The sequence below is a fragment of the Mercurialis annua genome, linkage group LG4 (genome assembly GCF_937616625.2).
Source record: "Mercurialis annua linkage group LG4, ddMerAnnu1.2, whole genome shotgun sequence".
NCBI classification, from domain to species: Eukaryota; Viridiplantae; Streptophyta; class Magnoliopsida; order Malpighiales; family Euphorbiaceae; genus Mercurialis; species Mercurialis annua.
In genome coordinates this window covers 32,192,719-32,253,666 of record NC_065573.1, presented here as the reverse complement: position 1 = coordinate 32,253,666, position 60,948 = coordinate 32,192,719, and the positions used below count along the sequence as shown (strand labels likewise).

General features: G+C 30.9%; 9 protein-coding genes and 1 long non-coding RNA gene across 11 annotated transcripts; 7 read left to right on the top strand and 3 right to left on the bottom strand.

The window, feature by feature from the left end:
* The first annotated feature begins 1,325 nt into the window (after nucleotides 1-1,325).
* On the top strand, nucleotides 1,326-8,386 carry LOC126679201 (chaperone protein dnaJ 13). Its single transcript, XM_050374181.1, has 13 exons — nucleotides 1,326-1,609; nucleotides 2,079-2,365; nucleotides 2,497-2,694; nucleotides 2,776-2,890; nucleotides 3,143-3,229; nucleotides 3,566-3,654; nucleotides 4,216-4,300; nucleotides 5,371-5,424; nucleotides 5,800-5,880; nucleotides 6,281-6,358; nucleotides 7,050-7,289; nucleotides 8,001-8,108; nucleotides 8,181-8,386. The coding sequence occupies exons 1-13, from the start codon at nucleotides 1,460-1,462 to the stop codon at nucleotides 8,235-8,237; spliced, it is 1,629 nt and encodes a 542-aa protein (XP_050230138.1). The 5' UTR covers nucleotides 1,326-1,459; the 3' UTR covers nucleotides 8,238-8,386.
* Nucleotides 8,387-8,873: 487 nt separating this feature from the next.
* LOC126676182 (protein arginine N-methyltransferase 1.6) lies at nucleotides 8,874-13,756 on the bottom strand. Its single transcript, XM_050370336.2, has 14 exons — nucleotides 13,344-13,756; nucleotides 13,005-13,260; nucleotides 12,784-12,909; nucleotides 12,546-12,710; nucleotides 12,342-12,460; nucleotides 12,182-12,261; nucleotides 11,382-11,647; nucleotides 11,036-11,269; nucleotides 10,645-10,718; nucleotides 10,464-10,557; nucleotides 10,226-10,375; nucleotides 10,057-10,131; nucleotides 9,491-9,587; nucleotides 8,874-9,219 (listed from the first exon to the last, which is right to left on the bottom strand). The coding sequence occupies exons 1-14, from the start codon at nucleotides 13,667-13,669 to the stop codon at nucleotides 9,062-9,064; spliced, it is 2,220 nt and encodes a 739-aa protein (XP_050226293.1). The 5' UTR covers nucleotides 13,670-13,756; the 3' UTR covers nucleotides 8,874-9,061.
* Nucleotides 13,757-13,815: 59 nt separating this feature from the next.
* Nucleotides 13,816-17,557, top strand: LOC126676184 (bifunctional adenosine 5'-phosphosulfate phosphorylase/adenylylsulfatase HINT4). Of its 2 annotated transcripts, none has more exons than XM_050370339.2 (6): nucleotides 13,816-14,007; nucleotides 14,149-14,195; nucleotides 14,415-14,491; nucleotides 14,585-14,651; nucleotides 15,525-15,602; nucleotides 16,027-17,557. In XM_050370339.2, the coding sequence occupies exons 1-6, from the start codon at nucleotides 13,930-13,932 to the stop codon at nucleotides 16,061-16,063; spliced, it is 384 nt and encodes a 127-aa protein (XP_050226296.1). In that variant the 5' UTR covers nucleotides 13,816-13,929; the 3' UTR covers nucleotides 16,064-17,557. The 2 variants fall into 2 exon arrangements, with proteins under 2 accessions (XP_050226296.1, XP_050226295.1); XM_050370338.2 differs by lacking the exon at nucleotides 16,027-17,557 and adding an exon at nucleotides 15,717-15,975 and having other exon boundaries at nucleotides 13,852-14,007.
* A 3,412-nt stretch (nucleotides 17,558-20,969) lies between these two features.
* Nucleotides 20,970-22,912, top strand: LOC126676183 (probable aspartyl protease At4g16563). Its single transcript, XM_050370337.2, has one exon. It carries the CDS (start codon nucleotides 21,207-21,209, stop codon nucleotides 22,725-22,727), a length of 1,521 nt encoding a protein of 506 aa, XP_050226294.1. The 5' UTR covers nucleotides 20,970-21,206; the 3' UTR covers nucleotides 22,728-22,912.
* Nucleotides 22,913-35,691: 12,779 nt separating this feature from the next.
* On the top strand, nucleotides 35,692-40,508 carry LOC126676755 (phosphatidylinositol/phosphatidylcholine transfer protein SFH11). Its single transcript, XM_050371032.2, has 11 exons — nucleotides 35,692-36,145; nucleotides 36,485-36,584; nucleotides 36,817-37,083; nucleotides 37,243-37,320; nucleotides 37,395-37,496; nucleotides 37,811-37,860; nucleotides 37,945-38,053; nucleotides 38,281-38,340; nucleotides 39,272-39,403; nucleotides 39,492-39,533; nucleotides 40,176-40,508. Exons 1-11 carry the CDS (start codon nucleotides 35,763-35,765, stop codon nucleotides 40,218-40,220), a joined length of 1,368 nt encoding a protein of 455 aa, XP_050226989.1. The 5' UTR covers nucleotides 35,692-35,762; the 3' UTR covers nucleotides 40,221-40,508.
* Nucleotides 37,815-39,610, bottom strand: LOC126676756 (uncharacterized). Its single transcript, XR_007640403.2, has 3 exons — nucleotides 39,401-39,610; nucleotides 38,265-38,363; nucleotides 37,815-38,084 (listed from the first exon to the last, which is right to left on the bottom strand). It is a non-coding gene; the product is annotated as an uncharacterized LOC126676756 (long non-coding RNA).
* Nucleotides 40,509-44,544: 4,036 nt separating the features above from the next.
* Nucleotides 44,545-48,398, top strand: LOC126678263 (vesicle-associated protein 1-2-like). The gene is made up of 8 exons (XM_050373164.2): nucleotides 44,545-44,843; nucleotides 44,928-44,998; nucleotides 45,184-45,265; nucleotides 45,381-45,496; nucleotides 45,584-45,748; nucleotides 45,838-45,888; nucleotides 47,075-47,152; nucleotides 48,011-48,398. Exons 1-8 carry the CDS (start codon nucleotides 44,792-44,794, stop codon nucleotides 48,116-48,118), a joined length of 723 nt encoding a protein of 240 aa, XP_050229121.1. The 5' UTR covers nucleotides 44,545-44,791; the 3' UTR covers nucleotides 48,119-48,398.
* Nucleotides 48,399-49,017: 619 nt separating this feature from the next.
* LOC126678120 (small heat shock protein, chloroplastic-like) lies at nucleotides 49,018-50,112 on the top strand. The gene is made up of 2 exons (XM_050373004.2): nucleotides 49,018-49,477; nucleotides 49,568-50,112. Exons 1-2 carry the CDS (start codon nucleotides 49,252-49,254, stop codon nucleotides 49,963-49,965), a joined length of 624 nt encoding a protein of 207 aa, XP_050228961.1. The 5' UTR covers nucleotides 49,018-49,251; the 3' UTR covers nucleotides 49,966-50,112.
* Nucleotides 50,113-56,080: 5,968 nt separating this feature from the next.
* LOC126678005 (putative 57 kDa heat shock protein) lies at nucleotides 56,081-57,515 on the top strand. The gene is made up of 5 exons (XM_050372849.2): nucleotides 56,081-56,230; nucleotides 56,326-56,679; nucleotides 56,769-56,801; nucleotides 56,883-56,936; nucleotides 57,014-57,515. Exons 1-5 carry the CDS (start codon nucleotides 56,173-56,175, stop codon nucleotides 57,331-57,333), a joined length of 819 nt encoding a protein of 272 aa, XP_050228806.1. The 5' UTR covers nucleotides 56,081-56,172; the 3' UTR covers nucleotides 57,334-57,515.
* Nucleotides 57,516-59,052: 1,537 nt separating this feature from the next.
* On the bottom strand, nucleotides 59,053-60,343 carry LOC126678597 (uncharacterized). The gene is made up of 4 exons (XM_056105538.1): nucleotides 60,318-60,343; nucleotides 59,902-59,992; nucleotides 59,384-59,465; nucleotides 59,053-59,273 (listed from the first exon to the last, which is right to left on the bottom strand). Exons 1-4 carry the CDS (start codon nucleotides 60,341-60,343, stop codon nucleotides 59,092-59,094), a joined length of 381 nt encoding a protein of 126 aa, XP_055961513.1. The 3' UTR covers nucleotides 59,053-59,091.
* Nucleotides 60,344-60,948: the final 605 nt, after the last annotated feature.

The window sequence follows — 60,948 nt, the reverse complement described above, 5'->3', positions numbered from 1 at the left end:
CAAAACTGAAAAAGGAAAACATAATTTGTTATACTACAAAATAAAAGGTTAGCACTACCATGATACATTCAGATATTGACGGGAGTTGACCTAATAATCATTATTTCATTTAAGAAAATGTACATTTATTCATAAAAAGAAATGTACATTTACTTGAGTGATATTCAAGTTGATAAAAAAGGCTCACAATACCAATGGAGGTTGGTTCAAGTGGTAAGCGGCTTGATATCGCTTAAGCAAGGTCTCGGGTTCGAGTCCTTGTGAATGCAGAAAATTCCCACCGGTAGACTCACCCACCATATCTGGTACACGACACGGTCAGATCCTGATTAGTCAGGGCGAAACCTTGGAAACCGGATAGGCTTACAAAAAAAAGGCTCACAATAAAATTTAATGAGTTTTTATTGGATTTATGAAGTGATGACCTTGAGTTATTTATGTTTCATATAAAGCTAACTTAGGTCACGGTTAATTATAATTTTATCCCCTTAAATTAATCAAACTAAATTGCATTATACTAGTCGTATACCAGTGCACTATCACAAAATTCTGATAATTTTTTTCATTTTAGTTTTAAATATAATTTAATTTCAATTTATATAATTTTAAAATAAAATTAATTTATTATATAATTAGTAATAATTTAAATTCTACTAAATTATTATAATAAAATTTTATAAGAAAAGTAAATATTTATAATTAAAAACTCATAAAAAATTAAGGAAATATTAAATGAATAATCGATAAAAATTAAATTAAAATAATCTCTAGTAATAATAATATTAGAACAAAAAAAATTAAAAAATGCAAATTCAATAAATAATTTATTTAATTTAAAAATTCATGATAATGATATTTAAAAAACAATAAACTTTATAAAAATATATAAAAACCATGTAATATCTATTTATATAATAAAAAGTTATTTTTTTATAGCAATTATCAAAAAATTATTATTTGTACCACCATTATTAAAAAATAATAGTTATTTATTGCAATTATCAAAATTTAATTTATTAATTAGGATAGTAGGACGTACATGACAATTCACATAGTACTTTAATTGTTGTAATTTCAGCTGTGTAAGTGACATTCGATCCGTATCATTAGTTCACAGGATTTCTATTTACGTGAACTAATATATAAACATACAAAATATTACTAGTTAAAAAATATTTATAATAAAGATAAAATATAAATATAAAAAATAAATTGTTTTATATAAATTCGATTGCTGAATAGAAAGCACTTGTGGGCCTAAAAGCCCAGTTTTGGAAAGAGAGAAAAGAAAGCCCAATTATCACCCGAAGACCGCAAATGACTATCATTCTCATTTCTCAAGCATCGCCACCAAAACGGCGTTAGCCGCCCCACAATACGCTTGCCAAAGAAGAAACACCAAAAACCCCTTAAAACCTTTTAAAAAATTTCATAAAAAAAAAATCACAGTGAAATAGAGATGAACAAAGAAGAAGAAGAAGCAGGGCCACCGAATAGGGAGCTATACGCCGTGCTCCAAGTGTCGCCGGATGCTACAGATGAAGAAATTCGAAAAGCTTATCGACACTGGGCTCAAGTTTATCATCCTGACAAGTATCAGGACTTCCATGTCAGTTCATTTTATTTCAATTTTTTTTTCTTTTTTTTTTTAAGTGTTTGATTGAAGTAGTGCTGTGTGCTGTGATTAGGCCTTAGTTTGGCGTCGAAGTTGTTTAACTTAACTGAATTGAAGCAAGCTCTTGCAAATTTTGTGTAAGATTCCGATTAATTTATCGCATACTTGACGTGATTTTCTAAAAATGCGGCGTGTTCTAGAAGTTTTGGCTCAACACAGTCTTCCATTATGCAACGGTTGATTCCATTTCAAATTGTTGCATTTTTTTAAGACATTCCATATACATTTGTGTTAATTGTTGTCGTTTTTCTGTTGGCATGATGCGAATCTTTACAGTATATGAGTTGCGTTTTTCGAAGTAAAACAATGCGGATTCTGGCAGTTATATATTTTCTGAATGCAAGAATTGATTATTTTTTGTTATATTTTGATTTTCATAATCTGATTTGATGCTGGAGTTCAGATGAAGGAAATAGCGACACAGAACTTTCAGAGGATATGTGAAGCTTATGAAGTGTTATCAGATGAGTATAAGAGGCAGATATATGATATATATGGTATGGAAGGGATAAGGTCTGGTTTGGAACTTGGTCCCATGCTTAATAAACCTGAAGAGTTAAAGGAAGTACTTGAAAGACTCAAAAAGAGGAAAGAACAAGAAAAGATGGCTTCTCATTTTCGACCTTCTGGTACGATTCTGGCCAACTTATCTTTGCCTCAGTTCCTCGATGGTGACGGCATCATGGGAGGGTAATTCAGTTTACATTTTCATGTTTAGTTAAGAACATATAACTTATATGATTATGAAGTAATTTTATTCTACTGCATATTATTATCTGTTTTATTACAAAGGAAACTTGGCTTTTGTCTTTCTATTTCAGAATGGCTATGGCTAGTGAATTTCATTCCCAATTATCAAAACGCAACGCCATTGCTGTTGGTGGAAATTTGGAAGTTCAGGAAAATGCTGGTGGTGCAGCTGCTAGTGCTGTGCTTAGGCATCAGCTTTCTCCAATTTCATCTATAGAACTTATGGGCACAGCTGGTTTACGTGCACTTATTGGATTACAAACTACACAGTAGGCCCGTTGACTCCCAAAGCCCATTTTATTGCCTAGCATATCTTCGGTTAGTTTATTTGTTTGTTGTGTCCTTTCCAGTCAGCTATCACTACATTCAACGGCAACAATTTCCATTGCAAAGTCCTTGAGAGATGGTTCAATCAATCTTTCCAACACGTGGACCCGCCAACTTTCCGAAACAACTAGTGGAAATGTATGATGGTACTTTTATATAAGTGGGTTCGGTGGTATTTTTTGTTTCTATACTGTTCCCACCAGTTTGTATATATGATGATGTAGCATACATTTAATGACAAAACACATGCTGGATTTTTTTGGAATTTAAAAGATGTACAAGAAATATAAATCTATAAGCCTTTCATAGGCTTGATAGGAATGCAAAACGTTGAACGTAACTACAATGCCTAACTTCTTCGCTGTTTTGTTTTGTCTTTCTTTTCACCAGATACAGCTTTTGCTAAGCTCAGAATCATCTATATCAGTTGGATGGCAAAAGAAGGATGAAAAGATGTCTGCTGCTGGAGAGTTGAAGGTACACCTGGTTAATCTGTCAAAGCGAGACATAACTTAGCTGACTTTTTTGGGTGAAAGCTTTTAATTTAATAAATCAACTATCTTAGTAAAGTAGGTTTATTCCTAACAGTTTGCGCATTAACTGATTGTTTTTAGTATGAAAGTATTGCTGTTTACCACATTAGTAACTTTCATGTTTTGTATATTGAGTTTACCTTCTGGCTGGATAGGAAACATATTACCAACAGCTGAGATCCTTGTTCATATCAATTGGCTGGCTTATCCAGAACCTTTGTTTAAGATAGCTTTACACTTCCATATAGTACCTCTATTTATTTATGTCTAATGACAACAGATGGGTACAAGTTCTTTTGGAGCATCAGCTCATTACACTCATCGCTTTTCATCAAAATCCCATGGTCGTATTGCTGGCAGATTTGGAAGGTACATGCTCGTTAACTAGAGGAGAAATGTTTGTAAATAATTTTATTTGCATGTCACTATATTGTATTTGTTAGCTCTCTCGCTGTCTTTTCTCTCTGGGATTCTTGTCTGCCATGGTTTGGGCTATGACATGAAAATAGATAAGAAAAACAGAGAAATGATTTGCTCTCATCATTTATTACAAATTATTATAACGTATTCAGAATTGCTTAATAATAGAGAATTATAAGTATCACACCAAGTTGAAATTCCTGTCTACTTTAGAATGGATGATTTTGTTGGCATATGAACCAAATCACTTAGATTTTTTTTTGGTCAATCACCTAAAAGAAGCAATTTTATTGCTTAAGAGCCAAGAAACGGCTCTTGACTGTGACTAATTTAAAACAAATAGTGATATTATTAAATAAACACGAGAAGTTTTGGAGTGCACAATGGGTAGCTTTATAATTCAGAGTTGCACGTGAAGCAATTATAAGGAAATCAGTTTCACTAATTTGACCGACTTATGCCAGATTGCTTTTACTGTAAATTGTAATATCATCTATTTTTTGTATACAGCACTGCTTTAGAGATGGAGGTTGGTGGTGGAAGAAAAGTATCTGATTTTAGTAGTGTCAGAGTACTGTATACTATTGGAATTCAGGTATTGAGAAAATAGAAATTTAATTAGATATTACATATTCTCAATGCTACATTATTAAAAAAACTTTTCGATGACATTAGGTAGTTTTCTTGGCTTCTTTGTGGCTTATATTTTTTAGCATACTGGAGGTGTTTCTGAGCGCTTTTAACCATGCTTGTAGGACATTACTTCATCCTTTTGTTTCTTTGTCTTGCTTAGCCTATTAAAATAACTTATCCTTGAATTTTAATTCTGTTATCATTATCCTTTAAATAGTTTTCTTATAAAACGTTATAAGAACCAGAGACAGAGCCGGGAATAGAATCCTAGGGGACCAAATCACAAACTTTTTATGTTTGGAGGAGCCAAATTACTATTTATATTTTTAAACTGTAGGGAATTAGACATTGATTTTTTAATAATTTTTCCAGCCCCCCTAGCTCTGTCTTTGATAAGAACTACTAATCTAGTCTTGTGAAACCTGAAATTAAGGTCCCGATTTATCAACTCCAGGTATATATGCGCCGCCTGCTGTTGGGTGTTTTATTTCCTTAGTGACTTCTTTCTTTTAATATCTGAAGGTGCTTGATAATGAAATACTCATGCTGATTACAACTTGACTTAAAGAGGCATCATTATAGTACAAAAAAATTGCTATTGTTTTGATGTTCCGAGACTTAACAAAATGTAAATGTATATACAAGACGCCCAAGTTTATTAAAAAATAGAAATCCATGAGATTGCTGTATGCTAACAAAATTTTGTGCTGGGCATATCTCATTCCTGTTTCTTAGGATATCTTGGCCCATTTTGTCTATTGCTCAAGTAAGATTTAAAAGAGGACAATGAAAATGGGAATGCTGCAAGTAACTCTGAAAATACTAAACCACTTTATTTTCTGATCCCTGTCTAGCATTCCAACAAATGGAGCACCAGCTTACCCAATAAATAAATAAATGAAGCACCAGCTTAAGCATAATCTAAGAAAAAGCTATTTTATAGCTACTAGCGAGGATTTACTGTTTTGTCTTTCATGCTGTTATCACTTTTGCATGTATGTGAGATTCTTATACTCTTCATTTTGATTGCAGGGTATTTTTTGGAAATTTGAACTGCACCGTGGTGGACAGAAGTTAATTATTCCCGTGAGCAAATCATCTACTTTCACTTCCTTTAACTTGAGATTGCATTTTGATATATGATGTGTGCTCGATCTATGGTAGGATTCTGCCGGTCGAAGCTTGACAGGCCGAGTGCTTTTATACTAGTAGACATAAAAATGAAATGCTTACTGGAAATTTAAGTCATATGCTTAATGCAAAGAAAATTATCAGTTTCTCAGAAAGTTTGATGTTTGGTTTTGCACCTTGGAGTAGTGGAAGCTCCCTACCAGAGTCTTACATTTTTTATTTGAATATTCAGTTGGTGTTTTGTTCTTTAGAAGAAGATAACATAGGTCTAATTCCCTATTACATTTACTTCCTTTTTTTCTCTTGTTACTGATGGACATGTATATGCAGGTATTGCTTTCAAAGAATTTGAATCTCGCATTTGCAACTGGAGCATTCCTAATTCCAACATCACTGTACTTTTTAACCAAGGTTATTATAGACACTGCTCTAATAATTGGTCACATTTCCAACTTGGTTTTATGATTATTATTTAACCTCAATTCCTTTGCATAATCTTGGGTTAATCATAAGGATGTCAACTGAAATAGAATTTCTGCTTTCTTAAAAAAGTTGCTTCTATGTTGATTCGGTTAAGCCATGGGTTTCTCTATTTGTTTTTCATGGTTGGTTAATTCTTTGCAGCACAGTTCTTTAAGTATGTTAGCTTCTATTAATTTTGCTGGAGTTCTTAGTCATCACATGGCAAACATTCTGAATTTTGGATGCGACGATATTTGGATAGTGGTCCTCTAAATTGATTGAATTATTCAACTATAGATGTGTTATGCAGTTGTTGATTGTACATTCCGTCCTTTGTATATGCATGCAGAAACTGATCTTCAAACCTTACTACCTTCGAAGGGAAAAGCAAAAGGCTCTAGAGATTAAATCAAAAACTTCTGTTGAGGTATGAATTGCTTCCTTGGTTGCAAGACCTACTCTTTGTGCAGATAGCTAAAACGTTATTCCACATCGCATGCTTCATTTGCGAGTTGTCTTCTTGTATTACTTTTACGTCCATGCATATGGAGAAAATAAAGTATGGATTAGCCATGCGGTAGAAGTATTTTATTTTGAATTAATTCTAGGAGTTCAATTGTACTATTGTGTCTTGTAATCTGGGAATGTGCAGTCGTAATAGACTTTGTCAATATGGTTTTGGCTGGCCATGATTTCCAGAAAAAAAAACTGTAAATTTGACCGTTCCAAGCATCTAATTAATTTTTGTGGCACCACATGTATTTTGTACCTACATTGAGAATTACTATATACGTTTTTCTTTTTAGCCTTATCTAGTACTCTTTCCGTCTCAAATTGGTAGGCAGTTTAGGACAAATTTAAGAAATTTAGTTTATCTAGGCAAAATGAGTTAATTAAAAAATAAATAAATCCTTGCCCTTATTTAATATAATAGTAACTTTTTGTCTTTTGGTATCTTTGTTTTCTTTAATACATTCTACTATATTAATACTGGTATATATGACAATTAATTAATCAAGTAATAAACGGACTACCTATAATCTGGGAGAAGATAGGTGAAAAGATGCCAATCAATTTATAACGGAGGGAATATTTGCTAAATCTAAATCCTCATGCAGGTCAAAGAGGCGAGGTTACGGGCAGAAAAAGCTCAGCAACTATTACAAAATGTGGGCAATAGGAAAAGAAATAGGCAAGCAGAAAGAAATGGACTTGTTATTGATAAAGCATTATATGGAAGTCTTAAAGCTTTGAAGAAAAGAAAAGAATCAACTGAAGAAAATGGCGAGTTAGCTTCAGAAGTCATAGATGTTACAATACCTCTTAATTTTCTGGTTAATGATTCTGGACAATTGAAGGTATGTTTCTCTTAATTTAGATTTCCTTTTCATTTTCCATGAGCATGTGACTCTCAAATATATCTTTCTTTTATTTTGTTTGACTGATTAATAATTATATGATAATCTCTTCAACCTTCATTGGGATTTAGTTGGAAATTATAAGTAGAACGCAAAGAGTTCTTATTTCCAACTTTATGCCAAGCAGTGAGGAATGATTTGTCAGTTGCTTTATTAAATGCTTGAAAAATCATCTGCACATGCAGCTGCAGCCGCAATGTTCCATCTGTGATGGTTGAAAATTGCTGGTTATAGTCGTTATCTATGTTGCACGGAAATTTGTTTGGCTCTACGTTCTGTCGTTTTGTTTCTGTTTCTGCAGAAGTTTCTGAAACTCTGGAACTTTATGTTTATAATGTATTTTTGGAAAATGTATCCTCTTTTCCATTTTCATTGTTTCGTTTTTGCGCAACATACATCACTACTTGTTTTGGCTTATCATGGTTTGTGTAACTTACCCTGTGGCTCTCACTTCCAATTTTTGCATTTTTCTTTATTTCCTTCAATAGAAGGAAGATAAATTGGTTAGTACTGTAATATCTTTTATGTTGCTAAATTGCTCTATATGGTAAGAAATTTAGTACTCATTTAATTGTACATGTTCATTCACTTAAAATATCTGGATTCTAGGAGATCGACATTTTTTGTTTTGTTTTCATAATGTGGGTGCAGCTGCACGAGGGTGTAAAGAAGTCAGGCATTATGGGATTTTGTGATCCTTGTCCCGGAGAACCTAAACAACTATATGTCGAGTATACTTGCGGTGGCCAAATATTCGAGGTACTAGAACTCTCTTATCAATTTTTAAATTTGGTGTATGAATTTATCTTATATTGTAATTTAATTTGACAGGTCATAGTAGATGATTATGCAGAAATGTCAATACCCCAAGAAGCACATAGACTCTGATTTTATCATCACTAGCTATTTTGCTAGTTACCTCTTGCAATTTTGAATTACCTTTATTGAGGTAACTTTAGTTCATATACTGCTCTCAGTATTCGTGTCACATTTCTAATAAGAGCATTCACTATATTAAATTTTTTTATTAATATAAATTCATTATCTTAAAAAATTAAAGTAAAAAAGAATTTACTCAATAATTTACTTATATCTGGATTTTAATTTCTTGTGATACTAAATACTTTCTTAGTACTTCAATAAAAATATTATGTATTTTAAGATTTAAGAACAACTTTCTATCGGAGCAGGTAAATTTTTCTTCAAATTAATAGTCAAGCGGGAAAATAATGTAGCTATGAAGTGACCAATTAACATATTGATTTGATGAAATCACATGTTTGTAATCATATATAAAATGTTGAATAAAATACTTGATGACGTAAAGATAATAGTACATTGATTAGATAAGACAATTTTAAGAATTAGTACGATTACTATTATATACTCACCATGGGAGGAACATAAAAAAAAGGGAATTCCAAGTTTTAAGTAGCAATAATATCGTGATTGCTTAAAGATTTGAGTTTGCGAGTAACCCCACTGTTTCCCTTCTTCCTTGAAACGGAAAGTTTTTTAAAATAATTCGAGAAGGAGAAAACAAGCGTTATTGCCATATTAAAATTAGGTCTTATAATGCATACACAATGCCTCATCGTAATCCAAGTTACGGTGAAGCTCAAAAATAAAATATAGAAGCCTCAGATTGTACACAAATTGTATTACAAAAACAAGCTGCTCTCGATTCTAAGAACATTTAAACTAACATGTGCTTACGTGAATTTACACTCGGTCACAAGTTCCCCATTGGTGGGATCAAAAGATGCTTCAATTACTGCTGAATAACAGTCGCCTCCAGTTGTTCCTCCATGTGCTGCAACTTGCACTGGCTTTGCCAGAAGTTTCACTCCTTGCTTCCAGAATCTCTGATCTGAAGACGTACAAACATTTAAGGGCAAAATTGCTCTTAATATCCCCATAACCACATAATTATGTCTGAGTTGATTAGGAAAAGGTAGCATTGTCCAAGTGCATTGTGGAACCACAAATCGAAAAAAAATCATGGAACCAGACTCGAAAAAAACAGATCCGGAATGGAGAAAAGTACACACAGAGAAAGTCGAAGATAGGCAAATGAGGTATAGCAGCCATGATATATACGCAAATCTTCTATTGAACATATTACTGCAATAAGATTTTACCTGGCCCAGTAGATAACACAATGGAGTTTTTTGCATCCATCACCCAGTCAATCCACAGAGCAAATCCATGGCACATCCCGGGTTCAGTAAATTCCACCTGCAATGGAATGTATAAATTAAGCAAGTAAAATGCGGAGGGCACTATTTAACCTCGGACGTCACCATTTGTTTGTCTGGACTAGACTGTTTTGCTGCATCAGTGATATTTCTAAGCACTAATCAATAAATTCCAGATCAAATAGACGTGGTAGCATGCCTACTGATATCACCAACACCACCTATATACAGAAGAGATTTGACACAAACAAATTTTCCAGAAAAAACACACGGGACCAGAAAAAACACACGGGAAAGATAGTTCATCTGAGGACTTTGCATCGATTTGCCTATCTGATGCCAGAAAACAAGTTCATTGAGAGCATTAGTGCCCAGGGGCCAGGTCACATAAATCCAAGCATTCATATTCATGCAAGTTATCAATTCAAGACATTTCTCAAGGATTTTGACTGCTAGATTAAAGATCCAACACAACATAAAAGTCGTGAAAAAGTTATAGATCTTGATACCTGGACTTTTTCATTACACGAACTCATTAATTTTGAAAAGTCGAACTCCATGATTGTGAAACTATGACTGAGTTCCTAAAAATCCAATAAATTTGTATCAGTAATAGAATATAAGCAACATTACTATACCCAAATTTTAGTAAAAAGCAAATTTCAAGTATTTATTTACTTTGATCTCTCCACTTTGCCAGAGAAAAACAGGCAGAAACGGACCCTCATGTGATGGAGGTAATTCACCACATGCCCCTAAGGTGGTATTTACAATTGAATGATCAAAGCCTTCAATCTCACCTAACGAGCGGCGGCTATTCCATAGATCCTGCAAGGTTTCAAACGCAAATTCTGTAACCAATCACATGTATTGGATAAATGTAACCTTATAAAAGAAACAAGCAGTTTTCCCTTACTGGTAGAGACATGGCACAAGCTCTCAATCTTGCTTTACAAGGCACTATTAAGACGTCATTGGAGAGGTCAGCATCCAGCAAAGTCCGTAGCTTCCTAAAGCCATTCCATGAAAAAAACTTGTGAAATTTTTATTTAACTTTTATCAAGCCAAGCCATGAGATAATGCTTAATAGTATTCACCAAAAACGCAGGTTTTGCCATGGAAGCATTCCATCATTTCCATAATAATATGGTTCTCCAATCAATAGATCAATCTGCAAGCACAGAACCCTAAACCAAAATCAGAATAAAGTGATATATTTAAACAGAAGTACTGTGAATACATTTTATAACACTTCAAGAGTAAGGTTGAAGACTTCCACTAGGAGGAATCAGGAATATGACAAGGCCAAACAAATTTCCTTCAAAATCAAACCAATAAATGTAATGCCCTTCTTGTCATTTTACCTTAGTCTCCCAAATACAAACAGAAAGACAGGAAGAAATCATAGGTAATGTCATTATAGAAACTAAATTATGGATGGTTACAATCTTTCTAAAGCATGCCATTGTAGTAGTCGAAGTGACTTACCTTCTTCTGCTTAGTATCTTGCAGACTCAAGCATTTACTGTTTAGATTTACAGTTACACGATCCATATTGAAATCATTTGCCTCAGCGACTATTCGCAGATATTCTGTACCCCTGTCCTGCAGCCCAGGGAATAATGATATAATATCTGCTGTTTTTGAAAAATGTGCAAGAGCTACGGTTGCAAAGAGACTATCATCCGCAACAACACATAGTGGTTGAACTTTTGCCTGCAACTGCAAAATGCAACTCATTTAAAAATTAAAAGATGAAGAAATTTAAACTACTCAGTCTCATATGCACACAAGCAGAGAGAAAGAAAGAGCGAGAGAAGGAGAGAGATCTTACAGCATTCCTTAGAGCTGTTAACATAAGCGATCTCCACTCTCTATCTCCATAAATTGCAATTCTTTCAGGAGGTAGTATAAGATGAAAATCCCAGGAAGTAAAATTATGTTGCATCACCTCAGTATCTTGGATTGCAAGATCATAGAAGATGTTAGTATCATTATGAGTGGCACGCAAAAGAAGCTGCTCATCCTTGCCTACAGGCGTGCCTGTTCCTGGAAGGAACCACACGCACTGTTTCCAATGGTCACACCAATTAAGAGTACCTAGTTAAGCATAATAATTTCATTAGTAGCACAGAAATGAAAATTCAGGAAGAAGCTCAAAAAATATGATTAACTGGAAAACACATTAATTCGATAAATTATTTTAGCCACACAAGCATTTCAAGCTGTAAGCTACTTCACCATGTCCTAACAATGTTATTTGCAAGGAAATTTAACACATGGAACTCAATGACTAGAACACTCCTCCTGTTAGTTATATTATTGAGCACATTTCTTGGTGGCCTATCTGAATTTTTTTTAAGGAAGCAAGGAACAGTTCTATAAAATCACTTCTCTTTACCAAGATCAAAGGTGCCACAATAGTGCTCATTCATTGGGAAGATGCACTAACAGTGAATTATGCTTAACTGCTATGTAAGGCATAAAATTTAAAAGAAAAATTTCAAAAACAGCCTTCGTTCAAATTCTTAATTAGATTGATTCAATTGTTGCAAGAAACAGTTAATGTAAGAAAGTGAAATAAGAAAAAATGGAACATGAAAGTTGATGAGCTGAATTAAAAATGTAGCTCACCTATATTTGTTGGCAAATCTATCCATCTGGGAGCAGTGGAATATAATATGGTCCCTTCACGATCAAGCTGAAGCACCCACCTGCAGAAGCATAAAACAAAATTTATCATTGCTGTCACTAGAAAGGCAAAATTCCATGTGAACAGCTCAAAGATATTTACCATGACACTATAGCATGGACACTACCATCATCAATGGCCTTGACGACCAGTTCAGTTTCCCCACAGCTGTCCGGCCGTTTCCAGAAGTCAAACTCAAAAATTTTGAAGGGTTCTGACAGCTGGATGAATCCTAAATTGAGTGGGAATTAAACCATTTGGTATTCTCCAAGAAATTCCACAAAAGTGACTACCTACTATCATTACCAGCTTTATCTCTTTCGAGATTGCATCACAATGCATAGGGTGTTGCTGCAATTTGACCCGTAAAATAGATTCCAAGCCGGTTGGAACAAGACGAATTTCATCTGATGCTTTTGCTTCATTATTATACAAATCATGCAACTTCCACAGGAATTCACTTTCAACCAGCTACCAAAATAAAGAAAATACTGTAAGCTCTGCGAAGTTCTAAAAAAAGATAAGAAACGGTCCGACTAAATACCTGACCATACGTTGTTGCTCGATATGGTACAGTCAATGGATTTTCGACAAGTAGCGTGTCATAAGCATGTTGAAGAGAAGGTATTAGTCCTTCACCTAAAAACTCAGAGTCTAGTATCTCACTAACCTGCAATTATTTAAACATTTCATTAAGAAAATCATTAACAACAAATCAAACCAAAGAACCTACAAGAGCAATGTAGTTTAGTTAATTGGATTCACCAGAACATCCGCACGAGAAGGAAGCTCCGCACCGGCACCGACTTTGAGCTCATCGGACCGCTTATTAAATACATTTATCGACCTCCCCATACCATTCCGGTGAACAACTTTTCGCATCAATTTCACCATCGGAAGGTACGATTCGCATGCTGTAACCATTCCTTTCAAATCAGGAGAGGTTAATGATGACGATTTTGAGTCACTTCCACAGCACATTGCACGTGCAGCCATCATTGATAGCAATCCAGTTCCAGCACTGCTTAACCGTAAAATTCATGAACAAAATCAATTTTAATTTGAGCTTTTAACTAATTTATTTTGAATGTATAGCAAAGTTACCCGATGTCCAGCACGTGGCACGGTTTAGTGATAGTTTTGTCAATGGCCTGGCGATAAGCTCTGTTTCGTGCAGAGTCGTTAAGCATGTCTAAATACGACGTCGTGGCTAAGAGATTCTTTTGGTAATTCTCTTGTTCTTCTTCGTTTTCTTTGATGACGATCCATTCTGAGTTACCAGTGAGCGGGTTTAATCTGAGCTGGAACTGAGTTGACTCAGAGCTCATAGTTCGCGATGATGCTGAGCTGAGGAGGTGAGTGAACTGTGCGAGAGTAGATAGAGTGAAGCGAGGTTTAGTTAGGGTTTTTGAAATTATCAGAGAGTTCATGAAGGTGAAATGGTGGCTGCTCGAAGGTGGCGAGAATTTACGAAGACAGTAAACGACGGCGAACAGACTGCGACGTTGGATTAGTTGTCGTTTATTAAATGAAGAGTAGGTTTAGCTGTCGTTCGACTGTTAAAAGTTATTGGATCTGGACAGATTAATGGGTCGGATGCGGCCCAATCAACTCAGTCAGAACCGATAATTACCCGCCAAGCAACAAGTTTACAATTGGACGGTTTAGATGTTCAGAAATTAGGGCAAAAATGGCGGGAGCTACGACATCGTCCTGTATCTTCTGTCAGATTGTTCAAAATTCCACTTCTACTACTCTCCTTCACTCTGTCCGTCTTCTCATCTTCTAATTTTTAGTTTTCTTGCACAGCGAAATTCATTTCCTTCCTTTTTTTTTCTCAGCAACCAAACAGATCGTTTCCGATACACCTTGAGTTGGCTCCTTTAACCGAGTTCTTTGAATTCCGCAGGATGACAAGGTCGTCGCATTTCAAGATATCAAACCCGCTGCTTTCAGGTCTATTTACCTATTTCCTTAATTATCTTTACTTTAATCTGCATCATTTGCGTTATTTATTTTTTATGTAATTTAAAAGTTTAATTGAATTGGATTAATAGATCGAATCTCACAGGAGTAATCAAATTAGAATGTAACTGAACTTCTGATCCACGCAATTTTTTCTTATCAACTGTCAATTTGCCTAAACTGTTTATGCATTGCGTAATAATATGGAAGGCACTACTTGGTGATTCCTGTTCAGCACATTCCAACTGTCAGAGACCTTCGGAGGAGCGAAGAGGACTACACTTTAGGTGAATAATTTTAGGGTTGATATTTGAAATAATGTATGTGTTTTTTTTGTCATGGCTAATGCTTCACTATCCTGCTGTTTTTTTTTTATACAGTGAGACATATGTTAACTGTTGGGCAAACACTGTTACACCGAGATGCTCCTCAATCGAAACACTATAGGTATTGATTATATTGCGTGAAAGCTCCTATATCCATGTCATTTGTCATACACCTTTAAACATCTTTTCTCTTCTATTGCGGATAATTTCATTTGGGTTGGGAGGAGAAAATACATACAATTCAAGTGGTTTTAAAAGAATTCTAAGTCAGTTGTTTCCACTCGCTATTAACTGTGGAGAGTTCATACAATTATGATGAATGATGATATTGCAGCAGCATCATATTGTCTACTGTCTCCGTTAACTTTTAAGTTGAATTTTATCAAAAAAAACTTTTAAGTTGAATTACAACTACTTTATGTTCTCATATGGTCATGCAGCAATTGAATTTGAAGTGCTAGGACTCGGGGGTTTCTTATAGTTGCTGTTTTGTGCTTGTGTTCTGATTTCAGAAATTCAGACATGGGGGCTTTTGGTTTTCAAAAACTATGCAGGTCTAGGACTTCAAATCATTGTACTGTCTCAGTGATCAATTCTATAACCATTAAATTTCAACCTCTTCACTGTCTTCTCGGCTAAGTTCATAGTCAGTTGGAATAAATGTAGGAGTAATTTGAATGCAGAAAGTTTTTCTGAACCATGTGGTTTATATTTATGTCTGCATCCAGTCACCAATGGGTCAACTGATTGTTAAGTCAGTTTGGGAAACACCTCTTACATTACCAAATTGCCATGTTTATATGATCTTTAATTTTTTTGAGTATATCTTTTGTTTTCTCCTTTTTGGAATCGATGATGGCACATTGGGAAAGAGAATCACAAATAGTATGTAGTGAATTGAGACACAAATGAGTCCTGCGTAATCCGAGCTTCAAGTTTTATTTGTATCTTCAGTACTTTTTTAACATAAATTTGGTCTGCTTTCATTTTGCAGATTTGGCTTTCATCAGCCTCCTTTAAACAGTGTTAACCATCTACACCTTCACTGTTTGGCGTTACCCTTCACACCTAAGTAAGTTTTTTGGTAAATGGCATGTTCTATGCAATTAGATTATTCTTTTGACTTTTACATATGAAAATATGCATTTAAATTAAGTAGATTATAAATCATATAGAACTTTTACAGATGGAAGCATATAAAATACGTTCCTTTGGGACCGCTTGGATTAATTGAAGCTGAAAAATTGCTGGAAAGGATAAAGCCTGTATAACCAGTGATTGCTTAAGTGTGACTGCGCCATATTTGATTTATTGTGTTTAATCGAATGTGATCGAAATATATCATGTGAATGATCTTTGTCATGCAAAGTTAAATGTCTTTGCTATCCCAAGCAAATATTTGCACATTATTTAACATTCTCTTGCTATACAAGTTCTTTGTCTGATGCGCCTGCTGGTAAATGATTTTATCTACTGCACATGAATGCCATATGCAGGGTTCGTGCATCCAGTTCTTGTATGATAGTACTTTAACCTACACGCCACTACTCCTGCTTCAGTTTCAGGTAATAATACTTCATACTATTATATCTTATGTATAATCTAGATGCTGAACTGAACACTAATATTATTCATGAGAAAGGCATAATCAGTCTATTACTGGCTACGGCGCTTATGCTCCCACTAGTAATTTATAGAAATACTCGAAAGGACTTTAAACATCTGATGGCATCCGTTTCTATTCCAATTTCTCTACGTATTACATCTTCATTCACCACTATATTGTGTTTTTTTGCACCGAGATATCTATTCCACTGTAAGTATTTAGATAGGCTTGTTCACTTGAACTTTTACCTGTAAACACTTAGAAAGAAGCACACTCGGCTTACAGCTATATGACCTTTGCCCGTAGATAGTTAGATATATAGTTGCAAGGCATATATGTGTGGTTTACTGACAGCTACTCCAGAAATTGGAGAAAGACTAAATATGCCTTCAGCTGCACTTGGCCAATTGGATTTATTTTGAGCTCTAAATAAAGTGAAGCTATTGAAGTTGTATTCTTTTAAAGTAAATTGTCTAATAGAAGGTGATAATCATTGATCAAACAAGGGATTAAGTCTCCAGTGATAAAAGATCTGTAATTTTGAAATGCCTGATGTCATTTAAGCTTATTTGATGTTAGAAGAACACAATAGCTATTTTCTTGACATAAACAGCTCACATGATCTTAAATTACATAAAAAAGCCAATGTGGTGAGCTTTCAAAAATTAGAACAAATCTGGTGCAATTAGGACTACTAGGAAGTCCTATAAGGTACTTTTTTTAATCATGGCATCATATCTGCAAATGGTTATTTTGGAGGGTATATTTTTTGAAGGCAAGAGTGGACCTTCTGTCCGATTGTGCAACACTAGTAAAGTGAACACGTACGGCAAATAGAATGTTATAGGAAGCGAGACTTGAATGCACACACATGACTGACTATTTGTTGACTTATTTTTTGTGGTTACTTACAGCTCTTTTTGTATTTGTAATCGGTTTGAGAACATCTTGACGATATAGCCTGAGTTGTGAATGCCTAGTCAGGTTTCTATCATATCTTGAAGCATGAATAGCTAGTTTTATGCTGATGGAGTTTTTTTTAATGCAAAAGGTTGTGAATTTACTTTCAACTTAGATTGAGAAGGGGCAATTTTTGCATTAGTAATGCGCATTGAGTACTAACAATGACTTGTCAGCTGTCTAAGTGTTTAGTAGATTGACTTAAGAAACTTAGAGTTGGTCCACATGATTAATTATTCAGTTAGATATTGAATTTTTAGACAAATCCCTGTTTTTGATTCAGGAAGGAATAGTTTTAAATGCACTATTATATATTAGGAAAACCAGTGCACTATAGTTTACCAGACATATGATAAGATAGGTGTACCATCTATTAGGTAAAATCACTTGCTGGAAAAGAATCTGCTAAAGCTATATGTTTATAAAATTATAGTTCTGTTGGCCAATAAGAGAGAACTGTTCTGAAAGATGAGTATTAACAAAAAAAATAAGATAGGCATAAACATCATTACCATAAACTAAAAGGGGAAGATGCAGATAATTATTGGCGAATGGAAATATATATATTGTTATTGATTAATATAATTGGCATTGTTTGGTAACTGTATAGCTGTCTCAAAAAGTGAACCTTGAGAAATCCTTATATAGACATAGCGCCAATGATATTATAACACATAATTAAATGATGTCAATATAATTTCGTCAATTAAATTTTTACAGATTTCATGATCTGTTATAATATTATTAGCTGTCCTATTTTTATTTTTTCTTCCGTAAAAAGTTTGGCGGCCATGAATTGCATGAAATTCTCATAAAGTATGGCTGATTTGTAAGTCTTTATCAAGCATGGCTTGTATATGGCTTAGATGGTTGTGGGTTCTGAAATACAGCTGTAGAATATGTACAAAAATGGAAGTATTATGAGTGTTATTGTGAAAAAGTGGTGTATACGTATGTGTTTGGTTGAATAAGTAGACTTAAGTGACGACCTGCCCGTGAAGCATTATAATCATTCATCAATGCGAAGAAGCGTGTGATGCTTGCTTCTTCTTTATCAATGCTTTGATTGCTTGCTTACAATCTAAATTTTGATTATTTGGTTAGTACTCGACTGATTAGTCGGTATAAGCTTTGATATTTAACGCGTCAGATAATTATGGGGAGTATTTGGATTGACGAATAGGTTGGGTTTGCAGTTCTGAGCCATCTTTACCTTTTGGTGCTCACTGGGGCTCACGAGAATCTAACCCATAAAAAATATTAAGTTGATGGGAAGTGGGAACTGACCTAATCCTTATGGGCCCAGTCTAGATGTTTGGTTCCTCAGATAAAATGCCACTTTGGCTTGGAGTACAGTTCTTTGCCAGTTCATCTGTATTCTCGTGCCACCTTATCAGTAAAAAACTCCTTCCAAAGTTCAGAATTGTCATGGGTTTATCCATGTACTCAATTCCTAAAATGTCCTCAGGTTTTTGTCAAACTCTGAGAGATTCATTGCCCATAGGAGGATAGTACCATGTTGCCTCCAGCTTAAACATCTCCTAATAGTGGGAAAAAAAATCTTAGGTAAATTTTACCATGTAAGATTTAAACTATTGAGCTAAAATGTAAAATTTACCATGTAAGATAGTAACAAGTACCATGTAAAATTTACCATCTCCTAAGAGTTAAAATTCTCGTCAAAAGGAGGTTATATCGTTAATAATGTGCTAGTGGTTCCACTCTAAAATTATTGTTTAGTGTTGGATCAAACTTATCCCTAAACTAAATGTTTTAGCGATTTGTTAAGACACAATTATTTCTACTAAAAAGTATCCAGCCTGAGTGTTATATCTGGTGCAACAATTATTCCTCCTGGAAATCTAACTCATGCTATTGGTTAATGTCAATTATTGGATCAAACGCTTACCAATAGACTAAACGCTATAGTTGTTAGTTCGAGTGTAATTCTTTCTACTTAAGAGTACCCAGCCCAAGCGTCACAACTTACAACTTGAATATAGTTCGACTCAACTTAGCCTCCGTCACAGGACAATTGATGCCACTTATCTAACCCAACATTTAGAAATTAGGGGAGTCTATCTGTCACGACTCACAGGCTGCCAAAATACTATTGGAAAGGCAGTAGCAAGTTCTTCTATCTCACGTGAATTTTGAGTTCTATTCTACATAAGCTATTTGTTTATATGTTCCAAAACAAACTTATTTGTTTTAGGTTGGAATAGAGCATGCCTACAAATTTGTTATTACTAGGAGCACTCTTTTTCACGGATAGTATATCTTAAAATGATAATATATTATCGGAAAGACTAATGCCAGAACACTGTATCGTATCTTCAAGCAAACAAATTAGAAAAAAAATGAGTCTTTATAAGATATTATGTACCTGATTATAGTCATGTATTATTGTGGGAGGTCACTCATGCATGCATGAAGCATATTGGAGATGGACATTGTTTGGAGTCTTCTCTTCTTAATCTTCCCATTTGGGTACAAAGGTATTTATCCAAATCTCCCTTGATTTGCTCATTTTCAAATGCTTGTACATATAAGACCAGAGGGAGACACTACTAAGTGTGTGGATTTTTTTTTTTTTTTTTTTTGTCAAAGCTAAGTGTGTGGATTCAATGGACCACGCTTCTAGAACAAGGTGCACGTACATATGTTGAGTAGACTTTTGGACAACTATTCCCCAAAATTATCTCGAGGGACCCATTTCATCTTTTATGAAATGCAAACCAAAATTCTATCATAAATAATACTTTGATCTACATGAGCTAATTTTTTGTTTTTCCATGTTAATGATTTTGGGAGCATAACTTATTTATTTCCCTAGGTTTCATCTTACCTTTTTTTTTGACATAAGTAGATCTTTATAATTTTAGCACTTAGTAGTTAGATTTGCAAATCTTAAATCGGTCTTAAATCATTGATCTAATCAGACTTGAAACCGAGACCTTAAAAATACTTTGAAGAGCCTTAGCCACTTGAACTAGGCTCACTTCCGTTTCATCTTACTTAAATACTACTGCCTAAATATAACTATGGTTATCTGGATAATTTAGAAGTCAACTAAGGGAAACAAGTTGAGACCCAAAAGAGAAAAATCTAATTAGTAATACTTAGTACAACTCTTAGACGTTGTTCCTTTTTTGACAGCTTGATTTCACTTTTTAAATTTTACCTTTGCCTTCCCCATTATTTCATTACCAATTACCATAGGATGCAGCATCCGGCTTTAATGTGTAAACTTGCTTATTTTGGGATGCGTATTGATAAATTATTAGGATTTAGATGTACAAATTTATGTGAAGTTATATAAATTTAAATAAAGTAATGTTATAAGTCTAAGAATTAAAAACTTGAATTTATAGATTCAAATCTAATATTTAACTTATTATGCTACAATGATAATTCATTTTAGTCAGGAAATTATTGTTTAGTACAATCATGCTTAATTTTACAAGAGGTGAAATCTCTTATATAATTCACGTAGAAAGTAATGCTGAGTGCTAACTTGGGCAAGGCATATAGTATAGATCCATGATTGAAGTAGGAGAGTAGTCATTTCTGCTCTGCCCTACGACTACAATATAAATCTGCCTCTACTATTATACGAAAAAATCATTAAATGAATAAATTTCCACGTTCATTTTATTTTTGTGATTTGATACGATGATTATTTTTGCTTCTAGTGGTTAGAGATGAGATGATAGTGCTATTACTAGAGTTGTATCGATTTAAATTAATTATTTAATACATAGTAAAAAATTTATGTTAAAATTGCAGTATAAATTTTTTAGATGAAATACTAAAATTGAGATATGCTCCTTTTTAAAGTGGAGGGAGGGAATTTTTTTTTTTTTTGGGTCTATCTCATGAATTGAAGGTGATAGTAGTATTGAAGGAGTTGATTATTTGACATTAGTCTATTTTTTAGACATATATTTACATTAGTCTATATAACCCTCCTTGCATAAACCTTTTATTCATGTCATCAACCAAAGCTACAACTTACACCTAATCCATCCGAAGCTTCTTTTCTCATATCCTCTTCATAAACTCGTTTCATCACTTTATAAAACAAAGCCACCCTATACTTCTCTCTTAATGCTCTCCTCAAATTTTTTAAGTCACAACTTCATGACTACTTACTCTGTTTTGCTCTGTTTCATACTCTGTTTTTCATCTCTCTCTGTCTCAACTTCAGAAATTTTATATCTTCCTTTAACCCACTCCCTTTCAAATACCCAATTCACCTCCACTCACCACCTCTTGAAATCCACCTCCACCCGCTCCGCCGCTCGCTTCCACCACCACCACAGAAAACGCCACCTCCAGAACCACCACCACCGCCAAGTCTCTCTCCCTCTATCTCCGGGGAGTGATTACACTCTATCTTTCACACTCAACACCAATCCTCCTCAGCATGTCTCGCTTTACCTCGACACCGGCAGTGACCTCGTCTGGTTCCCATGCCACCCATTCGAATGCATTCTCTGCGAAGGCAAAGCTGAAAACACGACAATTTCCACTCCGCCGCCGAAACTTTCCTCCGCCGCCAAAACCGTCAACTGCCAATCATCTGCATGTTCAGCTGCTCACTCCAATCTTCCAACTTCAGACTTATGTGCTATTGCCAACTGTCCTTTGGAAACCATAGAAACATCCGATTGCCAATCATTTTCTTGCCCGTCGTTTTATTATGCGTACGGCGACGGCAGCCTTACTGGTCGTCTATATCATGACTCTATAACACTACCGTTAGCGACGCCATCTTTAGCACTCAATAATTTCACCTTCGGCTGTGCCCATAGAGCCCTCGGCGAGCCAGTTGGTGTTGCAGGGTTCGGCCGAGGGGTCCTCTCTTTACCTGCTCAGCTTGCTTTATTTGCTCCTCAACTCGGGAATAGATTTTCTTACTGCTTAGTATCGCACTCGTTTAACTCAGACCGAGTCCGCTTACCGAGTCCACTCATTTTAGGCCATTCTGATGAAAAAGATAGAAGGGTAAATAAAGATGATAATGTTCAGCTTGTTTACACTTCTATGCTTGATAATCCTAAGCACCCTTATTTTTACTGTGTTGGGTTAGAGGGTATTTCTATTGGTAAAATGAAAATTACCGCGCCTGAATTCTTGAAGAGGGTTGATAGGGAAGGAAGTGGCGGGTTAGTGGTGGATTCCGGGACGACTTTTACTATGTTACCAGCTGGTTTGTATAACTCAGTGGTGGCTGAGTTTGATGACCGAGTTGGGCGAGTTTATGAACGAGCTACGGAAATTGAGGACAAGACAGGACTTGGTCCGTGTTACTATTATGATACTCTAGTGAATATTCCTAGTATGGTTTTACATTTTATTGGGAATAAATCCAGTGTAGTGCTTCCTAGGAAAAACTATTTTTATGACTTTTTGGACGGTGGAGATGGTGTTAGAAGGAAGAGGAGAGTTGGGTGTTTGATGCTGATGAACGGTGGAGATGAGGCTGAGCTGTCTGGTGGACCAGGGGCTACCTTGGGGAATTACCAGCAACAGGGGTTTGAAGTGGTTTATGATTTGGAGAAGAGAAGAGTTGGGTTTGCAAGGAGGAAATGCGCATCTTTGTGGGAAAGCTTGAACCAAGGCTAACGTGCGCCTCGAGTTGACCTTTTTCGTTGAAAGTTGACCGCACGTGAGTTGGATATGACTATGTAAGTAAAATCTAGGTTTTCTGGTAATAAGGGGTGTTTATGCTGTATAATATTGTAAACTATCTACACTTCATTTTGTGTAAATTCAATGTTTATTTAAAGAAAAGTCATTTTTTCCATTAATTTTGTAAAATGGTTCTTAAGGTTTAGTTGTATCATTAAGTTACACGTGTATGATTTTGAGATAATTTATGCTTAATTGCACTAAACCTGCGGATATTGTTTATTTCGGGTGGCAATTTGAGTTTTAATGTATGTATTTTTTTCATTAGGATATGATATGATATTGACTTTTAAGTTTTTTCACATCTAATTTTTTGGCTTTAGGACAGAGTGATAAATAAACTGAAAAGATGGTATTACTTTTTTTCAAGATTTTTGATTCTTGAGGACCCTGAATGTTCAACATAGTACACCACAAATTGAATTGGGTTAGGGGACTATAAGTTAAGAGAGAATTAGAGAAATACCTAAATAAGAAAAAAATTAGTAATTACCTACCACAATTTTTGGACTTGACTTATCTACCTACCCGTGTCAGCCAATTATTTTTATACCCTACTTTATTTGTTTTTCTACCTAAAAATTACTCCACATGTTTACAGTGTCTTCTTTTTCTTCTTCTTCTTTTCTTCATCTTTTTCAGTTTATTTAAAAAAAATAACAAATCAACAAATCAAGTCCAATCTTCAGCTCATAACATTTCAGAAAATTAATTTTTGTGATTTTATTACTATTTTTTAAAGTTTTATTGCTAGTTTCAAATTTATTTTTCGATCCGCTCGAATTTTTAATTCGTAATCAAATCGCTTCAAATTTCACTTGGAATTCAAATCCAACGATCATAACTTTCTCCAAAAACAAAGAAAACTGATAATTTTTTATTTATTTGTTCATTTAAAAACGGTTTCTAACTGTTTTAAACACAGTTTCAAATGCAGTTTCAAACGGTTTCATACAATTTTTAAAAGACATATTTATTAGCATTTAAAAAAATTATACAATGATTTCAAACAGTTTACAAGCATATCAAACAGTTTCCAAAAAAATAGCTTCAAACAGTTTACAATGGTTTCAAACAGTTTATAAAGGTTTCAAACAGTTTCATAAAACACAATTTGCAACCTTTATTTAAAAACAGTTCCAAACAATTTAAAAATGCTTAAAACAGTTTACAAAGGTTTCAAAAAGTTTATAACGGTTTCTAAAAACACTTTAAAACAGACTCAAAAATAACAGTTTAAACCGTTTACAAAGGTTTCAAACAGTCTAAAACAGTTTTTAAAAAAACATTTTCAAACAGTTTAAAAATAACAGTTTCAAACAGTTTCAACAAAACAGTTTCAACAAAACAGTTTCAAACCGTTTACAAAGGTTTCAAACAGTATAAAACAGTTTCAAAAAAACAGTTTCCAACAATTTCTAAAATTAATTTAAAAACGTTTGAAACCCATGTCAAAACATCATTATGAAGAAAAAAAATGTTTTTTCAAAAATAAATTGAAAAAAATACCAAAGACGATACTATAATTAAAACAATATAGAAAGAAGAAGAAGAAGAAGAAGAAGAAGAAGAAGAAGAAGAAGAAAAGAAAAAAAATATCAATGATGGCGATGGCGATGACAAAAAACTTCGTTATTTCTTGAGACGAATTAGGTCGCATTTTTCATAATGTATTCTTCTTTATCTTGGATTTTTGGATCGAATTTGTTAAGAAATTTCATTAAAATGAAAAAAAAAAGACGTAAAAAAAGTTGCAGAGAAAGGAATGGAGAAGAAGAAGAAGAAGAAGAAGAAAGAGAGAGAAGAGAAGAAAGAGAAAAGAAGAGAGAGAAAAGGAAGAAAGAGAAAAAGATAAAAAAACATAAAAATGCACATGTGTCTTATATGAGTGGAGTAAAAATGCTAATAAGTTAAAATTCTAATTGGGGTAGAGATAGAAACATTACAAAAAGAGAGTAAAAATATAAATTTTCAAAATTGAGGTATTTAAAACAAATAAATCTAAAAACAGAGTATTTTATGCAAATTCCTCATAAGTTAATGCTTCTGAAATAAGGTACTTATGTAGCCAATTGCCATTAAGTTAGATTTTTTCTTTCCAGCTCTTTTAGAGTCGAAGGGAGTATAAATATATCTTGATGGTTTGACCCAGTGTTTGAAGAACTAATCCGGACCGACTGGTTTGGCAAATTAATTTTTTGGTTCTATCAATAGAAAATATCTTAAGACGTAAAAAAATCTCTGATTTTTATTTTTATATATACTCCGGTCGCTGCATCAATTTGTGTAACATTTAAAGTAATAATCTCACCATCCATTAAGTCATGAAGATTAGGGGTTCAAAAACCGAATTATCTAACCAACTGAAACATTAAGATCAATTTGGTTTGAAAATACATAAAAAAAAAATCAGTTTTGTTCGGTTTTAAAGAAAACAATAATCATGTAAATTTTTAAATATAAAATAAAGTAAAAACATCAACCGAAACTACAATGATTCAGTTTAAAACTTTATAAATTAAGTTCAATTAAATTTTAAAACAAAATTTAATCTGGTTAAGTTTTATTAGATTCAATTACCATAATGCTTCTAAAATACTCCACTTGAAGATCCCAAGTTGAGATTTTGTGTACTAGTACTTGTAGTGGACCATCTTTTGCTTCTTATCTGCATGGCCAAACTGTCCTTTCGTTTATCTTTGATCATTTTTTGGAATATAAGCTCTTAATTCTTTTTATCAAATATTCCAAAAACGATATTTATGGAAATTGAGATTTAATTTTGGAAAGATAAAAATGGTAAAGCTGCCGGGAATTAAACTTGAATATTGCTGGATTTGCAGAGATGCCTGCATTTTGGATTAATGAAAAATGGACCCCTAGAAAAGGTTGGGTTGATAAGTCCTAAAAAAGATGATAGCGTGCAGCCCTCTCACCAAAGAAATGAATAAAGTGTGCAGCTATGTCTCGTCCATTATATTTGTTCTTCCTCTAAGCTACAAATCTCTTTTAATCAATTTATGTTTTTTTTTCTTAATAATTACAAACCTTGCATTTTATTTTGAGGAAAATACATATTAGAATTTACAAAAAGAAATGTTTTATATATACTGATTTTTGTTATGGGTAGTTTATTTCATAGACTAGGGGAGGATACAGTGGCGGAAATCAGAATCTTGATTTGGGGGTGGAATTCTATCGCTTTGTTATTCAAAAATCAACTCAAACATCATGAGCTATTTAAAATAAATAGACCAAACAATGTGTCGTTTAACTATTTCTAAATGTTGTTTTGGGTAAAACGACATGTTTGGTCAAAATATTTCAAAAAATAGAGGGAAAAAAATGAAAATATAGTCAGTGAAGAAGATACGAAAAAATAGGGGGATTGTTTCTTATTTTATCCTCGATGTGTCGTTAGCTGCGTTTTTTAGTTTTAAATGTGTCAAACGACTATAAAAATACTACAATACGTAATACTGTAATAGTGTTGGTTTCAGGGTTGCAACTGTTTTAGCCATGAAATCAAAGACACTAAGGAATCAACTCGGGGGAAGCTCGGAACTCCCTACTAGTCCTTGGAGTCTTGCCGGACAGCGTCCCCTGGTTTTGCCCCTATATGAATATGGTTCGGTTCGATAATTTAATACAATTTGAAATCAAACTATATTTTAAAAAGTTAAATAAAACTTAAATAATGCTAGATATATATATGGTTTGTTTAATTAAAATTTGCCGTCAACTTAATTTGATTTAATTAAAATAAATTTTAAAAAATTTATATATATCAAATTAAAAATTAGGAGAGTGATTCAGTTGTTGTTTTTGAGCGCTGGTTGAGAGAGTAATAATGTTGGAAATGCAAAGCAGCTGTGGAGCAAAGAGCAGTGAAATGGGAAGTAGGAGAGGGGTTGGCTTCTTCTGCTGCCAACTTCTAACCTTTTCCGATTTAGGTTCCACCCACCTACTCACCCTCTCTTTCTCTTATCCTTTCCACCATTTCTGTTTTTTTTTTTTTTTAATTTTAACTATTTTATTTCATATTTTTGGCCTTATTCTATCAATACCATGGACCTTCTGTGTTCAATTTTAAAATTTTAACTAAAATAATCGCGATCATTTGTGTTTAAAGAAAAAAAATTGATTGTGCATAATTCGCTTTTTCAGTAGAATATTTTGTATATGATGAATTCTATATTTAAAACCGTATATACAACGAAAAATAATAAAGAAGAATGGTAGATTTGTATCAATGTAATGAATGTGATAGACAAATTAAACTTCAAAGTTTTTATTTTCATCTTGCAAAATTACTTATGAAGAGATTGTAATTAGATTAACTAATGGTTTTCTGTTAATTTGATATTGGAAAGACAATAATCAACAGAAAAAATTATAGGAGTAAAAATTTAAGTAATCATTTTTATTCTAGTTTTTAATTTAATTTATTTAGAAAAATTTACTTTTTTTATCCAAAATGTCTATCAATTTGGAGAAATTCATATGTGGATTTAGTCCATCAGGTTATTCGTGAACTAAACCTATCACAAAATGACACGTCGTTAAAATGATGACAATCAATATTACTATTTAAATGTATAAATAAGTAACAAATAAATTTACAAAATTGTCATTATTTTAATGATGTGTCATTTTATAATAGGTTTAGTTCATAGATGACGTGATAGACTGAGTTTATGCAAGAATTTCTCATCAATTTGATGAAAGAAGTAATAATTTTTGAAAAAAAAAAATCAAACCAGTTGATTTGGTTAATTTTTTTGGTCCAATTCGATTTTTAATTCAATTTATACTAAATGTGACTAATATTTTTTATGTTTAAAATCAAAACAAATTTATTATTATATACAATTCAACTGTTTCTAACCAAATTTAACTTTTTAATTTGATTTTTGCATACGCTAATAGGAAGCATACAAGAACAAAACTTAAAAGCATCTAAATTACTTATTGAGTTGGCTTATTTTTAGGGTGACATCTGGTCGCCTAGACCAGTCATCTCCGTTGTTGATGATGTGTATCGTGGCAAAAAGGAGGACAAAACGCCGCCAAAGATATTCTTTTTCTTTTTAAATTTGTACGGACATAGTGACGTAAGCTATTTTTGTTTTCAATTTCCGAGTAAAAATAGAGAGGTGTGGTGGTGTTCTGGATACAGCTGGATTTCTATCGCCGTGAGATTCTAGATTTCTCCACGTTTTTATTATTTTTGATTTTATTTATTTACAATAAATGAGATTTTTTTTTTTGAAAATATAAATGAGAATTTTTAAAATGACACTATATGCGAGAAATTCTCCAAGATTTTTTTTTAATCTCAAAAGAACTTCATTAATGACAATTCAAAACAGTTACAGACGTAATAAATTCAAAAAAATTAGAGAACCAATCCCGATAACCTGACAAAGAACGAGTATTATGCGCTAAACAGTGCGCAGTTAGATTCTTTAAATCACTAAATTGAGACATATATATTATTTAAAAATTATATTTAAATACTTAAATACATCTTATTCGAGTATATTATTTTATAAAAATATATGTAGTGATTGAATGTTGTATATTCAAATTCAGTTTAACTAATTATTTTATACATTTTTTTATTCATTTTGAGTTGTAGTCTTTTTAACATTATTATTAACTCGTTTCCTGTAATGATGTTAAAGGAATTGAAAGTACACTCTTATTTGAACGTCTCTTGATATGAAAAATTATCCAATACAGCCATTCTATAATATCATTCGTGCAATAAATCAAACGTGCATTAGTCATGTAGAATTTTCAATGATTAAAAAAATAAATAAATTAAAAGATATCCTATCACCAAAACTCATTGACTTGTTGTAAATATAACATGGCACAATCATGCATGATATAAACTCTCCTCTTGATATAGATAGAATTGTTGTATCTTAACATTTAAAATTAATTTGAAAAATAAAATTACTTTTATTAACGGTTAGTATCAACAAAACACCAAATTTTTGCGAGTTCCGTCAGTTATATCCAATTTTTTTTAAAATCAGCCAGTTTGGACAATTTTGAAATATTTTAAACATTTGTTAGCCATTCATGAATCGACATAAAAGTTGTCACCTCACTCGCTATATCGCTGCCAACTTAGTAAAAGTCATTGAAATAAAATATTAAACTTTCGCGAATTTTTTCAGTTTGTAAAATTCCAACTTAGCAGAAAGACGACATCGATAAAACCATCAGAAGAAAGACGAGAACGAGGAAACCACTTGAAAAAAGACGACGACGTAACCACCGAAAAAAGATGAAAACTATGGAACCACCAGAAGAAGACGATAATGATGGAACCACATGAATAAAGACGATAACGATGAAACCACCTGAAAAAAGACAACAACGATGATCATTGTGCTCATAGATTTGAGAAGCGGTGACTTTTTGTACTCGTAGATTTCATATTAAATTATATTAATATTAATTTTTTATATTTTAAAAATGTTATTTTTATAATATTTACATAACTGAATTCTTTTTATAAGAGAACCTTAATTAGTTAATATTTAAATATTAAAAGGAAAATAACATTTATTTTAAATACAGATGCGTAACTATCACTTTAAGTTTATATATAGGAGGGATTGGATTGTCATAATTTTGAAAATTATGCAAATTATTGCTATTTGATGATGAAGGAAGTTTCTTTATTGGAGCCTCCCTACCAGTAGGCCAAAGGCCTAATATGTCTCTCAATTTAGATATTAAGTTTGATGTTGGTATCCTATTGTAATTATTATATAATTTAGATATTAAATTTAATGTTGGTATCCTATTGTAATGATTATATAAGATTTTAAATTGATGTCGGTAATACTAATGTAATGATTTTTTCATTTGGATAACTGTAACAAGGCTACACAACTATATAAAAAAAGAAAAAGAAAATCAATCGAGTAAGATTCCTATAAAATAAAATTAAGGGTAGGTTTCAATAAATTAATATACCCATTCTTAAAAGAAAAATTTACAAGTTCATGATTTTAAAATATATTAGTGTCGCTTTACGTGTTTCACACGTGTCTCGTAATGTGACTCGTCTTTATCAAATTATATTTAAAATAATAGTTAATTAGTAATAGCTTATTTTATTTAATATTATAAATAATTTATTAATAGTTTAATATTTTAAATTAATTCTAAATTTATATTTATAGAAGTTTAAATAGAAAAAATCAAATAATAATTAAATTATTAATAAAAACAGTTTATTTTATTTAAAATTTTATATGATTAAAAAATAATTAAAATAGTAACTATTAAAAATTTTGAGTAGTCCATTTTAATTAGTACTTTAGAATATTATCTTAACATAATAGTTTATTTTAGTCAGTATTCTAATTTTAAAAGTCTATTTTAGTTAGTACTCTAACTTTAATATTATTTTAATAGTTTTTAATAATATGGCGGCAACATGTGGAGATTTCCGTTGAGTGGTTTGATTTGCATGAGTTATGTTTGATTTAGTTAGATAAATGGATTTATGTTTGATTTTTATTTTTTTAAGGGTATTTTGATCATGTTTGGGGCGGGGCGGTTTGTTGGGGCGGTGCAAAAAGGGTTTTATTGATAAAAAAAAACGACAACGTAAAGGGTTAAGTGTAAGGGTATTCTAAACTGGAGTGTCATGGTTGATTATTAACCTTTTTTACACATTTTTTTACTTTTTTTTGCTTTCCTTTAAATTTAGTAGTCTTTGAATTTACCTGAATATTGATTATAATTTCCTTTTTAATCATTTTTAGCATATATTTAAATTTTATTATATTTTAGTGATTTAGTTGAGCTAGTCCAGTTTAATCTAAATTAAAATTAATTTCATTTTTTTTTTCATTTTACAGATAAAGATACAAAATACTGCATTTTAAAATAGTTGGATCTTTAAAACAATTGTAGTCATCATTTTATAGTGGATGCAACCAAATGAAGGAGTGTTTTTCGTTAACAATAATGTTAGTTTCAACGTCAAAAAGAACATATATACCATCGCAGCGGTAGTTAAGGACTGTAATGGCAAAATTAGGGTTGCTAGTTATAGCAGTTGTACAATTTAATATGATATTATTTTGCTAATAAAATCCAATGTAATTCAATTTGATTTAAATGTTGTAATTGATATTTTCGACGATATTCCTTCACTTTTTAATAACATTGATTTAATAGTATAATAATGTTTTAGTTTGATGGAGAATAATATGTATAAAAAAGCATCTATATAATCTTTACGGTTTGAATAAATAGATTTTAATTGTCCTTCAGTATATCAATTTTAGTGATTTAGTTGAGTAGTCCGGTTTAATCTAAATTAAAATTAATTTCATTTTTTTTATTTTTACAGTTAAAGATACAAAATACTGCATTTTAAAATAGTTGGATCTTAAAAACAACTGCAGTCATCATTTTATAGTGGATGCAACCAAATAAAGGAGTGTTTTTCGTTAACAATAATGCTAGTTTCAACGTCAAAGAGAGCATATATACCATCGCAGCGGTAGTTAAGGACTGTAATGGCAAAATTAGGGTTGCTAGTTATAGCAGTTGTACAATTAAATATGATATTATTTTGCTAATAAAATCCAATGTAATTCAATTTGATTTAAATGTTGTAATTGATATTTTCGACGATATTCCTTCACTTTTTAATAACATTGATTTAATAGTATAATAATGTTTTAGTTTGATGGAGAATAATATGTATAAAAAAGCATCTATATAATCTTTACGGTTTGAATAAATAGATTTTAATTGTCCTTCAGTATATCAATTTTAGTGATTTAGTTGAGTAGTCCGGTTTAATCTAAATTAAAATTAATTTCATTTTTTTTAATAATTTAGTGATTTAGTTGAGTAGTCCGGTTTAATCTAAATTAAAATTAATTTCATTTTTTTTATTTTTACAGTTAAAGATACAAAATACTGCATTTTAAAATAGTTGGATCTTTAAAACAACTGCAGTCATCATTTTATAGTGGATGCAACCAAATAAAGGAGCGTTTTTCGTTAACAATAATGCTAGTTTCAACGTCAAAGAGAGCATATATACCATCACAGCGGTAGTTAAGGACTGTAATGGCAAAATTAGGGTTGCTAGTTATAGCAGTTGTACAATTAAATATGATATTATTTTGCTAATAAAATCCAATGTAATTCAATTTGATTTAAATGTTGTAATTGATATTTTCGACGATATTCCTTCACTTTTTAATAACATTGATTTAACAGTATAATAATGTTTTAGTTTGATGGAGAATAATATGTATAAAAAAGCATCTATATAATCTTTACGGTTTGAATAAATAGATTTTAATTGTCCTTCAGTATATCAATTTTAGTGATTTAGTTGAGTAGTCCGGTTTAATCTAAATTAAAATTAATTTCATTTTTTTTAATAATTTAGTGATTTAGTTGAGTAGTCCGGTTTAATCTAAATTAAAATTAATTTCATTTTTTTTATTTTTACAGTTAAAGATACAAAATACTGCATTTTAAAATAGTTGGATCTTTAAAACAACTGTAGTCATCATTTTATAGTGGATGCAACCAAATAAAGGAGCGTTTTTCGTTAACAATAATGCTAGTTTCAACGTCAAAGAGAGCATATATACCATCGCAGCGGTAGTTAAGGACTGTAATGGCAAAATTAGGGTTGCTAGTTATAGCAGTTGTACAATTAAATATGATATTATTTTGCTAATAAAATCCAATGTAATTCAATTTGATTTAAATGTTGTAATTGATATTTTCGACGATATTCCTTCACTTTTTAATAACATTGATTTAACAGTATAATAATGTTTTAGTTTGATGGAGAATAATATGTATAAAAAAGCATCTATATAATCTTTATGGTTTGTATGAACAGATTTGATTTATCCTTCAGTATATCAATTTTTTATATACTGGTTGGTCGATAAGTTTCCTATTAATGAATTTTTTTTAATAAAACAACCCTATTTTAATTTTTTGTATCGATTCTCTTGAGTTTTAAATTTTACCTTAAGATGAAAAGCTTCATAATTTCGAGATGATTTTTCAGTATTTTGTTTGTGAGTATTTAGTTTCATAGCATAGCCATTGAACAAAATCAAAGATATAATTAAAATCATACTGGTTTGATTTGACATATTAAAACTCCTAATTGAAACTCAGTTAAGGTTATGGTCTTAGAACATGATCGTTACTCTCTACATAGTACATAGTATATAAATAATACAATCCAAAAACTTACCCTCATATCGTAAATACTTTGAGTGGATGGACGGTGCTTGAAAAGGAAGAATATAAATCACAAAACTTGGTTTGTCATCTTTGTTGAATTATTTTGATGGGCCATAACACATCGGTCTATTTATGTTTTTATATGGGGAAGATTAGTTTTTTCTGATTTAGTGGACACTTAAAATGATTTTGACCACTTTTTGCAACAAAACAAGAAATGGCTAACCACTTCAACAATTTGATCCCTTTCTTTGCCTATAAACAAACAAACTTGTCTCCTCTTATGCCTTCTATTCATTCGTGGCCATTCTCCACCAAGTCTTTTGCATGGTTCTCTTTGTAAAACCAACAATCAAAATTAGAATATTTTTGGCAGATTTCCAATATTGTTTATCACTAAACTAAAATATAAATATCACTTTTTTTAACTTTTTAAAAATTTATTACAACTCTAATTCTATTTTAAATTTTTCCAAAAAATATATTGTGTTAATGGATTATAATTAGGTATATATATAAAGCTTGTAGTATCTTTTTTAAGTTATCATAATTAAAATTCCATAAATTTTATATTGGAGTATTCACTAATCAATAATATCATAAGTCAAATCAAATGATATTTGTCGATTAGATTAATTGATAATAGTGTCTTATTTAACATTTATAGATCCTAGACTCTGATCATTTTAAAATATGAATGAACTTTTTTAAGTCATAATGTTCTTATATATCCAACTATAACATGTTTCCTAAATATACAATAATTTTAAAATTATGTGAGTTGATTCATTATTTATTTGATATATGTAAAATATATCCAAAACTTCTTTGGAGTATCAAAACGCCATAGTTTGAGATAATTTATTTTTTTGTTATTTATATATTTAAATCATATTTCAAAAAAATTATGAATATATCTGGCACATGTTGAATAAATGATGGATCAAACTGATACAATTTTAAAATTAGAGTATATTTGGCAAACATAGTTATTGGTATTATAAGAATATCTTTTCTGTTTTCAATAATCTTGTAAAGAAGAAAAGAAAATGAAAAAAATGTCATAGTATTATAGTAAAGGGTATTGAAATTGATGGACTTAATTCAATTGTGGATTCAGTTAATTGCTTTAACCGTACTTCCTTGAACCTTTTCATCAATAAAATGTGTGCCATTTTGTATCCATTTAGTATATCATCTTAATCTCTAATTTGTAGCTACCATTGGTGGCTTCTTATCCGATGTCTCAAAATTCAATGTTTATTCACTCCAACTGTACACAGATTTTTCTTGGATTTGCACAGTTGTAAAAATCACTATTTCACGAAGCTGTCTACAAGATATGAACATCTATATTGAAAATGATAATACCAATCAAGTAATCTTACGCAAGTTTTGGGCTGCGATCCGAGAAATTTACTTGAACATGAAATATTATATTCAACAAATCAACATATTCTTTTTTTTTTAATGCAAAGGTACAAATAAATAAAAAATGAATCTATTTTAATTAAGTTAATTTATACCTTTTATTTTATACAAAAATATGAAGAGTAAATTATTATGAAACCCCTATATTTGTCATAATTCACACTTTAGTCCCTCCTGTTTGAAAATCAAACGATATAATCTTTCACTTTTGTTTCCGTCAATTAGTCCTTCCATCCATTTTTGGTGGTAGTCTATTTTCTTAAGGAAAATTACAAAAACAATTCAAAAAATGGAAAATAATTACAAAAATATGCACTTTCCAAAAAAATTTACATTTAATAATTAATTTTTTTTTATAAAATACGAAATAGATTTTCACTTCTTGATGTATTGATAATGTATAATATAAATATAAAACATGTATCAAAAATATATTTTTTAAATAGTAAAAAAAGTACGTAAATTATATAAATTTTTAGATAAAATTAATTTTTTTGGCTAAGCACACATTTTTGTAAATTAAGTGATTTTTTAAGTTAGGTTTTTTAGTTATCCCGAAAACATATGTTCAATCCCCCGAGAATTGTTAAGACTAAAGAAAAGAGTTGATGTAGCTTTAGTCCATGGGCCTAATAAGCCACTTTGTGCTACTCCTATGGTCTTTTGGATTGTCTTTTCTGGCCCATCATTTAATTGTTTTCTTGACATTTCCCATAAACTTATTATCTGAAATTAATAACAGTTTCATTGTTTAATCTAAAAAAAAAAGATATATGTAGGTTGTGACATGGTATGGTAGAATGTAAGTATCTTATAATTACAAAGGATATAAATCAAAAGTAGAAAAAAAACTATTATTAAATTTTAAATTTATGAGGTCATGTTATACGTAGGTTCGTGACATTGTAGAGTAGGATGTTATTTGAATTAGATAATAAAGTGGTAAATTGAGTTTTATCCCAATTGACTTCAAATTAATTTGAGCTACAATGGCAGATAAAAAAAAGATGAATTGAAACATGAACAATGCGGCTTGCTTATCCTAGGAGTAGGAGTGTTCTTAACAATCAATATATTCCCCAAAACAAAAGCTTGAAATCCAATTTTGGACAACAAAGTATAACATTCGATTCCTTACTTTATATTTATTTCCATTGATTATTAATCATTGCTCTTCTCATTTCCTTTCCAAGTTTTCTCCCACTTTTTCAAGTCACATTTTTCATTAATGTTTTTGGATTTAATTTCGTTTTTGTCAGCTAAGAACACATGTTTAAATCAAAAGAAACATGTCGAGACATAATCATATTGCGCGAAGAACGCGAAGAATCTTCAATTCCGAAGAAATCGAAATTGGCAAAAGTCAAGATTATTAAATCCATTCATCCGCCAATTGAATCCTACTATCTTCTTCCTTCTGCAGAAGAAACCAAGGCTTCTTCATCTATCTCGGGTATCAAGTCAATGTTGATTAAGCCTTTCAAGATTCGAGATTCGTTGAAGAAATATGGAAGGACCGAAAGCTTGAAGGATGTTCTTGAAGGAACTCATGATCCTAGAGATGAACAACGTGTTGAAGCTTTTCGAAAATTGTTGTTTCTTGAAGGTTATTTACTAGGGAATAAGCATAATGACTATCACACTCTTTTAAGGTCAGTTTACTCATACTAGAATATGTGTTTTTATGTCGATCAATTTTACATTAATTTCCATTGATCTACTTAAAATACCAAATGTACCATTTTTAAGTATTTGGAACATGGAGCAATTTTCGATAAAAAATTTGTTGATATAACGTCGGAACAATATATATTCAGTTCTTTATATCAACATCTTTTTATAGGAATAGAAAAATGTACAGTCTTTTGAATTGTAAAAAAATTGATAGTTCGTGTTTTAAATTGTCTAAGTTAAAATTTTGTGTTAAAATTACAAAATATACTAAAGTTCATAATTTATTATGCAATATCCTATTATTTTTGTGGTGTTAGATTTCTACGGATGAGGGACTTTGATCTTTCAAAAGCAAAGGAAATGTTCATAAATTATCTCAAGTGGCGTGATGATTATAAGGTTGACGCAATCCCAAAGGTGACTTAATTTGTAAAGGAATTAATCCTGATATGCAAATTTTATTGCCCTTTTAGAAACAATGTCTTCTTCATATATTTGTTCTATGCTAGTTTGCTATGCGTAAACTTTCGTGTTTTATTTCCGTTTATAAATGCTTTTGAATTTAATATCTAAAAACTCATTCTGATAAAAAAAATATTGTTGGGCTGTGGCATGTGTTTCACATGTTTCTGTTTCCTTCTTGTTCCAGGAATTTAAATTTAAGGAGCACACAGAAGTAAAGAAATGCTATCCTCACGGGTTCCATGGGGTTGATAAATGTGGCAGACCATTATACATTGAAAGGATTGGAATGGTAGATTTAATTACACTATTCCAAGTTACAAACATTGAAAAATTTGTAAAGTATCACGTCTCTGAACAAGAAAAGACTTTGAATTTGAGGTTTCCCGCATGTTCGATGGCAGCTAAGATGCATATCGCATCAACGACAAGTATTCTAGATGTCAAAGGAGTGGTAAGCACCACATATTGTGGAATCAAATGGATCCATTTGAATCGAAGTTATAAATTTTTGAATCTATTTGGCCTTAATGAATGAAATTGGATGTAATTGGCCCATCACATAAGTTTATGGTCTGAAATAGTTATTTTCTCGATGAATTTATGTTGTTAGGGAATGTCCAACTTCTCAAAGCCTGCAAGATGTCTGTTTATGGAAATTCAGAAAATCGACAGTAACTACTATCCTGAGGTATAAAAATGTGAAATTCCTTTCAAGGTTTTTATTTGATTCTGATCGGTCTTAAGTATGACATAAATTTTCAGACATTAAATCAACTATTTATAGTGAATGCTGGATCTGGATTCAGGATGTTATGGAAAGCTCTGAAAGCTTTTCTTGATGTCCGTACATTAGCAAAGATTCAAGTAAGAATTTTATTCTTCTTTAATTGCACACGAAGGACTATTAACACATAATTTCATTTTTTTGTCAATTAATTCCTTGAATTTGCCTATTTTTGTCAATTAGACAAATGTATCATTTTGAAAAAAAAAAAAACTGCATGCCACTAATTGACAAAAAAAATCTGAGTTAAATGATAAAATTTAATAAGTTCATGGGCCTAATTGATAAAAAAACTATTATTTTGGTGTTAAATAATCCGTAGCGTGCAATTAAAGAGGTAAATTAGTATTTAAGTTTTATCTTTCATCAAGAACATATTAGTGTTAAATTTCAGGTATTGGGATCCAACTACCAGAATAATCTGCTTGAAGTTATAGATGCAAGGTGGAATATTTATTTATATATGTATGTATTTATACATTGAAGTTTCACCTGCATAATTGAGTTTTCTAATTCATAATTATGCAGTAATCTGCCAAGTTTCTTGGGCGGAAATTGTACATGTTCTGATTACGGTGGTTGCTTATTTAGTGACAAAGGACCCTGGAACAATCCGGATATTACAGAAATGCTTCAGGTTAACTTTTCATCTGGCAGAAACTTCTTTACTGTTTGAACCAGAAATACTTTAATCAAAAATATCAAAAAAAAAAAAACATGAAGAATAATAGATTATAAATATAATTTGAAGTTTCAGATTTTTTTAAAATAAACTTAAAATACATAAAAATAAAAATCTAGTTATACAATGTAGTTGTGAAGCTGAAGAATGGATATTTAGTACTTACATTTTGTTTCATGCAGATTGTTTCTGAAGCTGAGGAAATTAATAATGGACAGAACAATGACATAGTTTCAAAAGAGGTACCCGCATAGTCACATGATTTCTGGATTTTCAAAAAAGGCAGTCGAGTGCGATTAATTTTAGAGAAAAAAATAAATTCCGATCAACAAACTTGTTTTGCATCATTTAATAAACTAGTTTCGCATTACGTGCTATGCACGTGGCTCGTAACGTAACTCGTCAATGAACATATTAATAAATTTATTATAATTATATCAATTTTTTATTTATAATTAATATTAAATTAGTTAAGAATTTTTGTAAAAGTAAATATAATATATTCGGTTATTAATTTTTTTTTCTATACTGAATTTATTCTTATTTTAATTTTATAATAATTATAATTAAATAATTTAATTTTATTAATAATATCTTTAAAAATAATAAGATAGAAATTTAAATAATATTATACTGACCAAATATAGTATTTTAATTTTGTAGTTCAATCAAACTAAAAAATAGGTATTCCTACTAATTTAGAGACAATTTAGTTATTTTTTACATACTAAAAACTAAATTGGAGATGATTTAGCTACCTATTCTAATTAGGATTTTAATTATAATAGTGATTAATTAAATAACCAATTAGTTAATGACTATAAAACCTTTATTTAGTAGTAAACTGAAAAGGATTATTAAGTAAATTTGCCTGTCCCCCCATCCGTGCTTTTATATATAGTATAGATTGAGGCCAAGTTGATTCAAAATTTTGTAAAATCAGATCAAACAGATTCAAATGATACAAATTGAGATGGAATTATAAGAACATTTGAGTTTATTTGATATGGAATTACTATAAATTTTCAAGTTCATTTGACTTTAATGAATGAAACTAGACAAAATTGATCATGACATTGACACATGTTTATGGATCAAAATGACTTATTTTCTCTTTAGTTTTAAGTTCCTGCTTTGTTGATCAATGCATTTTGAAGTTTCTCGAAATTTCAGGGTGGCGAAAATACAGAAATTGATACAAGACAAGATGATTCTGAAAATGGAAAAACAAAATCTCTTGAGAAAAAGAAGCTTCAGGCTCAAAAAATCCAAGCACTTGAAGCTTCTCTTACACAAACTAACCTTGTGAGTTATACTGTCCAAAATATTTGTTTCATGCAATTGTCTCAAGTCTTATGCAGAATTCTGATGCTGAATGATCTTTATCTACCAGAAACTCAAAGCATTGGAATTAGCTCTTCAAGAAACCAAGATGGTTAGTCTCTATAGTTTTATGCTCAGAAGCACGAAAACTTTAAAATTGCCAACATTTTTGTGCTTGAAACTTTTTAAAATCCAAAATTCTTTGGGAACTTAAGGATACATATAACTTCAATAAAAAAAATTCAATTTTTTTTTGAAACTTTGACATTTAAAATAATAAAATTCCTATTTAAAGAATAATTATTGATTTTCTCTAGTTTTATAAGAATAAATGTCATTGCGGTTTTTAAATTTGTGATCAGATTCAATTAACTCACGTAATAATTTTAATTAAGTAGAATAATATTCTCTTAGGTCAATAAACTTTCAAATCAGGTCTTCGCTGCTTGTGAACGCATTCACTATGCACAATTTGCAGGTTAATCGATCTAAACATGATGATATTGTCTCTAATTGATTAAAATTACTAAGCGTGAGTTAATTAATCCCGACACACAAATTTAACAACCGCGATGAACCTTTTTAATAGTCCTAATTATTTAAAAATTAATACTTCAATAAAATAATAAATACTCACACATAAAGCGTTTTTCAATGTTTCATTTCATATCGTATCATAGACGTGTCATTCTGAGTTTCCAAATTATTCAGCTTTTATGTTGAAACCGACTATACAATTTCTCAACTCTGTCAGGTATTGGAAGAACTTGCACTACAGTTAGCAGCACTTAGAAATTGAATCATTGCATCATCACTGTGGATTAAACCAAACACTGTTTTTTCTGTTGCTGAAAAACCCAAAAAGCAAAGAAAAGAACATAAATGTATTGTTCATAATTTCATTTTCTCATGAGTCGCATACAATACTTAATTCATATCTGAAGAGTTCTACAAACAATTATTGTAAGATGTTTAATGATGAGATCAATTTTATGGCTCATAATTAAACTTTCCAACTCCAGATTCAACCCAAAAAGTACCAAAAAGATATGGGGTTTAAAGAACATTCAATTTCTTGCTCCATTTACATTATTTAGTGTGTTTCTTCCTCTTTTACGTTTTAACTTTAGATAGATGCCTACGAGTTGTAGCTTAAATGATATAAGCATTGGGCAGCAAACTGTTAAAATCGTGGGTTCAAATTCTCCCATAAATGCTCCTCTTTCCCAATTTTCACAAAAATAACTATATTTCCGTTTGTTATGGGTGTGCAATATTCGGTTATAACCGAATTAGTCGACCGAATCAAACCAAAATTTTAGTTTGGTTCGGCTTTTAGTTAATTTAGTTCGTAACGGTTACGGTTAATAAAATTATTTTTTTTAGTTAATTCCGTTCTGTACGATTTTTTTGGCAAATATACCCTTTTTTAATAGTTTATTAGTAGATTATTGGTACTTCAATGGTACATTAAAGGTAAAATGAGTACTTTTATAAAAATTCCAAAAAATGAAATATGAAGGGTAATTTTCCAAATATATTATTTCACTTTGTCTACTGTCTGATTTTAAAGTAATGTGATTTCTATTTGGTTATGGAAGACCGTACAATTTTAATTTTGGTTATCTCAATTTCGGTTATGTTAGGCGGCCGAACCGACCAATACACACACCCTAAATTTAGGGACAGAGACATTATATTTTTATGTTTAATTTATCCATTGCGATAGTAATAAAAAAAGCTAGATGATTCTTGCTTAAAATATTAAATGAACAAATAGGGAAATCTCATGAATTGGGAAGACTTTTTCCTTTACTTTTTGTAAAAATATTTGATTATTTTATAATTAGTGGATGTGTGGTGGAATTAAATTTCTTACTTAGCAAAGAGGCAAGCTTATTGAGAGCAATGGTACAGCTACATACCAGCTAGAGTGTCTCCATTCGGAGAAATTTCTAGACCAGTGAAAGGGCTTTTCTTTTTCAAATGTGAACCAAAAGTTCTTTCAAATAAATAAATAATGTCTACTTTTTCCTCAAAAATACTATTTTCCTTTATCATACAAAGTAAACTAATTTTAGGAAACATTATCTAGATAGAAAACTAATACACCTATGGAAATAAAATGAAATACTATACCAATAAATTTTAAAATAGTCTTAACCCTGTTAATAGTTAGATAATTCATTTGTTACACTTTTTAAAAGTTAAGATACTAAATAATAAAAAATAAAATTTGAGACACTAAATAACATATTATATAAAACAATGATTAGAAACCGGCCAGTTGTTCGGTCTGATTGATCATAAAAGTCATAAAATTGATCGAAAAAAGTTGGACCGGATTAAACCGGTTATCCAAATTGAACTAACGGTTGAACTGTATTTGACCCTGTTGAGCCAACAGTTGAACAGGTAATTTAACCGCTTAGATCTTAATTCATATCTAAGTATCTTTTAGTGTAATTTATTCAACCAGTTGAACCGATAAATCGATGAAAATGGTTGATTACCGCACTAATGTTTTACACTTATTTGCAATTACAAGATATTGTAATATACATCCACGTATTGTCACATGATTGGTCGGTGTACTGCTTTGATAAAAGTTAGTGTATTAATTGTCAAATTCCAAACTTTGTGTTATAATTATAAATTAAAGTAAAGTTTGAGTATTAATTTACAATTAACCTAAATTATATGAAAATGATACAAGAGATTGCAATTTAGAAAAATGTAAATTTATCACTATTCTAAGTCTGTATACAGAGATTTAAATCTTTTTGGATATATAGAGCAAAGACTGTAAGGTTAGAGATTTAGGTGTGGCATTAATTATATTAGGTCCCAACAAAATAGCAGACACTTGTTCATGAATTAGGTCACATTATAGCAGATGATAAATCATTGAAAAAGATATGGGCATTTGTCTCAATTCCAATTATTTATGCTATGGCATGGACAGTCTCTTTTTTCAATATGATATTGAATACATTTCCAAAATCACGTCCTAGTAAAAATAATTAAATTGAAACTGAATATCATCAAGATAATATAATTATTTAGCTGTGAACAAATTTAAGTCCTTCGCATTACTTCATCATATGATAGTTTAACTTTTGAAATATTGTGTATTCAAATTATTATATGATGTTAATTTCTGCAAATTTAAAAAATTCAAGAAAACGTCTTTACAATTTAGTCCCACAATATCAATATGGAAAATTTTTTAATTTTCTTACCATTCAACTAATATAATGAAATTTTTATGTAGACTCAGTCCACTACGTCATCTGTGAACTAAGTCTATCACATTCTGACACGTTATTAGAATGACGACAATCTTATAAATTCGTTTATTACTTATTTACACATTTAAATAGGAATATTATAAGATTGCCATCATTTTAATGACATGTCATAATGTGATAGACTTAGTTCACGAATGACATGATGAACTGAGTCTATCTAAAAATTTCTCCTAACTATATAGATATAAGATTTTCAAATTCTATTGAAAGGTGCATGTGCAATAAATAATACTACTTTCGTTTTAAAATGACAGGACGTTTAGACAAATACAATAATTAGAGAATATAATTAAGTTGATGAAAGCTTGTTATTTTATTAAGTCTTTTAATTTTTTTTATAATCTTTCAAATATATAAATAATATATTAGTAACTAATTTTTTTATTGCTATATTGTTATTGGTACTAAAAATAATATTCTATGTTGAAATATGAAAGAATTATTCATTAGATGATTTTGTATCACTCTCACATAGTTGTAATTTTTAGTGTGCAACTAGTTTGACACTTTTTGTGCGAAAATTTTATATACATTAGTTTTTTTAGCTATTTCTTGTGGCCCTTTATAAAATTTTCTTTCATAATAACCGAAGAAATTAATTTAATTTTTTTTATTTCAATTACGGTTACATTTTTTCTTTTGACTAAATTAAATTATAGTTTTATGCATGTTTATTTATTGCATGACACATTAACGTTAATAAAAAAGACAAACACCAAAAAATACATTCATTAATAACTACTATCATAGTAAAATCAAATAAAATTGATTAAATTAGACAAATTTGACTATTGAAAGAAATTCTTTAAATTACAAAAAAGATAAAAACATTAGTTCAAATTCATCAAAGTTACAAATATTTGAATTGTTGTATTCCTTTTTATTCTTGTATTGCCTATTTGAATGGGGTAAGCAATCATAACATGCTGCCCAACAAAAATAGAATTAGTGCTTCTTTTTTAGGTCACCAATTCAAAACCCCAACTTGGACATGAGACCTAAAAGTCCCATAGAATTGAAAAGGTAGAAAATAACAATAATTTAGATGAGAAAACTAATGAAAATTTCTCAATTGCATGAGATTCAAAGCTAACCCAAAATCTACTTTTAAAACATAATTCATAGTATAACCTTTAAGTTACAAAAGGTTTATAGCATGATATGTAATGATAATAATAATAACAGTTGAATGATAAATACGCAAAAACTCAAAAGATCAATGAATTGTGAATACAATATTATGTCAATCCATCATTGGTAACTTTTTCAAAATTTTCAATTCAATGGATTTATTTTAAAATTGTTGAAGTTTATTTAGTTTGATTGATTTTCAAAATTAAAATAAATAAACTAAATCGAAAATCAAACGATATATAGTTATATAAATTATTATGTTTGAATATATTTTTATATGCTTTCAAATATTTCACTTCCAATTATCAAATAAAAATAAAATATTTTAGGACAGTTTAAGAATTCAGTTCAGTTTAGTTCTAGTTATTGATACATTTTTTTTTATTTGAATAATTTATGAACCAGACCTACCAAGTTGATCGACACATATATTAATATTGTATGATACAAAAAATGTTTTTTAGTAATAAAATTATTCTGAATTCAACTCCATTTTTAAAAAATTAGTGAAATTTGTAATTATTCACCACACACGAATTCAATTTATATATTAATTTGATTTTGGTTTCTATGAAACTGAAAAAAATTAATATGAACACTACTATGGTCGTCGTACATTACAATTAACGCACGTTTACCGTTTAACAACCAGAAATAAAAACACAAAAAAGAAGGAAAAGAAAAACAAAATAAAACGACAATAGGCGACGCAAGAACACTCAATTTTCCAACCTCTTTTCTCTCTCTCGATCTCTCCGCTTATCGTTTAAAAATTAAACCAAACTATTTTTTATTTTTTTAAAGAAAAAAAAAACAGAATCCACACGCTCTCATATAATTCCGGATCTTCTTCAAATAATTCCTCTTTTGAATAAAAACAACAAATCTTTTTTGTTTTTCTTGAGAAATTTGTAATTTATTCAAGATGAGCACTGGCGACCTTCTTAGCATCGAACCCGTCGAGCTTAAATTTCCATGTCAGTTAATTTTTCGATCTGTTTTGTACTAATTAATGTGTTCACTGTTCGCTAATTTGTTTTTATTTTTTATTTTTGGATTAGTTGAATTGAAGAAGCAGATCTCTTGTTCTCTTCAGTTATCTAATAAAACCGACAGTTATGTTGCTTTCAAGGTTTGTTTTTTTCCTTAATTTTTTTTCTTGATCATATTTTGAAAATTGGGGATTACCCATATTGTGTAAGAATTAGAGATACCCAGATGAAAAAATAACTATATATTTGAAAATGCAGATTTGGGTTGTGGTTGCATTGTTTTGCAGTTCAGTTTTTTTAGTAGTAATTATATTGGTATTTTTAGGTTAAGACAACAAATCCGAAGAAGTATTGTGTTCGACCAAATGCTGGGATCGTGTTGCCTCGATCCACTTGTGATGTTATAGGTGTGCATTTTGTTCTTTTAGTGCTCGTAATTTCGTTTACTGGCTGTGATGTTATGATGTATAAATTGGTAGTTACAAATGGATTGGATTTGTTAAACGTTGGATTTGAATTCAGTTACAATGCAAGCACAAAAGGAGGCCCCTCCTGATCTGCAATGTAAGGACAAGTTCTTACTCCAGAGTGTGAAAACGCATGACGGCGCAACGGCAAAGGATATCAATGCGGAAATGGTGATTATGATATTTGATTATTATGTTTGTTATTTCTGTGAGTGTGAGTTTTGGAGATTATATGAGTTTTATTTGTTGGTCTTGTAGTTCAATAAGGAGTCAGGGCATATTGTTGAGGAGTGTAAATTGAGAGTGCTTTATGTTTCTCCACCTCAACCGCCTTCTCCTGTTCCTGAAGGTTCTGATGAAGGGTCTTCGCCTAGAGGTTCTGTGTCGGAAAATGGGAATGCAAACGGTGCCGAGTTCTCAAATGTGAGTACTTGAAAGTGATCCTTATGGGTTAAATGTTTTAGCCTGAAGTTATTGTTTGGTGTTGATTTGAATTTTTTTCATGCATATAGGCCTCGAGAGCATTTGGTGAGCGATCTGAACCTCAAGAAAAATCTCCAGAGGTAAAAACCATTTTGATATCTTTGCATGTTGTTCTAGCTTACTGGTACACTGAACTGATCTTCTGCCTTTCTCCACCTTAATTACACTCGTTTGTCTCTTTGAATAATAAGAGATAGCCATAATTGCTAGATTGATCAGATCAAATACTGAGTAACTGTTAGACTTGTTCATGAGCCCACTGGGTTTATCTTTTGCATATTTAACCAGGCCTAGGTAGAGGATTCTTATGGATTTTTGGTTATTGTAATTCAAGTGGATAGCTTGTTTGACTTGAAGGATTACAGTTTCTTTATCACTGTAGACTTTTATCCGAGTTATCGTGAAATGTATGAGAGATATGGTGTTGCATCTGTTGGTTGATACAGGACTATAAATGAATATGAGGCTGGCACCATCTCTTAAGGTTTTATCATTACTCTTGGTTGGAGATGTAGATATGGAGTTTACTCTGACAAACATAGGGGTGAACTGTGAACAAAAATCAATGGTGTGCATATGTTTTTAGAGTCTCAGACTTAGGTTGTGAAAACTAGACAAGAAGATGTGATGTTATGTAAGTTTATTCTAGCATTTCAATGAAGTTATATACAGTCTGGCAATTGCCATATTGAGTTGCCACAATGGTACTGCAAGGACCATGAAATTAGTGATGATGCTGTTAGAATCTAATGGTATTAAAGAGTAGGACGAGGGGCGAGAAGGGCTTAATCTTCTATGGAGACATATTTGTGTTATGCTTTTCAGTGATTCAATGATAAATAGGTACTGTGAGTTTTTTTTTTTGTACTTCCATGAAATAAATCCTTTAAAATGTTTTATGAAGTTGAATATTGGAGCTTTTTTTATTGTTTGTTAAATATTTTATCTCTGTCACTTACATACACACACTAATTCATTTGTGTTTCTGTTGACAATATTACAAGTTTCTATTTCTGCTGTATTTATGAATTTCCAATATAGTTTACTTTCTCATATGAATGTCTTGTGTTCATCAAAAGAACTGTCTTTTGTGTTCAATGGTTGCCATGAATGGAGCTTTCTTGGCAAAAAGGAGAATACCTGTTTGGGGAGTAGAGATAGACTGATAGAGCATAGAAATATAAATTGTCTTATGTAATAATATAATTTAAAGGATGATCATGTCTATGGTTTTGATGTAAACGATAATGCTTGGTCTACTTGCAGGCAAAGTCTCTCATTTCAAAGCTGACCGAGGAAAAAAATAATGCAATTCAACTAAATTCCAAGCTTCGTCAGGAATTGGTAAGCCTATTAAGTTTGTGGAGATTATGGTTTATTCATCGTCACCTAGGCTCAGGATTCTAAATATGTTTTACAAGTTTGGACCTCAGTAGTCAGTACAATATGGGGCAGTTTCTGTTGTCTGTCTGTGTTATCTCCCGGGCTTTCGTTATATATTCTTCTTTCTTTTATCTATGCTATTATTTTTAAAATTCCTTCCAATCATTTTTAAAACTATTAGGAAATTGGGAAAATTATGTTGGATATTCTCTTTGGGAACCAGCTGACTGATAATTAATGAGGCTATTGACAATACTTTGAGAGTTCAGATTGAATATATTAAGCAGGAAAAACCAATAGGTAAAAACCTTGGTTGTTGCACATAGAGTTTGTAAGCAATAAGTGAAAATTTGGAAAAGTTCAAAATTCAGATACTAGAGAACCATGTTTCCATGAGAGCACAGAAGCCGCTAAATGTCAGAATTAAATGAGAGTTCGACGTGTCAAACTCAAACTGCAATGAATGGATTGGTTCGTTTACATGATTTTACCTAGACACTCGAAACATTTAATTTAGAAGAAGTAATCGAGGCTACACAAGTTTCTGAACTTCTTTATGCTGTTATGCATGAGTAAATGATTAGATTCACATCTTATCCATCTGTTTCTTTTTGTATGCAAATATGGGGATACAGAGAGTAGGAAAGAAAGGTAAATTAGAATTACATGACACGTAATTTTGTTGGCTGTTTATTGTCATGTCTAAGGTGGATTATATGTTGTGATGAAAATTTACGGGGTCTGATACATTTTCCTTCCATTATGATAATTGAAAATTTATTAATTGGAATTGTTTATATATGAAATTGCCACATGCAGGAACTTCTAAGACGCGAAGGAAACAAAAACCGTGCAACTGTCTCATTTATGTTCGTCATATTTGTTGGCATACTTGGCATAGTTTTGGGGTATCTCATGAAGAAGTAGTAAGCAACGGGTTTCAATTGATCGATCGGTAGCCGTAATTTTCCTCTTAATTTCCCTTTCTGTCACCAGTCAAGTCAAAGAATGATGATGATGAAAGGCAAAGAAACTAATGACCAAAGCATGATGCATTTTCTTAGTTAGCATTTTTAATGGGTTTAGCCAACTTGGTTTAGGTCAGATGATGTGTTTGTAGTTGATGAAGTGCATTCTAATGACTCATATGCTTTTGTTGACGTGCATTCTTTTTGTAACTTAAGATGATCTGTGTTTTTGTTTTTAATTTTTTGTGCTTCATTTTGGGAGATTCTGGTATTCTTACTTACTAAAAAGGGACTTAATATACTCCAATCCACTATGCTTTGGAATTAATTATTTTTCTGTCATGCTCATGAGCATGTTTGGATTATTAGGAGGATAACATTTTTTTTGTTGTCCTGGTCTTCTATCCCGGACAAGATTAGAGATAAATTATTTTTCAATTTATGTATTTGAATTAATAATTTCATTGAAGCATAAAGACCAGCCTTCCAATTTGGCTTTAAAGAGGAATACATTAATCAGAGATCAAGTTTCTTTTTACTTCAGTGTGGATACAAATCAGCAATTGAGCTACTTATTTTGTTAATATTTTCACTTAATTACGCTCTTTTGGTTCAAAACTGATATATTCTATCTAAATTTTGTTCTTTCGTATTATAGACACTTAATTATTACTTATATTCCATATATATTCTTATAAGTTAAAATAGAGTATATTAAAAAAATTATGTCTATTATATAGAGTTAAATGCAATTGTTTTATAAATTAATTTATTTTATCTAAATAAATTAAGTATTTAATATTCACATTTGTTATAAATAGTCAATCGGAGACTTACCAGACGAATAATAATCACTATAAAATTCCACACTGTTCAACTTTTAGTTTGAAAAGAAAATAGAAATGTATAGTAAAAATCCAGAAAGAATGGGATAATCTAGAGCCGAACCGAACTCAATAGGTCTGGAACTTTCTGTCCCCTTCTCAAAACCTCTATAATAATCCGTATTTCTTTCCTATATATCACCCAAAATTTGCATCATTCGAACCCACCATACAATAATCAAGAATCAAGCTCATACACCTAAAACAAATGGCTTCATCAGCTCTAAGAAGAGCCACCTCTTCAAAACTCTTCTCCAAGCTCAACCCTTTCCGCTCTACTTCCAGAGCAGCTGCTGCTCGATCCTTTAGCACCGACACCCAGATCACCCACACTGGCAACGATGATCTCGGTACTGTCAACGTCGACCGTCGCACCTCCGCTGATCGCGGCCTCTCTCGCCGCCGTGACACATCTCCAACCTTCTTCCCCTTCGGTACGTACGTAGTCATATATTTACTTCATCTCAAAGTTATTACACCCTCAGTAAAATATTAGGTTTTAATATTTGTTCTTCTTTCAACAGATGTGATCGACCCTTTTTCACCGACAAGAACACTCGGCCAAGTGTTTAACATGATGGACCAGTTGATGGACTTCCCGCTATCGCCCCGCGGCGGCGGGAGAGGGTGGGACGTGAAAGAGGACGAGAAAGCTTTGTATTTGAAGATGGAAATGCCTGGCTTAAGCAAAGAGGACGTGAAAATTAACGTGGAAGGTGATACTCTGGTTATAAAAGGTGAAGGGCCGGGTGAAGAAGAAGATGGCGGCGGAAGGAAATACAGCAGTAGGCTTCAGTTGAGCTTAAATGGTTACAAGTTGGATGAGATTAAAGCTGAAATGAAGAATGGTGTTCTGAAAATTGTTGTGCTTAAGGTTTCAGAGGATGAGAAAAAGGATGTTGTTGAGGTTCCAATTGAGTAGAATTGTTGATAGCTGAATATGAACTATTTTTATAGATTAGTGAAAAATAGTTTAAGTGTGTTGGTTTCGATTGTTGTTATGATGTGTGTAATATTGTTGATTTAAGAGGTTCTTTTTTAAATGGAGTTACAGAGATAGTTTTGTATATTTGGCCAAAATGTTTTTAAATTTGAACTTAAATTTTTACATTTTATATTAATTACAATAAAACTTTTTATAAGTTGGACAATATTTCTAAAGTTGGTTGTATTAAATAAAAAAATTTAAAAGTTTCAAAATTCTATATATAATAGATTAAATAAAATTATAAAAATATTAATAATCAATAACAAACAGAGCATAGATCCCCCCCTCCCTTCAATTTGGAACAATATATCAAACCAATCAATCTTAACCATTTTTGATATAAACAGATATAAAATTTGTTCGTATAAAAAAAATTCCGTAATTTATTTTTTTGTATTAAAAAAACCTCATAACACAAAAAAGAGAGTGCATTAATTAATTATAAATTTTAAACTTAATTAAACCTAATTTAATACTAATTTAACACAACTAAAAATGTATTTGACATTAACTAAATCTAATTAAAACTAACCTAATACTATTGAATACCGCCGTCACCGCCGCCCATAAATCCTTCATCTCAAAAAAAAGGGATGAAAGATAGCAGAGGCGTGTACGGTGGTCGGAGCAGAAGTGTACGACGTGGGCGAACAGTAGCTGGAGAAAGAAAAAGAGAAGAAAGAAGAAAAGAAAAATAACGAGAAAAAATTCCTAAATTTTTATTATAAATTAAAATAATACTTTAATTTTTAAATTATAAAGTTATAATCGAATACTAAAAATATTAAGGATTGATTTAAGAGACAAATAAAATATGAAAAGTCTTTTTAATTTTTTATATTTTTTTATAGAGAGTTCAACTAACTTGTTTGGGTGAGAGTGGAAAAAGTTTTTTTGATACGAAAATGTAACTTTTAGGTTGTATCAAAAGTAGTAAAATTTACTGATTTGATTTGATATTTTGTACCAAGTTACGAAAACGATTTGACCATTTATTAAACAATTTTTTAAGAGAGGTAGATATATTGTTTAAATAAAAAAGAAGAGAATAGTTTTACATAATAGTATACAAACCTTCAAATTAAATACTGTGAAATATTTTGATTGTTGTGCCAATTATGTTATGTGCATGTGTGTTTTGATTTCTCAGGACAAACTGGAATTTAGTTGCAATGAAGGTTTGTTTGTAGATGTCATATATCTTTACAAATATTCTGAATAGCCGGATCGTGCAAATGCGGAAATTAATTATTGTGGATATTTGGGGAATATTGCCTTCAAAAATAATTCGATTCCAGCCTTTTAAAATTGGCCAATTCATCGTTTCCCTTAACACTAAAAATTCGAAAATCCCTGCATCTCAAATGTAGCAGAATAAAACTGAGTATTTGCCCATTGGAATTTGGTCGGATCCTTTAGAAACTACACCAATACAGCCTTGTTGACGAATGTTATCGACCGCCGCCGTATAATAATTTAATTTGATAAAACATGGAGGGTGCGGGGAACGCAATAATATCATTTGGAGTAAAATGTTAAAATAACATGGGGGTGGGGGACGCAATAATATCATTTGGAGTAAAATGTTAGAACCTGTTCAATATTTTAAATATTATTATTAATATTAATTTTATTAATCAATAAATATTTTATAAATAAAATTATATATAAAGTCATTCATTAGAACAAATGATTTAAAAGTTGATAATTCTAATCATTTTAAAAATTTAAGAGGATAAAATTAATTGATAAAGCTCCCTCGATCCATAATATTTATTGCATTTAACTTTGACATAAAAATTAAGAAACTAATTAATACTTCCTCTGTTCCATTCTAATTGAGAAAATTCTCATTGCACCTTATTTAAGAAATTTCAGTAATTTGTCTTCTATATCCTCACATTACATTAAATGCTTCACAATTTTTTTTTAAAATGCTTTTAAAATAAATTAATTGTTGAGGGTAAAAGAAGAAAAGTAGTGTGAAAAATATTCTATAAATAAATTTTTTTTAAATAGAATGGGACATCCAAAATAAAAAAAATTGGTCAAATAGAATGGGACGGAGGGTGTATGACTTAATTTATAAATACTTCTACTAAGTTAATCTTACATTAAAACGTGTTTATATTTATAACTATTATTTTTATTTATTTATTAATTTTTTTAATAAATTAATGGGGGGCAGAAAAATAGCAATTAATATTTTTTTAATATTTTAAAGTGATAAATATTACTCCGGGTGGAGATTTTTGCACTCCACCGGTTTGTAACCGCACTCCAATATTGAACAAATAGACTAAAATATCCTTATGTTTTTTTTTTTATCACAAAGCCTTATGGTCACAGTGTCCGCCGTTTTTTGTTCCACCCCCTTCAAATATAATCATTCTTCAAATTGTATACTCCCTCTTTCCCACTTTAGAAGTCCCATTTGACTTTACACACAGATTAAGAAAATATTAATTATTCTTGTCTTTTCATGTTTTTTTATGTTTTGCCCCTATTAATGATAGTGGAATTTTCCATAAAACTCTTTTAAGATAACTAAAATAAGGGTAAAATGGGGTATTCAATGGAAAAGTATTCTAAAAATAGTAATGGGACTTTTTAAATGGGACATCCCAAAATAGAATATGGGACTTCTTAAACGGGACGGAGGGAGTATTTTCTAGAAACTTTGTATTCATAACTTTTCAATCCTTCTTAAAAGGTGCAGAAAATTATTTCTCAATACAAAACTAATTCTCCTATTTTTGATTAAACTTATATAAATATTTTTTTTAATTTGATTTTTTTCATCATACAAAATTCATTAAATATATAAATTATTTGAAGTTATCGTTATTTATTCAAAAAATTGATTTTATATTCACTAGTTACTAAAACCATTTTCTTTAGTAAAACTATTAATTACCAACTCATAAGAGTTTTGTTTTGTTATACTATTTAGTAGTTAGACTGAATAAATTTTTTAAAATTCTTAATATTAAATTGTAATTTAAATGTGAAATTTAAATATTAAAACACAATACTTTAATTAAATTTAAAATGTGATACAAAATGATAATATTTAAAGTATGTATTTAATTAATTATAAAATGTATTTTTTTTTGTATATATTGACTATAATATATGATGGTGTAATGATATGAATTTATTATTCCTATTTTAGAAATCCAATTAAACAAACTAGCTAATCAAATTTAGATTCAAAAATATATATTAAATAATTACAAAATGAACTATAGTCCTTTCTTAAAAGGTGCAGAAAATTATTTCTCAAGATAGCTCTCAAAATGAAGGTAATCTTGCACTGAGACGTTGCAGGAGGGCATATTGGCCTATTTGAAAATATATGGAGCGCAGTTATAAGTCTTTGGAGCGCGAAAATCCGTTCGCTAATTCTCCCTCTGTTTTTATTTAGTTTAGCTAATATTACTCATATTAAGAAAATAGACTGTTTGTCTTAAATTATAGGAGTAAATACTAGTATAACCTTACTTTTTAATAAATACTTTGTAAATTAAATCATAGAGTCATTTATTAAAAAGAGATAAATTTGAAAAATAATAGCTAAAGTCATCTTGAAATTCAAAATGAACAAGTAAATATAGACAAATTCATTTGGTTAAATGGACAAATAAAACAAATGGAGGGAGTATTAACTATTATTTTAAAAAATGCGATAAATATTATGAATCGGAAAGAGTATTTTATAAAATGGATCTGAATTTTTTTATACCGTAATTTTTTTGGTACGCTTGTAAGCTTAACAGCTATTGGTAATTGGTACAATTATAGTTGGCTTTTTCTGTGCTGTGATCTATAAGAATTGAAAATCCGAGCTAACCTTAATAAGTTACAATAAGAGCAGCCTTTCACCAGTTTGGCAACTGTGAGGCTCATGCTTTTCCACTTCTGCTTTTGCAGGAAAGAGTATGGTTTCAACAATTTAGAGACTGAATTTGAAACACTTGCAGCTGATTATTATTTGATATTTCATTTTTTTTTTAATAGAATTAAACATATAAATATTTTTGCAATTGTTTTTTTTATCGAAAGATGTAATTTCCATTAAGAAAAGAAACGACTACAAGATCTCGATTTTAACCATATCAATTGTGCTAGATCGTGACAACGGAACGAATCATCTCTAAGGGATTTCTCGGCTATAGAGTGAGCCGTCCAATTACTACCGCAAATAAAACTAAAGGAAACTAACATAAATGATTGACATAAAATACGACAATCATGCAAAATAACATCACACGCCACATCTGTTTTTGCTCCGCTGCTCATGACTTCAATAATGCCTTTGACATCCCCCTCAAAAATAACTTGTAAAAGCCTCATATGTCCTGTTAACTGAATAGCTTCTCCCAAGGCCAAAGCCTCAACCACCGCCGGCGAGCAAGCATAATTGTATCTCCGAGCTGCAGGAGCAATGGGTTTTCCTGTATGGTCTCTAGCTACATAAGCACCAATTTTAAAAATGTTATTTTAATTTTATGTTTTTCATTGTAATTTTGTCCAATTTTTTTAGTATCAATCCAATTTTGTTGGCGTGGCAATACCACATTGCACAATCTATTTTTATAATTATAGTCTTTATAAAAAAAGTTTTGGATTTAAAAAGCCCACATTGTACATATGCTCTTATTAGTACTAACTATCTATATTTTAAAATGTTTATATTTTCACTTAACATGAAAAATTGAAAAATTGTTTGGTCCTGCTTTTGGATTTGTTTTCGATCATGCATTGCATGGAATGGATGTTACGTTGTCATGATTAATTACAAATTTTTGCTGCCTGCTTTTTTGATAGATTATTATTATCTATATATCATCTCCTTAATTATTGGGTTAATTTAAGCAAACATGAATTCATAAGAGGAGAGCTTGTAAAAAAAAAAATTAACCCTTAATATTAACAAATTACTGTTCATCGATTATACTATTTGAGTTATTGCTTGTTAGTAAATTATTTTAATATTTAAATTTAAATTTTATTTTAATAAAAATAATTTCTTATGATAAAATTTATTTTATTTTGATGATTACACATCATGCTTGTTAAATTAAAATTTTATCACCAAATTAAAATATACTAAAGTTTAGTCATTAAAAGAATACAAAAATTTATTGACATGATTAATTTAGGCTTTCCTTTTAGGAAAATAAGCAAAAATAAAATATGCTACGGTATAAATTTAATTGTAATTTTAAAGAGCAAAATTAGAAAACTGATAAAAGATTTTATTTCTAAAAAAAGGATAAAAAGATTCTAAAATAAATTATAATCGAAGTTTTGGTTAGTAATTTTCAAATTGGCGGACTGAAGTACGGTTAGTTGCCATTTTGTGTGTGCGTCTTATCACAATGAAACGCTGCTTACTGCAAGACTGTCTTTCACCATTTTGACAAGTTTCAGGCTCATGATTTCCGTATGTGCCACGTGATTGGCTGTAATTTACTGCTGAATATATAAAAAAACAAATTAAAATTATCCACCAATAAAAATACAATTCTCTGTTTGAAGACTAACAATTTTATTTCTATATTAGAATTTTGAAAGTTTATTCAGTTTTTCTTTACGAAAAAATTATTTGTCTGCTGCCCATAGAAAGTTTCTTGGGTAGTAAGTAACTGTAATTTTTTAAAGCTTGCATGTAATTGAGAAGTTTTAATTGATAATTTGCTTTTTTATTTTCATACGTTGACCTAAATCAGACAATGCATTTGGAATAATTAAATTAACTGTCTTAATTTTTTTCAATTTGTTAATGTGCTTAAATTTTTATATTCAAAAATACTTCAAACATAAAAATTATTGTGAGCATGCTAAAAAACCAAAGATAATTTTCAATTACATCAAAATAATTTAAATTAAATCTTAAAAATTACTATAAAAATTAAAGAACTAACATAATTAATCTAAATTAGTTTATTAATGCTAAACCATAAAAAACATCCCTATCCATCAGTAATCCTTATCCACTTGTGTATTACCTTTTCAGCAGGTAGCCAGTAGCCTGTACGAAGAACCCCTCTAAAACCCTAGCCAGCTAAAACTTCAAATCAAACATTACAAAGCTACCACCTTTTAGCCACTCTAATCTCTGTATCTTCCTCCACCATGGCTACCCAAGAAGCTCCTCGCCAACCTCTCAGCATTCAGATTCCTCATTCTTCAGGTCATAATCTTAACCTAATCATGAAAAGACTCTCATTTTCTTGAAAAAATATATGTATATTTTCTCATTTCTTGTTTATTATCTCGTTGTTGCAGGTGGGTACTTTGCAACGAACAACCAGTTCTTGAAGAAGGGACCAAAAGGATTTTCAGAGTTTAAAATATTGGATAATGACGGTGGTATGTTCACAAGGATGGATTTTCCTGGCGTTAACAAGGCGAACTTGAAATTCTCCATTGATGAAGACAAGAAATCTGTTACCTTCGAAGGTGAAGCGCCGAAAGAATCTCCATACGAAGAGGAAGGCCGTACCTATGTCTGGAAGACGATGCCTCTCCAGTGTGACTGCTGTCACATCTCCGGTGTTACTGCTGATGTCAAACTTGGAGTTCTCCGGGTGGTTCTTCAGAAAACCGACGCTAGCGACTTCGACGGCGGAATGGGTGAAGGTATCATTATTTTTCCTTTTTTTATTGTCTGCTTTCTTGATTTATATCATATGGTTCATGACCTTGTTTTTAATTTTGTTTTGTTTTAGGTAATGCGGCTGCATTGGCGAGGCTGTCTCCATGTAAGTATACATATTCTAAATCTAAATGAAGTATAGATAATTTATTAAGCTTGATTCGATCTTTTGTGTGTTTGTTTTCAGTCGGACGAGCTTTTGTGAAGATGACAATGGAGGGGAAGATATCAACAGTACAGTGTAATTTCTTTCACAATTATTAAAATTGGATTTTAATTCGCTAGCTTGAGTTTATGATTGTATTTTGTATGTTACAGTGGGATCCAGCGGGCACTCCTTAGAGCAGCATCCACAAGTGACGAAGGGCTCCGGAGATGCGTTCGAGTGGAAAAGGACCGAGGACGGTGGGCTTTTTGTGCGCATTGATATGCCTGGAGTTGGCAAGAAGAAGGCCGAGGTGGTCGTGGAAGGAGGGACCGTCAGATTCTCCGGCAAAGCTAAGAAAGGGGAGCATGACTGCGGTGGCCGGCAGTACTCAGGCAGCTTCTCGTTGTCGCCGCAGAGGACTGACCTTGAGGGGAAGATTACGCACACCTTGAAGAATGGTGTGCTGAGAATCGTAATTCCTGCTGCTTGATCACTACCTGGTTACCTTTTTTTAACTGCTTCTTAAAGTACTACTAGCTATAGTAGTAAAACTTGGTAGTTTGTTTTAAGTTTTAAGTTTTTTATCTTGTGATTTTATTACTTTATCATGCATGGGGTATGATTGCTATAGTAATACATGATGAAATGATCCTGCCTTAAGCTTCTGTTTTTACAATATGTTTTTCTTTTGGCCAAATGTCGTAAAAAGGCCAAACCTTCATAAAAGTTTCACAAAATTCCTGACCTTTCAATTTTGTCGATTTTGGCCAAAGACAAATTATTTTGTTTCAATTGTGGTCAATTCTCAATTTGATTTCAATTTGCCTATGTGACGCCTATGTGGCACGTCAAATATTAAAAGATCAAGACTTTTGTGAAACCAAATAATTCATTTTTGGCCAAAATCGACAAAATTGAAAGGTCAGGACTTTTGTGAAACCAAATAATCAGTTTTTGGCCAAAATCGACAAAATCGAAAGGTAAGGACTTTTGTGAAACGTTTATGAAAGGTTTGGTCTTTTTACAACATTTGGCCTTTTCTTTTCTATATCTTAGCATTCTTTAATTTCTTTTTACGGATATGAAGTCACTTATTAAATACTCATCCCGTCTTAAATTGTGATAATCCGTTTAGACGAATAACAAAATTAAACAATAAATAGCTAAATTAATTTAAATTAGTTTTTGATTTTATTCCTTTAATTTTTTTTAGATATGTAAATAGTAATACTAATGACTATTTAAATACTATTATCTTCATGAATATAGTTTTAAACTATTTTTTTTCCTTCAATTTTAAAAAATCAATATGATCCCTTTAACATTTTTATTTTACATAACTAAAACCCCTTTATGTATAGCTATGATCCCTTTAACATTTTTATTTTATTTTTAATTAATTTTTATTATTATTTTCTTATATAATATTTATTTAACAAGTCTCACCTGATCATTCAAATTTCATCTTGTCTACTACAAAATAAATAAAAATAAATATTAAATTAAATAAAAATAATTATTTAATAAATTTTAACTATTTTTTACTAGAGTTTTATTAGAATTGATAATATATACAAAATAAACAGTATCATTTTAACAAATAGTATATAAAGTATGGAAACACAATATTTTATTATTATTAATTATTAATTAAACTAAATATATATTAAAAATAAAATGTAAATTAAAATAAATTTAAAACTCTCAAGTTCATGGGTTAAAAATGATAATTTAAATAAGTTTAGAGGTGTGATGTGTTAAACAAAATATTTAGGGGTCAAATAGGTAAATTAGTATAAATTCAAGGGTCAAACAATGTATTAAGCGTTATATTTTTCGTGATGTGGCAAACGAGCTGGCAGCCCAGTCAAAGGTGTTTTGCCACGTCAGCGCGTTTGAGACTCAATTTCCGTTTCAGAGGTTAAAAAGAATTATTTAACAAGTTCAAAAGTTCGATAGGATACACGTTAAATTTAGAGGTTAGATAGGTAAAAGGGTACAAGTTTAGGGGGTTAACTATATATTATGCCTTTAATTAAGTACATCATTTGAGCAAATGGGATGGATGTCATTGGCAATCCAAAAGAATTAGGCCCAATTGGAAGAAAAACCATTATCAAAAGTCATATTCATTCATTCATGGGCTTTTTTCAAAAATGTCTTCTTTTTTGAAATTTTTACAAAAATGTTCTTTTTTTTACTTTACAATTTTTTTTAAAATAAGATGTAGAAGATAATTTCCCTTCATTCATGCACCTTTAAAGAAACAACTTAGAAATGATCCAAATATCAATTTTACATGATAACAACAATGTTCTTTTCTCAATTCTCTAATGGAAAAATCCTTTTCTTCTCCATTGTGTTTATATGTAAATTCCCCCTTCACAATTACTTGTTTCTTCTTCACATCCACTGTATATTCTCTTAGTCCTGCAAAATTTACATTTAATTACATCTCAAGACCTAACATTTTCCATCTAATAAATTATTCTACTTCAATTGTATATAAATGTATGATACAGATTAAACTTCAAACTAACCAGTAATCTTGGAAATAATATTAGACACTCTTTGTGTACATCCAGCACATCCTAAGTTTCCGTTCACTACTATTTCCTGAAACTATAGAAACGAAGAATAAAAATCAATATTATACGTCGGGTCGGTAGAAATGCATTTTTAACGTCGTAACTGCTTATTATACAATCCTCACAATCAAATGAGAACCATAATTCATGGTTATGAATGACATTACAAGATTATGAAGCAATTTATTTATATACAATAAAAATGAAAAGAAACTGCAATCATCAATACAATTTCTTTGGTTTAGTCACTCAATTTCAAGCACTAACACCGGAAATCTGAAATCTAGTTGGTCCAAATATATGAACGATTAAAATTTACCTACCGAATTTTAATAATGTTGCAGACTTATTTCTCAAACTTAAAATCTTTAATTGAACTAAAATAATCTTGTGTCAGTTGATTTATACGGTATTATCTTTCGTAATTTTTTTTTTCAATTGCAAGAAAATATGAGATTTCGTAAACATACCTTAGGCAGAGTTAAATCCTCAAGAAACATGAGAGATTTGTTAGACAACATCACAATGATAACAATTCCACCGAGAAATTTTCTTCTTCTTCTTCAAATGGGTTAATGAGATTACTAATTTTAATCAATCCACCACTTTATATATCTTTTCCAAAAGCTCCGCTACTTTTTCAACATTTTTATAATAATTTTGCAAATATTATGTTAGAATAAAGAAATATAAATTCAACAACTTGAGCCTTGATGTGCTTGTGAGCATCTTTGTTTTTGGATAATATTAGTTTTAATTCTCCTTTGGGAAGTTAATTAATATCTTTTTTGCAACATGCACTTACAAATTCTAGGCATTTTAATTAGGATTTCTTTAAGCAAATTTTAATTTGCACGTTAAGACCACCAAAACTTTATTATCCCACTTGCTTTTAGCTAGTGTGGACTTCATGATCTAAGTTTAACTATATTCTATATTGGGATAAAAAAGAGGGTGACATGGGAAAAATAATTATAATTATATAATTATTTGTCTAAAAGGTAAATAAAATTAACTAGACATGGACAAATTGATATTTTAGAGCTTACCTACAATCAATTAAGAACTAATTTTTTTGATAGTGTAATTTTGGCAATAATAAGAATTTCAGGAATAAGGGCTGCTTGACTAGGTCATCAATTCACCAATGGTAAGCCACCCAACTGAACATATATAATGCATAATACATATATAGAGTGAACAAATTAGAATTTTACGAGAATATAATAAAAGGGAGAAAAGCGACCGATAACTGAAAAAAAAAATGATATAAAATCATAAAATATGATATGAAAAGAATGAAAAAGGCTTAATTTATTCTAAAATCTTACTTTTCAATTGGTAACTTATGTTGTGAAAAAATGTTTTTATTTTTGTCCTATTTTTAAGTTGTCCTTTTATGTTATTTCAAAATAACATAAATCCCACATAGGAAGTGTAGAGTTTCAATAATGAGTTTATAAGGGTTTATGTAATATAGGCTCATAAGTGTGTTGAGAGGGAAGCAATGGGCTCGC

Coding starts and splice junctions, on each gene's coding strand:
- LOC126679201 (XM_050374181.1), top strand. CDS start 1,460: ATGAACAAAGAAGAAGAAGAAGCAGGGCCACCGAATAGGGAGCTATAC. Junction 2,695..2,775: donor ATTGGATTACAAACTACACA/GTAGGCCCGTTG, acceptor TGTCCTTTCCAG/TCAGCTATCACTACATTCAA. Junction 7,290..8,000: donor ATGATTCTGGACAATTGAAG/GTATGTTTCTCT, acceptor ATGTGGGTGCAG/CTGCACGAGGGTGTAAAGAA.
- LOC126676182 (XM_050370336.2), bottom strand. CDS start 13,669: ATGAACTCTCTGATAATTTCAAAAACCCTAACTAAACCTCGCTTCACT. Junction 10,719..11,035: donor AAGATACTAAGCAGAAGAAG/GTAAGTCACTTC, acceptor CTGTGCTTGCAG/ATTGATCTATTGATTGGAGA. Junction 10,558..10,644: donor TGGCAAAACCTGCGTTTTTG/GTGAATACTATT, acceptor GAATGGCTTTAG/GAAGCTACGGACTTTGCTGG.
- LOC126678120 (XM_050373004.2), top strand. CDS start 49,252: ATGGCTTCATCAGCTCTAAGAAGAGCCACCTCTTCAAAACTCTTCTCC. Junction 49,478..49,567: donor TCCAACCTTCTTCCCCTTCG/GTACGTACGTAG, acceptor TTCTTTCAACAG/ATGTGATCGACCCTTTTTCA.
- LOC126678597 (XM_056105538.1), bottom strand. CDS start 60,343: ATGAAGTCCACACTAGCTAAAAGCAA. Junction 59,993..60,317: donor TCCACACTAGCTAAAAGCAA/GTGGGATAATAA, acceptor ACCCATTTGAAG/AAGAAGAAGAAAATTTCTCG. Junction 59,274..59,383: donor TATTATTTCCAAGATTACTG/GTTAGTTTGAAG, acceptor TAAATTTTGCAG/GACTAAGAGAATATACAGTG.
- LOC126678005 (XM_050372849.2), top strand. CDS start 56,173: ATGGCTACCCAAGAAGCTCCTCGCCAACCTCTCAGCATTCAGATTCCT. Junction 56,231..56,325: donor TCAGATTCCTCATTCTTCAG/GTCATAATCTTA, acceptor TCGTTGTTGCAG/GTGGGTACTTTGCAACGAAC. Junction 56,680..56,768: donor CGACGGCGGAATGGGTGAAG/GTATCATTATTT, acceptor GTTTTGTTTTAG/GTAATGCGGCTGCATTGGCG.
- LOC126676183 (XM_050370337.2), top strand. CDS start 21,207: ATGCTCTCCTCAAATTTTTTAAGTCACAACTTCATGACTACTTACTCT.
- LOC126676184 (XM_050370338.2), top strand. CDS start 13,930: ATGGCGGGAGCTACGACATCGTCCTGTATCTTCTGTCAGATTGTTCAA. Junction 14,652..15,524: donor CCTCAATCGAAACACTATAG/GTATTGATTATA, acceptor TTCATTTTGCAG/ATTTGGCTTTCATCAGCCTC. Junction 15,603..15,716: donor GCGTTACCCTTCACACCTAA/GTAAGTTTTTTG, acceptor GAACTTTTACAG/ATGGAAGCATATAAAATACG.
- LOC126676755 (XM_050371032.2), top strand. CDS start 35,763: ATGTTTAAATCAAAAGAAACATGTCGAGACATAATCATATTGCGCGAA. Junction 37,084..37,242: donor TTCTAGATGTCAAAGGAGTG/GTAAGCACCACA, acceptor TTATGTTGTTAG/GGAATGTCCAACTTCTCAAA. Junction 37,861..37,944: donor CTTGAAGTTATAGATGCAAG/GTGGAATATTTA, acceptor ATAATTATGCAG/TAATCTGCCAAGTTTCTTGG.
- LOC126678263 (XM_050373164.2), top strand. CDS start 44,792: ATGAGCACTGGCGACCTTCTTAGCATCGAACCCGTCGAGCTTAAATTT. Junction 44,844..44,927: donor CGTCGAGCTTAAATTTCCAT/GTCAGTTAATTT, acceptor TTTTTGGATTAG/TTGAATTGAAGAAGCAGATC. Junction 44,999..45,183: donor ACAGTTATGTTGCTTTCAAG/GTTTGTTTTTTT, acceptor TGGTATTTTTAG/GTTAAGACAACAAATCCGAA.